Genomic DNA, 71,794 nt, shown 5'->3' on the forward strand with positions numbered 1-71,794 from the left:
TTTTCTTGAGTCCCGCACTTTCCCTCTTCTAGTTTATTTTATTTGAATTTAGGGAAAGTGCGGGACTCAAGAAAAATTAATTTTACATTGTAACACCCCTACATTAATTAGTGCATTCTGTTGTTTCGGTGACCGGTGTTTGTCCGAACAGCTAAAATGCCTGGAATTATACTTAAATGTTAGTGAAGAGAAATAATATATATATATATATATATATATATATATATATATATATATATATATATATATATATATATAATGAAATACAAAAAAAATAAACTAGAAGAGGGAAAGTGCGGGACTCAAGAAAAATTAATTTTACATTGTAACACCCCTACATTAATTAGTGCATTCTGTTGTTTCGGTGACCGGTGTTTGTCCGAACAGCTAAAATGCCTGGAATTATACTTAAATGTTAGTGAAGAGAAATAAGATAATGAAATACAATAGAGAAAAATACAAGAAAAACAAAGGAAAAAAAATAAGAGCAATGAAATGTGATTAAGTTAAACGAGCCAAAAACCCTACTGATCTCATTCACATTTTTTTTGCTATATCAATATATATATATATATATATATATATATATATATATATATATATATATATATATATATATATACACTAATTAATGTAGGGGTGTTACAATGTAAACGAGCCAAAAACCCTACTGATTTGTGACTACACTGGGAAGTTGCGGTGAGGACCTTTGATTAGCCCTGGACCGCGGGGAACCCTGAAAAATATTTTTGGGACTTAAATAAACATCCATTGAGGTATAATTGACTTAGAAAATGTTGAAGAAAATTTAATTAGTTAGTACAAAGAAAAACGAAAATTTGAGAAATCGACAAAAATTGGTGCTACCGAAAACATCGAGAATATAAACCGAATTGGGACATTTTGGTCCATTGACACCTCGAGTTACCTTTTGACCTAAATGTCCATTAAAAATAAGTGGTATTATACTTTGAAATTGTCATGAAAATGAGAAATGTGGTACATAATGTGAATAATGGGAGTTTGAGGCATAAAATGCAAAATTGTGAAACTTTAATTAATTAAACATTAAACTATGGTTAGTGCTCCACTAACTCAGAATTTTGGGATACCTAAAAGCTAAAGTGGACAAAAATAAGCTCATCTTCAACCTTCTCTCAAACCATTCAAACCCATTTCTCTCCTAAACCTCCATTGCCGTCCCATACCCATGCTCTCTCTCTCCATGATTTAAGCCATAAATTTCCTAAGTTCCTTCATCAAAGTTGGTTTATACAACTTGGGCAGCATATTGGGAGTAAAAAGAAGGAGTTTTGTTAAGGTTTGAGCGAGCTCCAAAAAGAGGTAGGTGTCCAATTCACTTCCTTTCTTAAGTAAAGTTTATGTTTAGTTTGAGATAAGTGATTTGGTGAAGAAATTTTAAAGTTTTGAGGAGTTATTGATATATCCAATTTTGGGCAACCATGGAATCTAATGGTTAATGAATTATTCTTACATATATTTGTTGGGAATTCATATTGATTAAGGTGATTTAATGTAAGTTATTTCCATGTGTATGTGGTGATTGTGCATTTGAAATTGGAGTTGAAGAAATTATAGGAAACTTTTGCATTTTGGAGCAATTTGGCAGCCTTGAGACTTCTTGATGAATGCTTGAATTCATGAAGATATTTGATGAATTTTGATCTTAAAGATTGCTAAGTGTGTATGTAATTTAGTAGTGAATTTATATGTAATGGTTAGGAGTATTATGTGTATATATTGTTAGAATTGGATTTTGTGAATTGGAAGTGTAATTGGTGTATTATCAATTGGTTATATACTGCCCAAAGTGACTTTAATGTAAAGTGATTGATGAATATAGTAATGTACAAAGTCAGAATTAGGTATGGAAGGTAAGCTAGAATAAGTTGAATGTGCATTTGGATTGGTGTTTGAGAGAAATGTAAAGGGTAGTATACAAATAAGCCTATAACTCTAAATGTGTGACCCCAATTGGTATGAGACCAATTGGAGGTGAAACTAGGCACAAAATGTGCCAACTTTCAGCATAACTAAATTCTGTTCGAAAAGTGACACTAAAACTGACCTAATTCGGATTTGTAACCTTTTAGACCTGAAAATTTACCATTTGAATAGCAGTTACGTAATTGGCCATAACTCTTTGTACATAGGTCCAAATGACCTAAAATTTATATCGTTGGAAAGCTTAGACCACCAAACCCAGAAATGACCATAAGCAAGTCAAAATGCTTGCACAAGTTCGGGTATAAAACCTACCAAAATTGGAAATGACATAAAAATGACCTAAGTTCACAATAAAAAGGCAATTCAACTTGCAATAGTAAAATGACCATAACTTGGTTCAGAAAACTCCAAATGACATGAAATTAGTGCCAAAATGTCACTAAAATATAAATCTACAATTTTGCTCTTTTGACCAGAACCTAAAAACCAAGGAAAATAAGACATTTAGCTAGAGCAATCTAGCATATAAAATCTGGAAAATGACAATAAAATGCAATAAGCTTTAAAATGAAATTGGTAACATGTACCAACACTTACAAACTACAAAATGTGATAAATTGAGAACATTAAAATTGACTTACTTAGAGTGCATCAAATGTCAACATTATAGGTTGACTAATGAAAGTAATAGTATTAATAAAATTTAATTATCGTGCCTTATTATTAGAAACAATTTAAATGAGTACTGAAATACTTTAAATTGTGTGTTTCAGTTAGCAAAGACTCAGAGAAGGGGAAAGAACCACTGAGTCAAGGCCTAGAGGCTATTTATCAGAGGTTTGTGTACAACAGTTATTTCTTTTGAATTTTCAATTGAAATAAATTATGACAATTTGTATGTTATTGCTTAAATTGTGAAAAATTTATTTGAATGAAATTTGATGGATACTTATTGCTTGAAAAATATTGTAAATGGTTTGAAACCACAGCTATCATATATATTTGATTGAATTCCTCGCTAGCTTGTCTAGTAGGACGAATTGGCTTTGAATTCCCTCTATGGCTGAAGTGTTGAGGTGTGTGCCAGTTGAGAACGAATAGGATGAGTACTCATATAATTGCTAGCTAGCTATGTTATTCCTCATTAGCCATTAGTTTTTGGGACGAATTGGACTTTGAAATCATGATTAAGCTGTGTGTGTGATTTATTAGTATTTATTGAGACATTGTGACATTGAATTTAATTCTTTATGACATTCTCTATCTTTTGAAATTAACTATGATTTTAAGTATCCGCAGTTTATGTGATTTATGGTTTATGGTTTTAAATTGCTTTTTCTTAATGTTGTGTACTACTGAGACATTGGCTCAGCGATAGCTTTTTCATTACTTTCGCAGGTAGACAGACAGATAAAGCAGCCGAGTAGGCTGCTTGTACTACACTATTGTACTTGGTCTTGAGCAGTTGTAAACTAAAGTTGTAAATTATTTTGTCTTGTAAAAATGTTGTAATATACTCCTCTTATCTCAGCTTTTGAACTACTCAGTCATTTTGCATTCTATTTTTGGAACTACTGAAAATTGATGTTGAATTGAGTTTGACTTATGTTGAGAAAATTGATTTGTGTTGAACTATTATTGGAGTTAGGGAGTGAAACAAATATATTGAAAGTTTTTTCTTTTTTTTTTTTATAGATTTTTGAAGAACTGTTTTGTTCAAAATACAGACGGCACTCTGCCGAAATTTTTATAGAATCTATTGATATTGCAGATTTGTTATGTAATTTAACTTTGAGTAAAAGGTTTTAAAACCTATCAAAAGTGCTCACTACTGTAAAAAGACTTAAGAAATTGTTTAAAATCCTTTGTAGTATATTTAATGGGTTATCAGTAGACAAAGTTCAATAATTCATTATGTATACTATGGGAACATGTTATGCCTTATGGAGGGGTAAGGTATGACATACATCTTCTCAAATATATCCATTGCTACACGAAACCTCAGCCCTTCAGTATTTTTTTTCCGCCATACCCGACTCCTCTCTCACCTTCTTATCGTTTCACGGTACCAATCTTACCCATTTTCGACTTTCAATTTTTTGCACCAACCCATCCTTGTTCTTACTTCTCAAGCGCCTCTCTCTCTAATTATCTCTTAAAACCCTAATCCCTCATTCATTCCTCATTGCACTGAAACCCATTTTAAATTCCCAATTCCTCACTGCATCTGGTTCGCCATCTATGACTCACACCAAAAGTAAAACCCTAGCTGCAGCCTCGTCGTCCTCCTTTTCATCTGAAGAAATCCCAGTTGCTACCTTAAAGAAGAAATTGAAAGAAAAGAGGAAAACACCAGAAATTGATTCCAATAATGTATCCTCTGCTTCATCTGAGGAAATAGAACCTGCGGTGACAGCACCAGAAAAGAGAAGGGGAAGGAAAGTGCGTGGGATTGACATTCAGCGTGAACAGGGTGCTTCATCCACTGGTTCTCTTGTTGATAAAGCACTCTAGACTTTAAGTTCATAAAATGGGAAAATTTTGATCAGGTTGATTTTCAATTTAAGAACTCTTTGAATTTCAAGAATGGCTGACTGTGTGTGAATACACTGATGTTTATTATCCTAGACTAGTCTAAGAATTTTATAGAACTTTAAAAGTTATTGATGAAGAAGACAGATTTAAGGTTTCTTTGAATGACAAATTGTATGTGGTTTCTGTTGAATTGATTGCCAAAGCCTTAAAATTGCCAAATGATGGAAATAGAATTTCTGCTCATAAAGACGTTGCTAAAGTTTCAGGTTTTAATTTGACTGAATTTGAGAGTGAAGTCTTTCCTACCAACACTGCTACTAGTGAAAAATCCACTAGCACTAAAGCCTTTCAGCACATTAAGATTATTCATAGTATGGTGAATTATATATTTTGTCTTAAATCTGGCAGCTATGGATATTTGAGTTATTTGGATATGTGCATCATGTGGCATATTGTTAATAAAGTGAGAATGAATTTGGCCTATTTGATTTTCAAAAACATGTGTAAAGCTTATGGAATTAGTAAATTACCATATACGCATCTTTTGACTGCCTTGTTTAGAGAGCTGGATATAGATGTCTCTAAGGAAAGTTCTAGGACAAATTTAATTGTGCTTAGAGAAATTCATTCTGATAATGATGGTAGAAAGAAACGTTTTGAAAAAGGTGGATCCTCTAAAGCCAAAGTTGATTATGATTTCAAAAATGAGATTATGAGTGAGCTTCAAGGATTAAGAACATTTATTAATAAGAAATTCAGTACATCAAATCAGTCTATTGAACTTCTGAGGAAATTTTTGGATGTTGTTGATTACAAAGTAAGTCATTTACTTACTCAAAATGAGGATTTAAAGAAACAGATTGCAGATCTTAAGCAGGCACAGGGAACTGATTTTGCAACTAGAGTTGAGACTGATGCACATGCAGGTGATCCTTTTACTCATTATGGTAGTACTTTTGATCATGGTAATGTTAAGTGTGGAGGCACTGGGCTTGGTGAGTCTACTGCTGCTGTAGAGCATAAAAATGAACTGGTTACAAAACCTGTAGTTGAACCTACTGTTGAGCATGATAGTGAACAGGTTGTAGAACCTATAGTTGAACCTACTGTTAAACTAGAAAGTGAACAAATTGTAGAACCTATAGTTGAGTCTACACAGAAGAAGGAAGATTCTCTAAAGGATCAACAGGAGAGTGCTCCACCTAAACTTTCTACAGCTGAAGCTTCTCAGGCTAAGAGGAGTAAGAAAAGAGTTAAGTCTACAGTGACTAATCCATATCAGTGTCTGGCTGCTGCTCTCCAAAGCCAATCTGATGAGGATGAATCATAGGAGCATGATTCTCATGATACTTTAGCTGTCCAGGTTTCTCAGCCACCAGCTGCCAAACCTTCCAAAAAGAAGATAGTGCCTTCCAAAGCTGTTCGAATGAGCAAAAGACTTAATGTTTAGATAATGACCTGCTATTTTAGTTTACTAATATGTTTCCTACTGTTATTAGATGGTTTTTCAGTTTGCTACTGTTCACTTTACTATTTTTCAGTTTGTACTTGGTTCTTTTTGGATTTATATCTCCTATTTCCTTTTTGGCTGATAACAAAAAGGAGGAGAATGGATGTGTGCTTTTGTTTTGGGAGAATGGATGTGTGCTTATATTTTGAGAATGGATATATGCTTATGTTTTAGAAGTGTGCATGCAAACTATTGTGGCTTATGTGTGCAAACTATTTAAGTTTAATGGATGTGTGCTTTTGTTTTGGGAGAATGGATGTGTGCTTATATTTTGAGAATGGATGTATGCTTATGTTTTAGAAGTGTGTATACAAACTATTGTGGCTTATGTGTGCAAACTATTAAGTTTAACATTTTGCATATTGAAATTGTGGATATCTTATGAATATTTTTTATAGCATAAATTCAGGAGGAATTTTGTATAGTTATTAATACTTTTATTTTTTAAAAAACTTGTGTGCATACATTTAGGAGGAGTAATTCCCACATACTAACATGATTGGTTATACATAAACTTACGCACACTTTTATTTATTTTTTATTGATGATTCAATTGAGTTTTGCCATCATCGAAAAGGGGGAGATTGTTGACCCCGTGTAGCTCAAAATGAGCATTGATTTTGATGATAACAAAACTCAACTAGAATCTATCTAACTCAATTTTAAGTGATGTGTAGATTCTTTCTCTTATTCATGAAGAATCTTTGAAGTAGCATCTAAGGAGGAAGGGCACTCAAAGGCATCTCAAGATGAATCTAAGTTGAGAAAGAACAAGATTATGAAAGCTAAGACTCGAAGTGAAGGTATAAAAGTCATAGAGTTAGAAATTGAGTCTTAAAATTTGTGTAAAAAGAATAGATGAAAGTTTTAGTCAATTAGAACTCAAAAATAAATTCTCTTTCAATTACTTTATAAAATTTTCTCTCATCATGACCTTGGATATTGCTATTGGAATGTATATTTCTCTTAAGGTCTAAATTAGATTTTTAAATATTACAATTTGAAACAGACATCTGGTAAATTAGTTTGCTAACTTGTTTGCTAAAATATTAGTTTGCTAATGTTTTTGCTAAAATTATAGTTTGCTACTGTTGCCAAAAAATTTTATTAATTTGCTAAATGATCAGAGTTACTCTACTTCATGCAAAAAGATAAAATAATGGCTATTTTGCCTAGAACAGAGTGTGTAACATTCCAAAAAAGTTTCAAACAGTCTAAAATGATTTGAGACTATAAATACACTTTCTTTACTTCATTTTACACTTGATAAAAGCTTACAATTGCACTCCAATCTTGATTTTTATTTATTGCTTTCATTCAAGAGTTTTAAAATGTTTGAGCTACCATTAGCAAATCAACTCATCTCTTATTTATAGATTGATTTGTATTAAGTGAGAGTGAGTGTTAAAACATTAAATTGCATTTAAAAGAGGTTGTACAAGCACCTATTAAAGCTTGTGCGTATGAGTGCTTGAGATAACACTTGTTAATGGTTCAAGCTACCTTGGTAAAAGCTTGGTGTTGAAAAAGTTGTAAAAAACTTTTGGTCTTTTGCCTTTAAAATAGCAAATAGTGGAGAGAAGACTCAAAGAGAGTTTTTTTGAGAGAGTTGATGTAGGCTAATTAAGCTGAACCACTATAAAAACTATTGTGTTTGACTTCTCTAACCTTAGTCTCTTTACTTTTGTGTAATTTAAAATCTATGCATGATATTGAATATTGACTGAATAAATTGAGTTGATATACTTGAAGATATATTGAGTAGGTTGAGAAATTAATTAAATATTTTGTGATACATGTTATGTCAAAAATTGCTATAAATATTGATTGAGGCTTGAATTGCAATTTAGGGACATATTTTTAAAACACATATCACTTTCACTATATATAGGAGCACTTAGTTGAACAAAACCATAATTTTTTATTAGGCTACAGGCAAGGACCGAAAAATTATTTAAGTCCAATTCACCCCTCCTCTTGGACTATTTTGGGACAACAAATTATATATTTATAATTATAATTATTTTATTGAATGTCAATTTATTTTCATAAATTTTTACTAATACCATAAAATAATTAAATAATTACATTTATAATTTAATAACATTAGAGTTATTTTTAAAATAATGAAAGATTTAAGTTTAAATTTCAATTAAAATTAAATAAACTATAATTATTAATTAACAGTTCCATTCTTACAATTTAAGGTTTAATTAGAAATAATAATTTATAGATAAGTTAATAATAAAAAATCAAAAACTTTAATAGCTCAAGACTGTTTTTTTTTTCCAAAAGTAATTTTTACTTACTATTTTTTTAAATTAATAATTATGTTAATTTCAACCTTCAATTAAAATTAAGGAATTATAATAAAATAATTCTTAAATTAAAGGATAGAGTGAAAATTAATATATATATATATATATACTTTTTAAATAACTCCACTAATAAAGAGAATTTTATAAATATCACTGCTTTGTGACTTGACATTTTATGTACCTACATTTTTAAATTAATCAATTATATATTCGCATTTAAAAGTTCAAAATAAAATTAATAATTTATAAATTAAAACAATAAATTTAAATTATAATTTAATTTTTATTTTAATAATTACAGTTTTTAATATTTTTATAGATTAATAATAAGACAAAATGACAAAAAAAATTCTAATTGAACCTTTTAATCAAAACATTTAATTTTATTGAGTCTAACATAAACAAAACTATTAAAAATACAAAGAAAAATAAAATAAAATAAAATAAAATAAAATAAAATAAGCAATGTGATTATCCATCCATGTGGGTGAAATTAAATGGGATATTATTGATTTTTTTTATTAAGACCAAATAATATGAGGTAGGTCCTCTTAATAACATAAATGCATAAGTAGGAAAAGGACATGAAGTCTGCGAATGGAATTTTTGACAAGCATTGAATTCTTAGCTTGGGCTGCGCATAGCGTGGGCCCACTTTTTGGAAATGAATTATTTTACGAAGACTTAGCATATTGAGCATCTTTATTCTCACATTTTAGCCCACACGGCATAGTCCTTTCCAGAGGAAACAACCTGGAAATTTGAGGGAATGAGGGTTCCAAGATCGGTCTTCGGCCCAATCTTCATAATGATATTGTCGTTAATTGCCGCGACGTAGAGATCAGAATCAGAGGCCAAAATATTAACAGAGCTTGTTGAATCAATCCCGTAGTTCTTTCTTATTGTGGCCAATTTACTGATCTCTTCCTTCAGTCCCCAGTCAAAGAAGTGATCATAAAACTGCAAAAAAATGGGAACAATAATTTTAGAGTAGCTTCTTGAATGTTATGCCAATTGAGAAAATTGAAACGTAAGTGTTATAACAAGAGCAGATAAGTAAAGAAAGATGGAGCAGAAGTTACTATGGAAGGAACTCCAGGATGAGTGAGTATGTAAGCGTATCCCAGCATGACTTTATCAGATGGGAATGGCCAAAGGTGTTGAGTAGATCCAGTGTCGTGATTATCGATGAAGGTCACTGCATTTTGTGGGGATAGTCCAATCAATCCTGGAGGCTTTCCATTTGAGTCTTTCAACCTCCACAATTCTCCTTGCACAGCAGCTTGAAGAATCCCTTTTGTTGTGAAATCAAATGCTGTCACAACCCCTCCAGCAGCTTCAATCCAATCTTTAAGTGCACCTCGGTGTCCGTCCTGGTTTGAATCAGGCTTTCCATCCTGACCATAAGCAAGAGAATCCCATTTTTCTCCGACTGCGAAATCTGGTGAAGTTTGTTCCATATAAATCTTGGTAAAGCTAGGAGCATATCCTTTAACAAAGTCGAATCGCCATCCGTCGAATCCAATTTCAGTTTTTAGCCAATTCATCCAATCTGATAATTCTTTCTGAACTGTGGGATTGACATGATCAATATCAGGGGCACCTCCAAAGTCCTCTCCAGTGTCAGGATTTCCCTGACCATCAGAATAGGCAGTGTCGTCTCTGCAAATGAAGGAAGGACCCCAGTCGAGTTTGCCATCAGGAGTTCCACCTTCAAAGATGCAATATATTCCTCTACCATCTTGCTTCTCAGCAGTTCTGTGGTTTATCACAATGTCAGCCAGGCACTTGATTCCCTTCTGATGGAAAGCCTCTATTAGAGATTTCAGTTCATCTTGGGATCCATATTTCGACGCACTAAGATCATAGAGTCTGCCTGGCATATATCCTGACAAAGATTTAAATTGAACTACGTAAGAAAGAACTGTCCAATCCCATGAAATAAAACTCTATGGAAACAAATAAAAGAAGAAAACTCTAAATATTCCCGACTGAAAACAAGCAAATATTCCTCACAGGAGGAAGCCGTGGAAGTACCTTGAGGTGCAACTGATTGGGAGGGAGGAGGAAGCCAAACATGAGTAATTCCAGCATTGGCCAGATCAGGAATGGAGTCCTTCAGAGAGTTGTACCATCCTCCTGCCTTGTTACATGACTCCCAATTGAACCCCTATCAACATCATATCACAAATTAATTAACATCATGTAAATTTACGAGCAGAAACTAGCACATGCATGTACATTGTGAGAGATACCATCATTAGTGGGTGCATATTATAGGCCATACCTGAAATAATATTGCAGACGATATGAAAGAAGGGAAGACAGAAAGGAGGAAGGATAGGAAGAAGAGTGAAGCGAGAAAGTTCATATTCTCTTTCTGATGTTTTGCCTTGGATGTGGTTGCTATAATCCTGTATCAGTCCTTTTATAGGGAGCATTAGCTGATTTTCTTAAAAAAAAAAAAAAAAAATTATCTGCTTTATTTATGAGATGAAATCAAGGGCGTGAATGATGGGAGAAAATTGCAAAAAAATAAAAATGGAAAAGAAAAAGAAAAATATCTCTTTGATGTCAACCTCATAGCTCTGCGTGTTGGCTCCACCTTATGTCCTTATCAAACTCCTCATTATACGTAGCCACAACGTTTGACATTCCTTAAGAAAAAACAAGGAGAAATTACCTTTCATATTTGTTTCATGGTTCTGCTTCAATTCTTTCACATTCTAAAACCTCCACTAAAAATAATTAAACATAATTTGCAACTGCAAAAAAATGCATGCAATGGATTAATATTGGAGAACTAAAAATGAAGTATTGGAATAAAGAACCAAAATGGTGCTCATATAATATGGTGCTGATCCTGTTCAGAAAGCAAAAGGTTTTATGAAAATTAAACTAGGTAAAACTTAGCATATGCTCATTTCCAATTTGATACATTATAGATTTGAGGCATAGAATATATGATATAATTTATTTATTTAATATATGAATTTCATATTTTTATATTCTAAATTTATGATATATCAAATTTAAATAAAAATATTTAACTAATTAAAATCTAGACAATAAATCATTCCAATATCTATTAACTAAAATACAATAGACCACCTTGATATCGCCAACCTAGGATAATCTTTTACCTTTTTCAATATGATCGAGCAACTCATTATAAAATTCATTATATCAAACACTATGTGGAATTATAAAAATGTATAGTATAATATTCATTTATATGAAACAAACTTAATGCTCATTGTAAATAGGAGTCGTTTTTAGTAGCTCCAATTAAGCCAATTAAAAATATATATATATATCTGCGACTAAATGACAAATATCAAACAAATGCTACGTGATAGAGTATGAATAAATTTTCGTTTATATGAAAGTAGGAAAGCTCTGATCCATGTACGATCTATTATGGGTTTGTGATATTATATATATTGAATTTATGTAATTAATAAATATATTTTATTATATATTTTGTGTCTTAAATTTATATAATAGATAGAATTTAAATAAAAAAAAATCTATTAATGTGGATTTTATTCACAGAAGGATTATCATTTGGAGGCTCATTAATTAATTACTCACCAAACCAAAATTATACATATATTAATCTAACGTCCGAAGATATTGATTTACTTTCTATAAATTGCATAAAAATACATGTCAACCAGCTCTATCCAAAAATAAATAATGATGTCTATCAACAATTAGCCTCTCCATTGCCATAATTAGATTCAGATTAAGATTATATTTTTTTTTTTTGTTGTAAGTATCAAAATTTTATTGATTTAGAAAAAGGCAGATTAAGATTATGTTATATAGGTTAAATACATAATTTCACTTTAAACTTTAATACAAAACCTCGTAAAACTGGAACTATTGGAGACATTGAAACTGTTGATAAACCTTGAAGCTTGCGCTCTTTATAACCCCTCCCAGGGGACATCGTACCTGCCATCTACGTGCGTGACAAAAAAAGTGAAAACTAATGGGATAAAGAGAAGTTCAATGAGAATGGCCATGCAACAGGTAGAATGCAAGGAGATTTTCCTTATACCAGTAGGCACCAATGAAGCCTACGAGGGAGGCAAGGACTCTGAGCAGGACAACGGATCAGAGATAGCAGTGGATGCAGTCGTTGTTGGGTTTGGAGGCAAGCTAAAAACCGGAGGCAATTATGGAGACTGAGAAGAGGATGGCCACTTCCATGGTAAAGGAAGAGAGAAATGGAGTAGAGTAACTTAAGCTCTAGGATTAAACAGCAATAAAAAGTGTTTTAAGTGGAGATATATTAACTTGGTGAAGAAAGAAAGGAAACTAAAAAGGCAATGTGGCATATGTTGGGCGAAGAAAGAGGGAAAATTGGTTTGGGTGACTTTTAAAACCTGAACTTTTTCTTTTCTTTTTTTTTTTTTAATTTTCAAAGTTAGTATTTTTTTTTTTTTAAATATCTCACTCTCTTAATTCCATATTTAGTCATACCCTTTGCTGAGTGAATTTGCGGGATCCTCTTAATTCCAGTTTTATTAAGTATGTAATAGAATGTTTTAAAAATTCAGAATATATAGAGACATTTTTTTTTAAATTAGAGATGAATAATATATATATATATACTCAGAGTGAATCCTTTTCTCAAGGTTACAGATCTATTTTATCTATTTCCTTGCTTATATTGTTTCATTGGTCAGAAGTTGTTCGCATTGAGTTCCAGTGTAGCATGCCCATAGAAACAGAATTCGAATGTTTTGCTGTCACTTTTCGCTTTTTGCCCTAGCTGGAGTTCAAGATGATGCATATATATATATATATATTCCAATTGAAGCTTGATTGAAACTTTAGACCTCTCACTTTGAGAAGAAAAGAGAATTGACATTTATAATTTGTGCATTAGTGCTCAATCGGCTGGGTTTTGAGGAAAATTATTATTTAGCGTTTGTAATCTAATAAAATTAACTATTAATCTTCTATTTTTAGTGTGTCTCTTTTTTTTTAATTTAATTACTCAGTTCCTTTAATTTGAATAATATAATTATTTAATAGTCTTTATAATTTTAAATCCATCAAATCCCTATAACTAATAATAAAAATAAAATAGTATAATTTTTTAAAAGCAAATGAATTAAATAGTTAATTTCATTAAAATATAAGATATAATTATAAACTTCTAATTTTTAATAATATACATACAAGTCCATTTAAATAAAGCATTTTCACTGTAAATGATGTTTACTTGATGCCAATCCCTTCATTCCACTTTCAAACATTTGAAAATCACAAACATATATATATATATATATATATATATATATATATATATATATATATATATATATATATATTCACACTCAAACTAAAATCATAGCCTTCTCAAATCAAGTGGCCTCATAGAAATTTCTTTGAAGTACTCATCTCCACCAATAAAAAAAAGATGCTTCTTAAGAGCTGAATCACTTTATTCCTGTAAATTTATTATTATCTAGTAATTTATCAGCACACACTGGATTTTTTTTTTCAGATTTGCCAATGCATAATCATGAACATAGGAAAGGTGGTGTGATCCCATGCAAGTGCTTCAAATGCAGTGACAAAATAAAAAGAATGATCTCAAAGGCAAATCCCGACAGTGAGACAAGTTTGATCTTTGCGTTTCTCTTGCCCAAACAGAGACATAAAGTAAGAAATAGCAATGCTAAATCAGATTCAGAGCCCACAACTAATTACATCCATCTAACTTAACCATGAAATGAGCTTTTCTTAATTAATCCAAGTCTAGTTATTGAAAAATTAAAATTTATTTGATAGCAATCAATTAAGTGGCTGATCTAGAAAGAAAATTTTCTGGAGCCAATTGCCTTCCTACCAGTGAAAATACATTATTCATAAAAAAAAAATAGTTTAATACTTAAATTTATAAAGGGTCGATTTAAGTAAATATATGAATATATAAAAGTAATTCTTAAAAAAAGAGGGTTCAATTAACGTGGGTTGTAAATCAAAAGAGGAAGTCTAGCTTGTTTTTTCCTTGTTTTCCAAGGATTTCTAGCTCTATTTGATTTTTTTTTTTTAATTTTCTTAGATAAATATTTTGGTTATTCTAATTAGTTTAGGTCTTTTTCAATTTTAATTAGGATTTAGTTCTAATTTTATTATTTCATTTAAGATTTTGTTTCTCCTATTTTATCTAGATTTCTTATTATATTTTAAGTTATCCAGAATTCTTAAATAGTAGGTATACTTCCCTGTTAGGATTGCGATATTAGAACCCTGTAAATAGCCATGCACTCTTGTATCAATAGATTTTAATATTCTCTTCAATAAGGTTGTGTTTTGCTTTTTTTTATATACAGATTCTGAATTGAATTGCATCATCAATTGACCTTTCTTTGTTGTAATAGATCTGCAATTGTTCTTGCTAGTTTTTTTTTTTCAGAATTAAAAAAAGAACTTAGGAAAGCAAAAGATTATAAAAATAAGGCTGAAACTCCTTCTCATGATATCACAATTTTAAACATAATTTTAATTGAGAAAGTTACAAAAAAGTAACATATTATTTCACTCATTTTTATTTCAGTAGCTGTAGTTCATTTTGTAACAAAGTGATACTCTATCAATTGTTTGCTGATATGGAATCACTGACTGGGTGAATCCAGGGCAAGTATTGGCACTCATGGGTTCTTCAGGAAATGGAAAGACAGCACTCTTGAATTTGCTTGGTGGCAGGTTAATTCAGCTTAGTGTTGGTGGTTCAGTCACTTAAAATGACCAGCCATATTCCAAGTTTCTAAAATGTAGGTAAGCATTTCAGTCTGATAATGGAGGATGTTTTGTTTAAGGAAATTGTTTAATTAATCACTTCTTGATTTTTTTTTTTTTTAAATCTGTGGATACGATAGGATTTGTGTCTCAAGACAATGCTTTCTTTCCTCACCTTACGGTGAAAGAAACATTAACATATGCAGATCTCCTCCGATTGCCGAAAACATTGACAAAAGAACAGAAGGGAAAACAAGCTATAAATGTAATCCATTAGCTAGGCATGGAGAGGTGTAAATATATCATCACAAAATTGGTATTCTTGCTCATTTCATTCTTGCAAGATGAGAATCTTGATCTGGTACATGCAGGTGCCAAGACACTATGATCGGAACCTCATTCGTCCATGGCATGTCAAGTGGGGAAAGGAAAAGTGTGAATTGGCAATGAGATTATAATCAACCCTTCTATTTTGTTTCTCGATGAGCCAACCTCTGGCTTGGATTCCACAACTGCTTTAAGGATAGTTCAGCTCTTGTAGGACATAGCAAAGGTATATATATGTACAATTAAAGAAGGATATCTTGAATGGATCCTCTAATTCTGATACAGCTGACCTTGATGATGCAAATTTGTTACTTTCGTCGATAACCCATCTTGCATCATCTGCTGTCTGTTATTGAATATTAGCATCAGATGTGCCAAAGAAACCATCTCTAAAACTTGAATTCATAAATCTCATTCCTTCTTGTGGATTATCATAATTCTGATGATTACTTGTGTGCTTGAGTTCAAAAGACTGTAATCCAATACTAGAAGGATTGCTGGAAGAAAGAAAGAGCAGAAGACCTTGACTTGCCTCTCTCTTTCACACTGTTTTGATAGAGTCTAATATAATGCAATGTAATCAATTATATAATGCAATTATAGTTGTAACGTAATATGATTGTCATTACATTCCTATATTTGATTAAACTCAACTCAACTAAGCTTTTATCCCAAAAATTTGGGGTCGGCTATATGGATTCGCTTTTTCCACTCTGAACGATTTTGGGTTAAATCTTCAGAAATGTGTAATGCTTCTAAGTCTAAGTCATGCTGTACTACTCTCCTCCAAGTCAATTTAGGTCTACCCCTTTTTTTCTTTCTATCCTCTAGCCTAATGTGCTCTACTTGTCTAACTGGAGCCTCCGTATGTCTACGCTTCACATGACCAAACCACCTCAATCTCCCTTCTCTCAACTTATCTTCAATTGGCACCACTCCTACCTTTTCTCTAATACTTTCATTACGGACTTTATCTAGTCTAGTATGACCACTCATCCACCTTAACATTCTCATCTCTGCAACTCTTATCTTAGATGCATACGACTCTTTCAGTGCCCAACACTTACTACCATATAGCATAGCCGGTCGTATGGCTGTACGGTAAAATTTTCCTTTTAATTTATTGGGAATCTTACGATCACATAAAACTCCCGTGGCACGTCTCCACTTCAACCATCCGGCTTTAATCCTATGACTAACATCCTCCTCACATCCCCCATCTACTTGAAGGACTGAGCCTAGATATTTAAAGTGATTACTTTGGGACAGTGCCACTCCATTCAAACTAACTCCTTCCTTATCACCAGTTTGGCCTTCACTGAACTTGCAATGCATGTATTCTGTTTTCGTTCTACTTAACTTAAAACCCTTTGACTCTAGAGTACTTCTCCAAAGTTCTAGCTTCCTATTGACTCCTTCTCGTGTCTCATCTATCAGAACAATATCATCCGCAAACATCATGCACCAAGGAATACTCTCTTGTATATGTTTCGTCAGTTCATCTAAAACTAATGTAAAAGGTAAGGGCTTATGGTGATCCTTGGTGTAATCCAATTGAGATCGGAAAATCTCTTGTGTCCCCTCCTTGTGCGCACAATAGTAGTTGCTCCTTCATACATATCTTTCAATACTTGTATGTACCTAATAGATACCCTCTTTTGTTCTAACGCATTCCATAAGACCTTTCTTGGAACACTATCATAAGCCTTCTCCAAATCAATAAAAACCATGTGTAGATCTTTCTTCCCATCTCTATATTTCTCCATCAAGCTTCTAATGAGAAAGATCGCTTCCATAGTTGAACGACCAGGCATGAAACCAAATTGATTGAGAGAGATAGAAGTATCATAACGTAGTCGATGCTCCACAACTCTCTCCCACAACTTCATAGTATGGCTCATGAGTTTAATTCCCCTATAGTTTGAGCAACTCTGTATGTCTCCCTTATTTTTAAAAATAGGTACTAAAATACTCTTCCTCCATTCATCAGGCATTTTCTTTGAGTTTAGAATCTTATTAAATAATTTAGTTAACCATGCCACTCCCATATCTCCCAAATACTTCCACACTTCAATTGGTATTTCATCGGGTCCACAGTCTTTACCTACTTTCATTCTCTTAAGTGCTTCCTTTACTTCTAAAGATCTAATCCTTCTAGTATAATTTACATTCTTTTCTATTGTTCTATAATCTATATTCACGCTATTTCCATTTTGACTATTATTAAAGAGATCATTAAAATAATTTCTCCATCTTTCTTTAATGTCCTCATCTTTCACCAACACCTTTCCTTCTTTATCCTTAATGCACCTAACTTGATTGAGATCTTGACATTTCCTTTCTCTACTCCTTGCTAATCTATAAATATCTTTCTCCCCTTCTTTAGTTCCAAGTTTCTCATATAACTTTTCAAAGGCACATGCTCTTGCTTGGCTAATCGCCTTTTTGCCTCTTTCTTTGTTATCTTGTACTGTTCATATGCCTCATTATTATCACATTTAGGTAATTTCTTATACCATTCCCTTTTTCTCTTCACCGCCTTTTGTACTTCCTCATTCCACCACCATCTCTCTTTTGAGGATGGTCCATGTCCTTTAGACTCTCCAAGTACTTTTCTAGCTACTTCTCTAATCTTTGATGCCATCTGTATCCACATATCATTGGCCTCCATATCTAGCTTCCATACTTCAGACTCAAGAAGCTCATTTTTGAACTTTACTTGCTTTACTCCTTTGAACTCCCACCACTTTGTTCGAGCTACACTATTTCTTCTGACCTTACTTGAATTATTCCTAAACTTGACATCCAAGACCACCAACCTATGTTGACTTGTTAAAGCCTCTCCTGGAATGACCTTGCAATCCTTGCATAGAGCTCTATTTGTCTTCCTGGTTAAGAGGAAGTCGATTTGGCTTCTATGTTGCCCACTTTTGAAAGTCACTAAATGTGACTCTCTTTTTATAAAGTAGGTATTTGCTAGTATTAGGTCGTATGCCATAGCAAAATCCAGGATACTTTTTCCCTCCTCATTTCGCTTGCCAAAACCAAAACCTCCATGAACATTCTCATAACCTTGCCTATCACTTCCTACATGTCCATTCAAATCTCCACCAATGAAAACATTCTCTTCATTCGGTATGCTTTGCATTAAATCATCCATATCTTCCCAAAACCTTTGTTTACTCTCACTGTCTAGTCCTATTTGTGGGGCATAAGCACTAACTATATTTATTGTTTCTCCGTCTAGTACTAGCTTTACTAGTATAATTCTATCTCCTACTCTTTTCACAGCTACTACTGCGTCTTTCAATGTCCTGTCTATGATTATACCCACTCCGTTCTTGTTTCTCTCCTTTCCGGTAAACCACAATTTATATCCTGAATTACCCACTTCCTTACTTTTCTCTCCTACCCATTTAGTCTCCTGAATGCAAGCAATATTCACCCTTCTCCTTTCCAAGGTATCCACAAGCTCCATTAATTTTCCTGTAAGTGATCCAACATTCCAAGTACCAACCCTGATCCTCCTCCTATCCTGCTCCTTCCTAATTGGTCTCCTTCTATGATATCTTCTATTATTTTCTATGTCTATCTTGTGTTCTGTTCCACTATTTGTTCTATTATCTGTCCTATGGACTAACTTCTTTACCCACACCTGTCCATGATGTGGGAACCCTTGCTCACTTAACACCACACCCGGGCGCCGGCATGGCGCGTCGCTTTCGGTGAATGCCCTACACCCTTGCATATTTATCACTACACCCGGGCTCCGATGTAGCGCGTCGTTAGTAGAGGACGCCCCAACGTTTATATCATTTGAATCCATATCATAGGGTGTGACGAAATTTTTACGCTGGTTGTCACCTATCGCAACCCTCCTCCTTTATCCGGGCTTGGGACCGGCTAAGCGCAAACTACTTAGGCGGAGTTTACATTCCTATATTTGATTGTAAAATAAAAATATAAGTGGTATAATATAATGATAATTTTGATTTTAATATTTAATTTATTTATAATATTAATAATAAGTGATAATGATGGTAGTGATTGATCGAATGATAATAGTGATTAAGTAGTGGTGGCGACAATGATTATTAGGTGGTGGTGGTGGTTTTAACTGGATGTTAGCAGAAGTGACAATGGCTAAGTAGTTAGTGATAATATTAATAATAAATAAAAAAAATCAAAATAAATAATCATTATTACATTCAATTTTGTATATATATAATTGATTACATTAAATATTTTTTTTAATGTAATCAATTATATATATACAAAATTGAATTTTTTTATCAAATAATATAATAAATATGTAATATAATTACGATTACGTTATAATTTTAATTGTGTTATATCAAATATGATTTAAGATTTTTCAGGGAAAAAATTTTTTTTTTTTGGGATTTAAATGTTTTAAAGAAAAAAATTTTGTTAATCCACCAATTCGGTAAATTGAAAAATAAAGGTTTTTGAAGGTTTTAAAAAAGGTATAAAAATCATGTTTTAAAAATCTTCTGCTCTTCCAAACACAAGTTTATTATTTTCAACTTTAAAAAATTTTCCATTACTTTAATGAACCTCCAATTAAATATTTTTTTTTAAATTACTAAGAAATAATTTTATATTTTTGAGAAGATATTTATTTTAATCCAGGTTGGTAGATTAAAAAATAAAATTATTTTAATAACACTACTTAAAATTATGGTTTTTAATTGATAAACGTAGAGAGTTAAGAGTTTGAGATTCAACTAAGGATTAATCGATATATTATTAAATAAATATTATAAAATTATTAATAATAATACTTTATTATAACTAATAATTTTATATATTTTTTAAATAATTATTAAAATAAATTTAGTTAAATTTTAAGATATAAATGCTTTTTAAAAAATATTTTAGATTTTAAATTAAACTTTTAAATAATAATATTGAATTATTTATGATAAAAAAATACTTTGAATTAAAATTTTATACAATAATTTTATCAATAAATATTAATATATTAAATTATATAACACACCTACAATAATAATAATATAAAAAATAATTCAATAAATTAAATTAACATAATAATATAATAAATTATTATAGCATATTAATGGTTATTAATTATTTTAAATTAATATAATTTAAATTAATACAAGAAATGATTTTACATAGTTTTTTAGTTGATTAATTTCAGTATATATAAATATATTGTAAGGACGTAACATTAAAAACATGTTGTAGGAATAGTCCTGAGCAAAAACTTTCTTCCATTATTCAGCTGGTTCACATTGGTTCATATCGATTTTTTGTAAATCTAAGTCTAATAATTAAATTAAATTAAATTAGATCATAATCTGATTATCGATTAAACTAGTTGAATCAACTAATTTGATCTAATTCTGACAATCATATTTAAAATTCATTGATAAATTATATGCATATTTTAATTGAATTTATATGAATTTTAATATTCTCATATAAAATTTTTAAAAAGTGCAATAAGACAGCCTACGAGCCTTAAAAATAAGTATTTGCAGAAATTTATGCTGTAAACAATTGAAATATGATTATATTGGATGAAACAAAAAACAAAAAAACAAAAACCTAGCAGGTGCCGCCACTACTAGTATTAGCACCTTGCACGAACCCGACTCCATCGCAGCTTTTGGGTTGGCGTCACGAAAAGGACTAGCACAGAGCAGCGGCGAGGAACTACACAACCATAGTCCAAAGAGCATCCAAGAAGAGAAGCGAAATGGGCGGCGGCAGAGGAAGAGGAAACAGGTCCCGAACTCAAAGAAAGCATTTCCGCGATGGCCGAGAGAACGTTTGGAAACGCGCCAAATCTCACTCTTCCTCTGATCCCAACAACACTAGCACCGATAATCCTACTTGGCAGCCCTTCGCCACTCAAAACCAGGCCTTCGATGAATACTACAAGGTACTTTTCACCTGGTTGATGCGCGTTTGTTGTCTCTTTGGCTACATGATGATTCCTTTTTTGTAATAGGAGCAAGGGATAGTGGCACCGGAAGAGTGGGACACCTTTGTAGAAGTTCTTCGAACACCGTTGCCTGCTGCTTTCAGAATCAATTCTAGGTGTTTTGTGATTCCCTCTACTTTTGAATTGTTAGGTATTAATGGAAGGAAATGTATGGGGATTATTAACTAAATTGGGGTCACTTGAGGGGGCTCAGTGAATTCTCTGTTATCTATGTGTTATCTGTAGTAAGTTTTGGGAACCTGGGAGCATGCACTTTGGAGTTTCTTGCTTGCTCTGGACTCCGGACCATGGCCTAGCTAGTTCAGTAGTGGCATTTCCATCCCATGTCTTCTGATGTATTCTGAAATGGATGATTCATGTTACGCCTGACAATGGCATAGCCCTTTAAACTTATTCAATAATCTCGTGCACATTTTGAATCTTGCCACTTAGTAGTGGACAAGAAAGATGGATATTGCTTATACATGGTTAATGCATAAGCTCTACTTAAGATATTTGAAAACTAAATCTCAACATCAAGAGAAACTTTCGGGGATTATTTAGTGGTGACAGAAATTTATTGGCCTATTCGATGGATTTTGAAGTTGGTAGTGTAATTATCAACTAGCATACTCTAGACGCAAATTGCTGTAAAGTGCCCACTTACACAAAGTTCCTGTATAATTGTGAGTTGTGGTTAACATGGTTAGTTAAAGAGAATATTTTGGTCTGGTGTCACTGTGAACTTACTGCTGTTATGGAATATGTTTTCTTCTGAATAATCATTGAATAGCATACATGTAAGCAGTCAAAAAGTGGCTGTAGTACTTGTGGCAAGGAGATGTGAATTTGTTGATCTGGCGCATGAAGATTTTTATCTTAATATAGATGTGTAGAATTCAGAGTAGAATGAGCAGAATTGGTGGTACACAGTTTTACAGAAGTGAGTATTAGGATAATTGTTTACATGGATTGGATATGCTCTGATGAATAAATGAGCTTGTTTATTTATTTCGAATAGAATTCAGAAGCTGGAAGCTTTAGATATAAGTAATGAACAGTCATATTAACAATGTGCTTGAGGATTTATCTGCAAGGCCTAGTGTGCTGCCCCCATTATCACCTCAACTCCAAAAAATTGGATTAGCTTTTATATTTAACAGTATAAGAAAATCTAGCATTATTATGATTTATTGAAACATTCTAATTTGTGATAAGCTTTTGTGTCACAACTCATGAATTTCCCTTCTTTTCTACCATGCAGTAGCCAATTTTGTGCAGATATTAGATCTCAGTTAGAGGATGACTTTATGAAATCTCTTAAAGCTGAAGTAAGTTTACATAGTTTATTTTTGCAATAGATAATTTTGTTACCAATTGTTGGTTATCACCTGTCTCTCTGTTTGTGTCATTTTTTCCAGTTCACTGATGGTGGTGAAGTGGAGGCTATCAGACCGTTGCCTTGGTATCCTGATAATCTTGCTTGGCATTCAAATTTTTCTCGAATGCAGCTAAGGAAGAACCAAACCCTTGAGAGGTAAATCATGAATGCTCAATTGCAAATTACTGTGTTATTTCTCATCTTTGTTTGTGTTTTACTAAAGCATTATCTGATAATGCTGATACCTGCTTGCTTGTGCACTATGCTATCTTCTTATTTATCCGGCAACTGTTTGATATTAATGCATGCACATGGAAAGTAAGTGGATTATCTTCTATTAAACAGCAACATGTGATTGTTTATATAGAAATAACGATATAAATTTCCTTCCAAGTGAAGTGAAGGGCCCAGAAGAGATATGCATGCTGTGGAAAATGTTTCTGCCCATTTTCTTATTGGTTGCCTACAGTGCCTTAGATGCACAACAGTGTGCACATAACACTAACAGCACCAATTGTCTGATCTCTAGTTCTTTTAAACAAATATGTAGAACTGTGCATAAAATTTAAATCTGATCACAGAAGAAGGATTTAGAGTCTGTTAGATTGGATTGGACGTGTTGAGACTATTAATTTTTAGCCAAAAGGATAGGATTTATCGTATGTGCTCTCAAGTCTTGAATTATTTTTCTGAAATTTAAGGGTTATGTAAAGCTGGAATTTTTACTGTTGCTCTTTTATCTTCTATTCAGTGGAAATATTGTAAATTTGTGGTGGCTACGGATACTTGTAGTTCCGTGGAAAAATGTGATATACAAATCACTGTTATTTCTTTGTGATTGTGAAAGTATTTATTTGAACGAAACTTGTGCTGGAAGTATTGAAGTAGGTAATAATATGGATTGGAATTTGGATGGAATTTTGGATGACAGGCTTTGCAACAATATTAGATGTAATTGGTGCTGGATAGTTTTGATGTCTTGAATGATGCATCACATGCATCCAGGGTTAGTGGCATTTGGATCAGGTTATTTCAGCATAAAAAATAACGCTGAATCATAAGATAGCATATTAGATGTAGATTTTTTTACTGGTTTAGAAAGTATATAGGTTATCATTTTGCAAGTTCGTTGTATTTGACAATAGGACATGATATAGCATATATTCTGTTTCTTGCTTCTTTTCTCCATGTTTGTCATCGCTGTTAGACTTCCCCATTTTATAACCATGTGCTTGATGCTTTTTGCATTAGTTCTAGATGAATTGACGAAACATATACAAGAGAGTATCCCTTTGTGCATGATGCTTGCTGATGATATAGTTCTGATAGATGAGACGTGAGAAGGAATCAATAGAAAACTAGAGCTTTGGAGAAGTACTCTAGAGTCGAAGGGCTTTAAGTTAAGTAGAACGAAAATAGAATACATGCATTGCAAGTTCATTGAAGGTCGAACTGGTGATAGGGAAGGAGTTAGTTTGGATGGAGAGGTATTGCCCTAAAGCAATCACTTTAAATATCTCGGCTCAATCTTTCAATTAGATGGGGGATGTAAGGATGATGTTAGTCATAGGATTAAAGCCGGATGGTTGAAGTGGAGACGTGGCACAAGAGTTTTATGTGATCGTAAGATTCTCAATAAATTGAAAGGAAAATTTGACCATACAGCCATACGACTGGCCATGTTATATAGTAGTGAGTGTTAGGTAATGAAGGAGTCATATGTGTCTAAGATAAGAGTTGCGGAGATGAGAATGTTAAGGTGGATGAGTGACCATATTAGACTAGATAAAGTCTGTAATGAGAGTATTAGAGAAAAGGTATGAGTGGTGCCAATTGAGGATGAGTTAAGAGAATAGAGATTGAGGTGGTTTGGTCATGTGAAAAGTTTAGTTGAGTTGAGTATGTTGCAATTAATTTCCACCACCAAGAGAACACTTTGCTAGTCTCACTTGTAAATAATTTGTTGAATTCCAGATTTTTATTATTAATGCTAGAGTGTGTTGCAATATGTGCCTGCTGCTCCCAGTTCAATAAACTCTTCAGCTTCATTGTTCTAAATTTTAATTATTTTCTTTTGATTTATTTGCCAATTGGCAAATATTTATCAAATGTATCAGGTTTCATGAGTTCTTAAAGCTGGAAAATGAAATTGGAAACATCACAAGACAGGAGGCTGTCAGCATGGTGGGCAAATCCTATGGCATTTATTAATGATATTGTGTTATGTTTTCTTCAGAGCATGTGTTATGTTTTCTTCAGAGCATGTGTTATTGATTTTTCATGTTCCTTGCCAGTTATGCATTCACTTTCACCTAAATGTTTGTGTTATGCAGGTACCTCCTCTCTTCTTGGACGTATGTCAAAATCATTTTGTACTTGATAGTAAGCAGCTTATGGTTTATAATTCCTTCTTTTTTTTTTTTATCCTCAATCCTTTTCCGAATATAAGCATTGCCTTTTCTTGCAGTGTGTGCTGCACCAGGTTCAAAAACATTTCAGTTGCTGGAGATTATATATCAATCAACAAAAGCAGGATCACTGCCTGATGGAATGGTTTGTTTTCTTTTGATATTTCTCATCTCCCTCTATTATCATATGGTGCCTTCTAGGTAACTTTGCTTTTCATATACTTTGATTGCTCTTTGTTGTTTTCACCATAAGAGCTTCCTTCAATTCATCCATTGGTATTTACTAATAAGAGATGTTTACCTTTGCAAAAATGAATTCACATTATTTTCTTCCATATGCATATGTTTATATATTTTTCTACTTTTTTTTTTTTTAAATTTGCTTCATCTTATCTTTACCCTGAAATTTGTCAAGTCCCACGTAAGCTGGGTATCGACAAAAGTGCATCTTATATGACTTGGGCAATCCTTCCCCTAGAAGGTGTCTTTTAGAGTGGAGTTAGGCTTAATCCATTTTATTAGTATGGTATTAGAGCCAACACTAGTCTTGATGTTAGACCACTCACAGATGTTCTGTCCTACAAATTTTAATGCTTTCAATATCAAGTCCTAGGCATAAGGGGGGTGTGTTGGTTATTGGGTTGAAGTGCTTATCATATGACTCGGGCAATCACCTCGCTTTCCAACCCTCCTCCTCCCCTCCCCTCCACCCCCCAACCTATCAAAGTGTTATTAAGACGAGAGGCGAGGTGAGAACCTTTTTGAAGTAAGGCGCCATAGCCTAACTTGCCTAAATTTTTATTTATACTATAAAATGTTATGCAAAAAAAGAAAATTTAAAAGTCAAACACCTTAATATAAACTATTTCAAAATGAAAAAACTCAAAAATTTTAACAAATGAAACAAATAAATAAACGTTCTTTACACAAACAAAAGAATAAAAAGAAGAGAAACAAGGATAGGAGAAAATACAGTAGGAAAGCTTTCCACTATGACACTTATTCGATGTTTTAATGCAAAATTTCTTCTCTTATAATTTTAAGCAGCAATAGTCCCATCAACAATAGTCTTAAGATCAAATTGCAAAATCTATAGTTAAAATCACCACCCTAATAATTCTACTAATATTCAGTGAATGTCTAGATCCACTGCTTAGTGATCAACAATGCACACAAAGAAACTATTCAGGTTAAAATTAAACAAAAAAAAACAAAGTTGCAGACAGATAGCGTGAGTGAGAGAAGAAGAGAAAAGGAGAGGAGGAGGAGGAGAGAAAAAAAAAATTACAAAGAAACACAATTTAAAAAAAAAAAAAGAATAGAGTGCAGATTCTGTGCAGATGGCGCAAGTGAGAGAAAAAGAAGAGGATCGGAGAAGAAGGAGAGAAAAGAAGAAAAAAATTACGAAGGAAAAAAAAAGGGCCTGTGCAGGTGCTGTTTTTCTACTCCAGATGAGAAGAAGAGAAGAAGAGAGAGAGGAAAGAAGAAGAAGAAGAAGAAGAAGAAGAAGAGGAGGAGGAGAGAGAGACAAAGAGAGGGAGGATGAGAGAAAATTACCTGCACAGGTGCTGCTGTGGTCTGACCCTGTTTTCCAGCAGCTAATGGTGTCAAAATGAGAGGTTAAGGTTGGGTTCTTTTTAATCTTTGCTTTAAAACAAAAAAAAAAAAGAAAGAATATATTTGTTGCATGCTTGAGGTGGTGCGTCCCAACGCCTGGCACCTCTCGCCTTTTGGCCCAAGGTGCTCACCTTTTCAAATCCAGGGCCGCCTTAGTTAGGCAAGTCGCTACTCTGGCGCCTTGCCTCATCCTGCTCGGCGCCTTTCAGCCCCTTTAACAACACTAGCTGCGTGCCACACCCCACCCCCCCTCCCCTCCTTTTCTTCCCCACACACTCCCAAATGAGGCTCCTTTTGGGATGGAATCAGGTTTAGTCCATTTTATCAACCATATCAATACTTGGAACTGCCTAGAAGTTTTGTTTGACCAACTTTTTCTGTAGTGGTTTTGTATGGACATTTATCATTTCTCTGCTTGACATTAATTCATTAATTCATTTTTGCCTTTTATTTTCTTGTTTTAGGTTATAGCAAATGACCTTGATGTCCAAAGATGTAATCTTCTGATCCACCAAACGAAAAGAATGTGCACTGCTAACTTAATAGTCACAAATAATGAAGCCCAACATTTCCCTGGTTGCCGCGCAAACAAAAATTTCCCTAAGGCTTCTGAGATTGAATTACAGCCCCCCATTAGTCAACTTCTTTTTGATCGCGTCTTGTGTGATGTTCCTTGCAGTGGAGATGGCACGCTTCGCAAGGCTCCTGATCTGTGGAGGAAATGGTTAGTATATATAGATTTTTTTTTTTTGATAAAGTTTCTCTTGAATATCCATTTCTATTTTACATTGCCTTCTGAGTGGAATACAATTGTTTTTCTTTTATGCAGGAATTCAGGGATGGGCAATGGGCTTCATAATCTACAAATTCAGATAGCAATGCGAGGTAGCTTCATAAAAAAAATAAAAATAAAAAAAAATAAATTTCTGCAATTACTATTCCTGTGCAATTTTAAGTATCTATCCTTTTTGGCTTTTCTGGTTGGCAATCGGTTAGAAGTGTGCCAGCTGCATATTTCAGAATTTTAACTTAATTTTCTGCTGGTCTAGGATTAATGATAGGCACAAGTTCATAACGTAAGTCGTGTAATATGAGTTCAGTTGATTAATTGATAATGAGATTTTACAAATAAATTGCCAGAGACTTATCTTGGTGTAGAATATATTATCCTATCTGTTGACTTGTGTTGTTAAGGTGGCCAACAACAAGAATATTTGGGATTTAAGTTTTGGACTCCAGGAAGGCATGATCTAGGGTTTGTAGTTTGAATGAATAGTAACTTAGTTTTTTTTTTTTTTTTGGTTGCTTTAGCATTCTGGATTTTGAAGTTGATGTAACTGGATTTGTTTCTAACGGAAAACATGTGCCAGACTTAAACTAGATTTATTGATTGCTGTAGGCTTATCCTTACTTAAAGTTGGTGGAAGAATGGTTTACTCAACCTGCTCAATGAATCCAGTTGAAAATGAGGCTGTTGTTGCTGAGGTAATATATTAGTCTTCAAGAATTATTATCATATCTAGGTTTCACTTGTGAGGGTTTTCGTTCCTTTATTGTTTCTAATTCTAAATCTTTTTTTTTTTTTGGGCACCTATGCCCAATTTTGCTTAGATTTTACGGAGATGTGGAGGGTCTGTTGAGCTAGTTGATGTCTCCAAAGAGCTTCCTCAACTCGTTCGTCGGCCAGGTCTAAGGAAATGGAAGGTTTGTTATCTATGTTGAGCCTTTTCTGGTGAAGGATACATCCTAATTTTCTAAATGTTAGCAATTTTTTTTAGCACTGATTTTCAAGGATATTGTTATTTAATGTGATATAATATGACGGTTTTTTTTTTTGAATTTCACAAATATTCTGAAATAAATCATGTTTCGGATGTTGTCAATTGAAGCTATACGCTCTCCTGTAGAGGATGACAACCAAAGTGTTAAGGGAAACATGCTATGATTCCTTTGACATGCAGTTTATAGGATTTTAAAATTTTTCTTCATTGAATAATTTAGTATTGCAACCAAGCGCCTGGGCGCTCACCTAGGTGCTTAGGTGAGGCGAAGTCTAGGCACCTCGCTCAAGAAGCCTCCAGGCGAGGCGACTTCAACCAAGCGATGCCTAGGTGCCCGGGAGAGGCCTAGGTGAGAAAAGAAGAGAAAATGCAAGAAATTAAAAAAAAAAAGTTTAGAGGGAAGCTGATCATGGCCACCTTTTCCTCTTTCTTTCTTTCTTTCTTTTTTAGTTAAACATGTCCATTAATTTTTCTTCATTTTTCTCTTCTATCCCTCCTCAAATTCTGAAATTCTTTTTTTATAGTCACTTTTTTTCTTAAACTAGTATATTATTTATAATTCTACATGTAATTCTTTTTTTTTTTTTATCTATAATTCTCAACATTACTTAGAAGCATTATACATTTCCGAGGATTTAACCCAAAATCGTTTAGAGTGGAGAAAGAGAATCCATATAACCGACCCCAAATTTATGGGATAAAGGCTTAGTTGAGTTGAGTTGAGTTGAGTTGAGTTGTCTACAATTATGTCACATTTTTGCTATTCCAGCCGAGTATGTTTATTGTTCCTTTTCTTGTTCTAATTACTCCTTATTAGAAGTGTCGTGGAATTCTTTGGATTTCATTGTTCGTATACTCAGTCAGTGGAAATAAAAGAATCTTTTCATTCTTCTCTTCATTGATTTATGATTTAAATTCTAACTCCATTAAATACACTGCCCATCCCAAATTTTTTTACCCCTCTTGAATATTATTTTTTAAGGAAACATTCAATACATACAATGAATATTATTTTTCCAAAATTCTGTTACATTACACACTACGATCTATTTGAGTACTCTATTACAATAATCTAGTCTATTCTAGTATTTACAAGTTACCATTTTAATCTATTCTAGTGTTCTTAATTCTTATGTTGGAATTTTTGTTTATTTTTTTATTTTTTTTATTTGTTTAGGATCAAAACAAATGGTTGAAAAATCTATAGCATTATCACACACAAACAATGAAAAGGATCCAGCATGAAAACATAGATGAATACTTTTGATCTTGAAGCTTAAAACATGTAATATATTATGAAATATGAATATGAAATTTGGTAATTTATTGAAAGCGTAGACATACGGAGGCTCCAGTTAGACAAGTAGAGCACGTTAAGTTAGAGGATAGAAAGAAAAAAAGGGGTAGACTTAAATTGACTTGGAGGAAAGTAGTACAACATGACCTAGAAGCATTGCATATTTCTGAGGATTTAACCCAAAATCGTTCAGAGTGGAGAAAGTGAATCCATATAGCTGACCCCAAATTTTTGGGATAAAGGCTTAGTTGAGTTGAGTTGAGTTGTATTGATTGTGTAATATATTAGAATTTTTTACGTTGTATATTTAATTATTTATTATTTTAGAATAAATTAGTGCCGCCTCGGGCGATGGAGGACCTTCTCGCCTTAAGGGCGCCTAAAGCTTTTTGGCAACACTGGAATAATTCTACTTTTAACATTTATTGTTTTGCAGTGTTATTAACCATATCCCAAATCTAACAAGTATTCCACTTTTGGTTTGTCTTCCTCAGTTTGGAGAATTGTGTTTTTGTTTATTTTCTTTTCAATTTTTCAATTCAGCCCCCAATTTTTTTATTAATAACGGAACGGCAATATTGAAAAGTTAAATAAGAAATTTAGGGTTCACTGATCATGGTTTTGTTGGATTTTATTTGTCCCCATCCATTGAATAAAGTGTTTGTTGAAATTAATTAGGACCTAGGAGAAGAAATTAAGATCAAAACTGACAATGGTGAGAGTGACTGAGATGTTTACCTTTCGAAACTTGTGGTGCATTGATGTGTTGGTAATATTCTTATTTCAACTTAAATTTTTTAATATTTGCTGACCATCTAGATTGTTCATGAAGATAGATTAGGCTTCCTCTCCTAGAAAGCCCATAAGGTCTGAATACCATTGGCGTAGTTTTTCTAAATGCAAACTACAGTAACCCAATAAATCACATAGCATCTCTTGATTGACAGCATTATTATGTTGCAGGTAAAAATTTCAAAATTTATGGTATCTTGGAAGCTGCTAAAATATTACTGCATGCATTCTGGCATTATCCTTTTAAGATATGATGACACATCGACACGTAATCTAGTCTATAAAATATGCCCCTATTTTCTGAAGTTGTCACATTGTAACTATAGGTGATCATTAACTTCGTTAAAACTTTGTTGTTATCACGTCTGTTTGATAGGGCAGTTGACTTTATCTAGTTTGGGATTGAGGTTTTGTTAGGTTGAGTATGGCATGACTATTTGATTGGTTCGGACTTTGGTCCTGTTAGATAACTGGAAATACAATGTTGTTTAATACCTGATCTGATACTGTTTCCTGGATGTGGTATATTTTCCAAAAGCCAATCCTGTATATTACTACTAGAGCTAACAGTGATATAAGAGACTTCAAACTCAATTAGGGGATAATATTTTCCCATTTCTGTCCTTTAGTCCTTTAGTAGCATTTTGATTTTAGATTCATACTTGTGATAACATCTTGTTTATTTATTGTGTACAGGTGCGTGATAAGGGTATTTGGTTATTTTCACACAAAGATGTCTCCAAATTCCGAAGATTTGGGATTCTTCCCAGTATGTTTCCTTCTGGAAGAACCTATGTTGCCCCAACAGATGGAGATCATAAGCATGAGAATGGTGCTAATATGAATTCTGAAGATGAACTAATGGAGGATCCTATGACTTCAACAGAGGATTTGAATGAAGAAGTTTCTGATCTCCCTCTAGAGCGTTGCATGAGGATAGTACCTCATGATCAGAACAGTGGGGCCTTTTTCATCGCTGTCCTTCGCAAACTCTCTCCTTTGCCAGGTGATTTTATAATCGAGGCACCATATTATTTTTAGGAATAGAAGCAGGTAACTCATATATAGTGTCAGGCTTATGGGGCATTGTGGATATTGTTGCTGGCTCTATTGCCTCTCCATCCTGCACCACTCTGGCACTCTCTTTTTCACATCTTTTGTTGGGATGGTTACCTCTTGCTCAAACAGGTTATATTGCACCTGCCATCTGCAAAATGCTCAATTGGTAACTTGATGTAGATTGTGTTTTGCCGGTAGTGAAGAGCTAATATTTTACCTATTTCTTTCCCTTTTTTCCCCCTGTTCTTTATTTATTTTTTTTCCTTTTTTGCTTCTCATGTTAGACATTTATTATATAGTATCTAATTTGTCTTTTTCCTGCAGTCATTCAGGAGAAACCCAGTCGGCGTGGAAATTTGTTGACTAAAAAAGATGAACTACAAGAAAAATTATCAGAACAGGTTACTGAATGTAATAATGGAGTGGAGCTAAATTCAGAAGATGCTGCATCTGAAAATTTTTCTGAAGCAGCTTCAGAGGCTGATTTAATTGAGAAAGAAACAGACAAGGCTACTTTAGAGCCTGATCCTTGTAACACTGATGATGAAAATGATTCAGAGGAAGCCCATTTGTTGGTTGATGGGGAGATTCCATCTGGGAAGGCTGTAGGGAAGAGAAAGTTGCAAATTCAAGGCAAATGGAAAGGAGTTGACCCGGTGATTTTCTTCAAAGATGAAGCCATTATCAATAGCATAAAGGCATTCTATGGTATTGATGAGTCATTTCCATTCAATGGTCACCTAATCTCAAGAAACAATGATAACAATCATGTGAAGAGAATTTACTACATTTCAAAGTCAGTCAAGGATGTTCTAGAGCTGAATCTCCTTGTTGGCCAGCAACTTAAGATATCTTCAGTTGGCCTTAAGATGTTTGTAAGTATAAATTTATGGGCTACTTTTAACACTTCTATGATATTTTGCATATTCCTTTCTGGTGCCATTGTTGTAGCATTTTCCCACGTTTTCTCTTCTGTCTATTTGGCTTGTCAGCGCTATCCCCCATAGATTGACAAACTCAAAAGACAATAGCCTACAACCCCAAGGAGTTAGCAATATTGCCATGCTGAACTTATTCTAGTCAATGCTTTACCTACCAAAGCTTATAAACCATAGTTATTAAAGGCGCGCTTCAGGCACGCTTCAGGCTCAAGGCTCGCCAGGCTCGAACCTTGGCGCCTAGGTGTGTGCCTTTGTTCTAGCACAAGGTTCTAGAAAGATATGTTTTCTTTATTTCTATCTTTAGCAAGCACTTTCATTGGCGAAAAGGACAATCACTTAAACTCAAACCAGCAAACCCAATTCAAGATATATACCAAAGGAAAAAAAAGAAAAACATTACATTTATTTGATTTTTATGAACTTTTTAAATATTTTACTTTTGTGCCTCACCTTGCTCAAGCATGCGCCTGTGCTTTGCGCCTTGCACCTAGGCCCCAGGACTCTTTGGCGCCTTAGTGCGCCTTGAGTCTTTAATAACTATGTTATAAACTCCATACAGTCCAAGAAAAGAGGCTGGTTAGCCTGATTTACGTAATTGTCCATTGATGAATAACTAATTTCTCTCATCCTCCTTCCTTCTAAAGGAGCGACAAACATCAAGAGAAGGTACAACTGCACCATGTTCATTTCGGATATCGTCTGAAGGATTGCCAGTGATTCTTCCTCACATCACCAAACAGATCTTATATTCCTCTCCAGTAGACTTCAAGCATCTTTTGCAGTATAAAGCTGTCAAATTCATGGACTTTGTTGATACTGAGTTTGGGGAGAAGGCATCAAAGCTTATGATGGGTTGCTGTGTGATAGTTTTAAGAGGTGTGTAGCATTTCTCCGACTGACTTGATAAGCGCATGGACTTTTATTTTTACCTTATTAATTTTGTCTGCAGATGCCAAAACTTTGTCAGATCCTATCCAGTTGGATGCTTCAACAATAGCCATTGGCTGCTGGAAGGGTAGGGCCAGTTTGAGTGTGATGGTCGCAGCAATAGACTGTCAAGAACTGCTCGAAAGGCTTTCAGCGCGTATGGAGACTGAAAGGTGCTCTTCTTTGCAAGAAAACAATGTTGAGGCTGACGACGTGCAGGATATGAATGAAATTGAAAAAGTTGAGGAATCTGAGACAGCTGAAGAAGCTACAAATGGATGAAGTTATTGTAAATTCTAAGTTTTTATGCTAATTTACGTGCATTAGGCTTTTGGCGTACTGACACAGCAGAGTACTGCTTTCTTCCGGCCCTATTTTGGATCAAAATCTTACAATATTCTTGGTCTTTTCTTTTGTGGAAATGACCAAACATTTTTGTTGTAATTGGCAACTCTAAATTTGATATTGAGTTGAAAATATTTGCTGCTAAAAATATCATATTCTCCGAGTATCGGTGGCTGGCGAGAGGATCATTAAAAATCATTCCGTGCGATCCTAGAGCTGCCAGCCCTTCGTAGTGGATTGAATTTTCCTTCTCGGCCTTAATCAAAACTCTGTCTGTCTCTCTCTCTAGGAAAAAGAAAAATGTAACACCCCAAAATTTTAAATTTTATTATTTTATGAGTATTATTGATATTTTAGTTTTATTTAAATTTTAAGAAATTATTTGAGATTTTTTGGATTTTAAAAATGGGGTTCGATCTTTTGAAAATATAAACTTTGATAATTTTTAAAAATTTATTTAAAGATCACGTGACAAAACTAAAAATATATTTGGAGTTTACGAATATTTTTGAGTTTTTTGAAATTTTTTCAGAATTTTTAGACCTCGTTTTCAGTCTCGAGGCAAAGTAAAAATTTAAAATTTTGTATCTTGAATTGAACCGGCCGAATCGAACCGGACCGGATCGGACCGGCATTTTCTTTTTCTTTCTTCTTCCTCCCCGCGTGTCCCGACCCCTCTCCCTTTCTCTCTCCTTTTCTCTCTACTCCCTCCTCTCCTTGTCGCGCCGCCACCTGCCCTACCACCCCAGCTCGCTGGTGTGCCGCCTCACCCCTCCCCCACGGCCAGCTGCCGCCTAGAACACCGGAAAACGGCTCCTGAAGCTAAGCGCGCGCGCGCGTAACCGTTCGTCTTCCTGGCCAAAATCCGGTCGATCCGGCCACCAATCGGACCGGGTCTTGTGTCTAAACTCATCTACTCGTCGAGAGCTTTTCATAGACACCAAGAACACCGAAATCCACGAGCGATTTGTCCAATTTTTGCCCGGGAAGTTTTAGCCCATTTTGATTTTTGGGCTAGATTTCTCACAAACCGTAAACACCACGAGAAAACCGAGTATACCAGAGCACTCCACTCGTCGAGAGCTTCACGGCGACATAAATTTCGAATTTTTTCGATACCGTTTTTCGGTGAGTCCCACGGAACTTCGCAGTGTTTTTCTGAGCATTAAATGAGCTTAGAAAATTTAGTAAAATTTATGTACTAACCCCCGTGTTGTGGGCTTCGTGTAGGTATCCTCAATTCGCGGAAATTCGACAGTTGTCCGGGTCTGTGAATTTCCGGCCAGACAGATCCGTTACCAGAAAAGCCTCCGAATTGGACCGAGGTTTTGGCTACCCCCCATTGTCAGACGTCCCGAGCGCGTCCCTAAAGTCGGAATCGGCAAAGGTAAACCTGAACTTTGTTTTTTCGTAATTTTCTAGTGCTTAAATAGGATTAAAAATCCATAAAATATTCGTGGTAACTCAGAAAATTATGATTCTTTTTGCAATAGCCTAGTAATATTGCTAAGGACCGCGGGGCAAATTTTTAGAATTTTTAGAGCTTGTTTGGATAGTTTTTGCAAAAATGATCAATTATAAGGACTAAATTGAAATTTTACATATTGTGATGTATGACTGATTTGATGGGCCCAGGAGGGGCTGTGTGATGTGATTGAATTGTGGATATATGAGCTGCGAATATAGAAGTGTGTTTTGAGTCCTTTTGGAGGTTGGGTAAGTCCTAGGTATAGGGGAGACTCTGCCGGATTTTCGGCACGGCTTAGGACGTATTTGGTCTTTTCTTGATTTGTATTGAGTCATTTGTATTAAATAATTGTAATGTAATTGTCAGGTGAGCCGGGACAATCTTCTTCCTCCGTCCAGCCGCCACAGTGACTGTTGTCAAGTCTGTGACTAAAATATTATTTTTAATTGTAATTTCACTATTATTATATGTTCAAGCATGCCCATGTATCACTTATATGCATATATCTATGTAGATAAACTTTAGGCATGATTTATGTTGTATTCATAACTGTGAAAGTGCCATGTATGTTGTTGTGGTAATTTGGAGCAGTGTGCGTGCGTTGGCGTGCGTGTGATGTGGTGTGGACTATGGATAGGACGGGTAGACACGGCTTGAGATATTCGCTGGGACCCGGTCCTTCGGGGTAGACACGACTTGAGTTCTTCGCTGGGACCCCGATTTAGTTATTAAGTGGAAGTCCGAGCTGAGTTCTTCGCTGGCACAGTTGGAATTAAGAGAGCTGTATAGGGGATCAGCTCCCATATATATCAATGTTATCAAAGGCGAGCGAGGCGCCCAGGCGAGGGGCCAGGCGAGGCGAGGCGCCCCTCTATCGCCTTGACTGGAACGCCTGGCTCGGCTTGGAGGAGGCGACGCCTCCGGCCGGAGAGGCGAGAGGCGACGCAGGCGAGAGGCGACGCCTCTTCACAGCAACGGTAAGTGTTTTTTTTTTTATTTTAAATTAAAAAGTGAATAAACTTATCTGCGTACCTGATGATGCAGCCATTCCACCAGCAGAGACACTTTTCTCCTCAACCTCACGAAGACGCTTTTCTCCTCAACGGCTCAACCTCGACTTCACGACGACAATAGGTACTCTCTCTCTCTCTCTCTCTCTCTCTCTCTCTTCTTCTTCTTCTTCTTCTTCTTCTTCTCCCGCTTCGATCTCTCTCTCTCTTACGTCCCTTTCTTTTTTTTTTTCTCCCTCTCCACCTCTGTTCGATCTCTCTCTCAGGTCCTTTTTTTTTTTTTCTGCTGCGCTGCTTGCCGCTGCTCTGTTCGATCACTCTGACGTTCCTTTTTTTTTTTTCTCTCCCTCTCCACTTTTCTTCTACTGCTGCTCTCCTCTGTTTCGATCTCACTTTTCTTATACTGCACGTCCCTTTCCTGTCCCTTTCCTGTTGCTCTGTTTTTTATTTTTTATTTTTTTTTTCTCTCCCTCTCCACTTTTCTTCTACTGCTGCTCTCCTCTGTTTCGATATCACTTTTCTTCTACTGCACGTCCCTTTCTTGCTGCTCTGTTTTTTATTTTTTCTTATTTTTTTTTCTCTCCTCTCCTTCTTCTTTCAGCAGTCCCTTTTTATTTTTTCTTTTTTTTTTCCTTCTCCTCCTTTTAATTAATTAGTTATTATTAATTATTTATTTATTTATTAATTATTTATTTTATTTTTGTTAATTAATTATTTAAATTTTATGGGTATTGATAATTGATTATTTTACTTTGTATTCTTGTTTAATTTGTTGATTAATTAATATGGGTAGTGTTGATTTGTTGGTATTTAGTTTAATTTTTATTTGTTATTCTTATTAATTTGATTAGTTTTACTTTTTACCTTGTTAATTAGACATTATTTATTAATTAATTATTTATTTTATATAGGTATTATTAATTTATTGTTAATTTAATTTTGTAACACCCCAAATTTTATTATTTATGAGTATTTTTGGTATTTTAATTTTATTTGAATTTTAGGAATTTTTTTGAGATTTTTCGGATTTTAAAAATCGGGTTCGATTTTCCGAAAATATAAACTTTGATGATTTTTAAAAATTAATTTAAAGACCACGTGGCAAAACTAAAAATATATTTGGAGTCTACGTATTTTTCTGAGTTTTCGAATTTTTTGAATTTTGGACCTCGTTTTGGTCCGAGGCGAGTAAAAATTCAAAATTTTGTATTCGAATCGAACCGGCCGAATCGAATCGACCGGATCGGACCGGTCGAATCGGACGGTCTCTTCTCTTTTCTTCCTCTTCCTCCCGCGACGCTCTCCCCTTCTCTCTCTTTTCTCTCTCCTCCCTCCCCTGCCACCGCCTCTCCTGCGTCCTCCCTAGCCGTAGCCTCCCGGCCCCACTGGCACCGCCCGGTGGCGGCCGCTGAAGTGGCCAGCGAAGGTCCCTGCTTCCCGCTCGCCTTCCTCGGCCAATCCGGTCACCGATTGGACCGGGTCTGGGGTCCAAACCCATCTACTCGGCGAGAGCTTTCCATAGACACCAAGAACGCCGAAATCCATCTAGCGGATTGTCCGATTTTAGCTCGGGAAGATTTTAGCCCATTTCGACTTTTGGGCTAGATTTCTCGAAACCGTGAATCCACGAGAAAACCGAGGCCACCAAGACGCTCCATTCGTCGAGAGCTTCGTAACGACATAAATTTCGAATTTTTCCGACACCGTTTTTCGGTGGGTCCCACGAAACTTTGCAGTGTATTTTCGAGCACTAAATGAGCTTAGAAAATTCTGAAAAATTTATGTACTAACCCCCGTGTTATGGGCTTCGTGTAGGTATCCTCGATTCACGGAAATTCGACAGTTGACCGGGTCTGCAAATTTCGGGCGAATGGACTTCTGGAAAAATCTCGATTGGGCGAGGTTTTGGCTAGCCCCCATTGTCGACGCCCAGCGTTCGAAGTCGGAATCGGCAAAGGTAAACCCGAACCTTGTTTTTACGTAATTTTCTAGTGCTTAAATAGGATTAAAAATCCATAAAATATTCGTGGTAGCTTAGAAAATTACGATTCTTTTTCAATAGCTTAGTAATATTGCTAAGGACATGGGCAAAGTTTTATAATTTTTAGAGCTTGTTTGGGCGTTTTTGCAAAAATGATCAATAATAAGGACTAAATTGAAATTTTGCGTATTGTGATTGATGGACGATTTGATGGGCCCGGGAGGGTGTGTGATATGATTGAACTGTTGATATATGGATTGTGAGTATAGAAGTGTGTTTTGAACCCTTTTGCGGGTTGGGTAGGTCCTAGGTATAGGGAGACTCTGCGGATTTTCTCACGACTTAGGACGTAATTGGTCTTTTTCCTTGTTGTATTGAGTCGATTGTATTAAATAAATGTAATATGATTGTCGGTGAGCTGACCTTCTTCCTCCGCCCAGCCGCCACAGTAAATTGTCGTCAAGTTTGTGAGTAAAATATTAATTTTAACTGTAATTTCGATATTATTATATGTTTAGCATGCCCATGCATCACTTATATGCATATATTTATGTAGTTAAACTCTAGGCACGAATTATGTTGCATTGATAACTGTTAATGTGCCAGGAGGGGTATTGTGGTAATTTGGAGCAGTGTGCGTGCGTTGGCGTGCGTGTGATGTGGTGTGGACTATGGATAGGACGGGTAGACACGCTTGAGTTCTTCACGGGACCCGGTCCTTCTGGGTAGACACGGCTTGAGTTCTTCATTGACCCCGATTTGGTATTTAAGTGGAAGTCCGAGCCGAGTTCTTCACTGCACGATTGGATTTAAGAGAGTCAGATAGGATCAGCTCCCATATACTATGAATGATGTTACAGGGTGTGTGAGTGCTCCAAATTACCTTTTTGATGTTATGATGTGAAAATGTTGTGTATGTTGCATTTCACTCCACAGGCTGCATTAGTACTAGACAGTTATAGAGATTATAGTTAAGATTGATATTTTACTCTCTGAGTCGAACGCTCACTCCTGTTCAAAAATTTTTACAGGCCACAGGAGGATATTTTGTTCTGGGTTAACCTGCTTTTCTACCTCGCAGGTTGTTTATCAATATTGTGTAATTTTAATTACTCCTAGAATTTTCGCATGTGTTAGCAGTATTTATTTGAATTTGGTCTGTAATATTTTTATCATGTTGGACCTGTAAACTTAAATATGTTATGCATGTTGATGGATTGGATGAGGGAGCTGAGCTCCCATTTATTATTATGTTGATGAGTATGCGGAGGGTGAGCTGAGCTCCCCAATTGACTATATATTGTGTTTACAGGTCGGGTGAGTCGAAAACTCCCCGTTGGTAAGTCCATTTTATGGCCGGACTCTGTCCGTTTGTTTTCTTGAATTTGGGTCCAAATGGGCCTTAGAGTTGGGTTAATGAACAGTTAGGCTTACTACGGGCCTTGGGGGCTTTAGGCTGGCCCAAGTCCTAGTGCCGGTCCGGCCCATAGGTTGGGTCGTGACAAATTTTTTATCTTTTTATTATTGTTAATTAATTGTTTAATTTATATGGGTATTGTTAATTTATTATTAATTAGTTTACCTTTTACTTGTTATTATTGTTAATTAGTTTTAATTTGATTAATTTTACTTTTTTCTTGTTAATTAGATATTAGATGTTTATTTATATGGGTATTATTAATTTATTGTTAATTTGATTATTTTTCTTTTTGTTCTTAGTAAGTAATTGTGTAATTTATATGGACATTATTACTTTGTTGTTAATTAGTTTACTTTTTACTTCTTATCATTGTTAATTAGTTGTTAGATTAATTAGTTTTACTTTTTTCTTTTTAATTAGACATTAGTTGTTTATTTTATATGGTATTATTAATTTATTATTAATTTGATGATTTTACTTTTTGTTCTTATTAATTAATTGTTTAATTTATATAGGCATTGTTAATTTATGATTTTATTTTTGTTATTAATTAATTGTTTAATTTATATGGGCATTGTTAATTTGTTGTTAAGTAGTTTACTGTTTTACTTTTTACTTATTATTCTTGTTAATTACTTATTTAATTTATATTGGATATTGTTAATTTGTTGTTAATTAATTTATTTTTTATTCTTGTTAATTTTTTTGTTAGATTATAAATGGGTGATAAGAATAATACATCTGGATCTTCTGCTAGTAGTAGAAGAACGGACCCAGGATGGGCACATGTAATTCAAGTTAGTGAAAACAAATACCAATGATCTTCAATGCATGTACTGTATGAAAGTTTATAAAGGAGGAATTAATAGAATCAAGCAACATCTTGCTGGAGGTTACAAAAATGTAATTCGGTGTCCAAATGTCCAGAAGATGTAAGGAATCAAATGCAGGAATTCATTGCTAAAAAAAGAGAGCAAAAATCAATTATGAATATGAAAAGACCACCTGAATTTGATGATGTTGAAGTACTGGGATTAGATGAAAATGAGGAAGAGGAAGAGTTGATGCAAGAAATTGGCAGTGAAAGAAGAAGGCAAGCACTGGAAGTTACAGGTACTAGTGCTTTTAAAAAACCAAAAGTTTTACCACCACAAAGTAGTAGAGGGCCTATTGACTGTTATTTTTCCCCTAGACCAGCTGTTTTGGGAAAAAATATGAGGCAAACTACCATTGATGAAAATAGTCCAGCTAAAAAGGAGTTAAGGGAGCGTGCTTGTGTTGCCATAGCACGATGGATGTATGATGTGGGAATAGCTTTTAATGCTGTGAATTATGATAGCTTTGGGGAAATGATTCGAACAATTGAAAATTATGGGAAAGAAATGAAACCTCCAAGTTTTCATGAGGTTAGAGTTCGGTTACTTAACAAAGAAGTGCAAATCACAAATGATCTTCTCGAGTCTCATAAAGAAGAATGGGAAAATTATGGATGTACATTGATGTGTGATGGATGGACGGATAGAAAAGGGAGAACCTTGATTAATTTCTTGGCTAATAGTCTAAAGGGAAGTGTATTTATTAAATCAGTTGATGCAAGTGATGAATCAAAGACAGCGGCATTGTTGACTAGTTTGATTGAGAAAGAATTGATGGAAATTGGTTCTGAAAAAGTAGTTCAAGTTGTTACAAATAATGCATCAAATAATGTTGCAGCAGGTAAAATTTTTATTTAATTTTTTATATTACTAAAAAAAATATCATTTTATTTTTATTATTAATGGAATGAATTTTTCTACTTGTTTATGACAGGGAGAATATTGGAAGCAAATTTTTCTCATCTATACTGGACTCCATGTGCAGCTCATTGTATAGATTTGATGTTGGAGGATATCTTTAAGATCCGTGTTTTCAAAGAAACATTCCGCAAAGCTGTTGAGCTTACTGGTTTCACATATGGCTCTTCAGGAGTTCTAAATATGTTGCGGAAGTTTACTAATGGAGTAGAATTGCTAAGGCCAGGGCAGACTAGATTTGCTACTGCTTTTATTACACTGGGAAGGATTCATCTTCAGAAAGCCAACATTAGAAAAATGTTTACTTCGGAAAGTTGGACAACTAGTAAATGGGCTAAAGAGGTGAAAGGCAAAAAGTATGAAAGGACGGTTTTGAGTCCTGCCTTCTGGAATCATATTGTTTATGCTCTTAAGGTTTCTGGTCCTCTTGTTCATGTGCTTCGACTTGTTGATAATGAAAAAAAATCAGCTATGGGATATATTTATGAAGCCATGGATAGGGCTAAAGAAGCCATTGCCAACTCACTCAATGGCAATGAAGAGAAATACAAGAGCATTTTTGAGATTATTGATGCGAGATGGTCACTTCAATTGCATCGCCCTTTGCATGTCTTTGGATACTTTTTGAATCCTGAATTTTTTTATCCAAATAAGATGAGAATTGAATCTGATGAAGAAGTCAATACAGGATTGCTTTCATGCATTCATAAAATGGAAAAAAATTCAGCAAAAGTTGATATGATTCTTGATGAAATTGAGAAATACAAGGCAACTCTAGGACCTTTGGTTTTCCTTCACTATTAGAGGAAGAACAACCAAATCTCCGTGTTATTAATTTAATTCTTATTAATTTTTCATTTTGCTCATTTATTAATTTATATCATGAATTTAACAATCATTGGTTCTATATTTTAATAGCTGCTTGGTGGAAAACATATGGTTCTTCAACTCTAAACCTACAAAAGTTTGCTGTAAAGGTTCTGAGTCTCACATGTAGTGCAAGTAGTTGCGAAAGAAATTTGAGTGTATTTGAGCATGTAAGTAATATATATATATAGATTTCTTAATTTGTTATTTTATCTTGAGCCTTTTGAGTTTGAAGTTTAACTTATTTGTTACTGTAAAATAAATGACAGCTTCATAGTAAGAAAAGAAATCGGCTATTTCAAGAACGCTTGGACAATTTGGTATATGTGAAGTACAATAGAGCGTTGCTACGTCGACACACTTTTGGGGATATCACAACACCTATTGATTTGGCAAATATTGATGAGAGTAATGAATGGTTGCTTGGTGAATTAGAAAAAGGTGATGGGGATGATGATGATGATAATTCTCTTATTTTCATGAATGACGTATTGACTTGGGGTGATGTTGGTAGAGCAGCTGGAGTTTCTGAATCTCGTTATGAATCGAGATCGGCTGCAAGATCAACACTACCAGTTGAAACTCTATCATTTCGAAGGCCTCGTGCAATGACAGGTGCATCCTCTTCGCAAGTTGATGATGATGAAGAGGAGGAAGAATTTGTGATGGCCGTTGTTGAAAATGAAGATGATTTTGGGAATCTTGATGATGAGTAGTTTTAGTTATAAGTTTTTTATGTACTTATTGCATTTTATTTATTATGACTTACAACTTATTTTTATGTATTAATGTCTGAACTTCTATAAGTTATATTTTCTATTATGTGACTTATGACTTATTTCTAATTTTTTATTTATTATGTATAATTTTATAGCGTCACTTTTATCATATACATCTGCTGAAAATTCAAGTATGAGCTATTTCTTTTTTTAACATCTCTTATTATTATGTGTGTTTTTACTTATGCTATATATTTTAATTTTACAGTCTCATACTTTCACTTGTATCTTATACTTAAGCTGGAAATACATGTATGCACTATTTTCAATTTCTCTTATTTTAGATATAAACATAGTGTAAATCATATTTTTTTTTCTTTTTAATATGTTTTTTTACTTATCAACTATTTAAAAGTATATATATATAATTTAAACAATTAAGGTTATGGCGCCTCGCTTCAAAAGGCCCTCGCCTCGCCTCTCGCCTAAGGCAATAGAATACTCTATCGCCTTAGTGTCGCCTTTCGCCTTGATAACACTGATATATATTATGATTGATATTACCGGGTGCGTGAGTGCTCCAAATTACATTTTTGATGTTATGATGTAAAATTATTGTTGGTGTTGCATTTCACTCTACAGGGTGCATTAGTTTTAAATAGTTATAGAGATTATGGTTAAAATTGATATTTTACTCTCTGAGTCGAACGCTCACTCCTGTTCAATATTTTTTTTCAGGCTACAGGAGGATTTTATTGTGGTTAACCTGCTTTTCTCCTTCGCAGGTTGTTTATCAATATTTGTGTAATTTTATTTACTCCTATAATTTCCGCATGTGTTAGAAATATTAATTGCTTCGGGTCTGTAATATAAATTGTTATGTGGACCTGTAAAATTACTATATGCATGTTTGATGGACTGGATGAGGGAGCTGAGCTCCCATTTATCTTTATGTTGATATGAATATGTAGAAGGTGAGCTGAGCTCCCCAATTGATGATATATTTTGTTTACAGGTCGGGTGAGTCAAAAACTCTCTGTTGAAAGGTCCACTTTATGGCCGGACTCCGTCCGGTTGATTTCTTGATATTGGGCCCAAATGGGCCTTAGAGTTGGGTTAGTGAATAGTTAGGCTTACTACGGGCCTCGGGGCTTTAAGCTGGCCCAGGTCCTAGTGTCGATCCGGCCCATAGGTTGGGTCATGACAAAAAAAAAAAAAAAAAAAGAAAAAGAAAAAGGCCTCTAACTTATTGAAAATTATAAAGGTCATAAATATTATCTAATCAGCGAGAACCGAGAAGGGGAACTTTCCCTGTCAAAAAGTGGGAGCGATTGGCCCCCAGCCCAAGTAGTTATATAACATAATCGTTCTTTACGTATGTAATAATAATATAATTATTAAATGTAGACATCTTACATAAAATTACATTTGAATTACAAGATGATACGAATATAATATGGTTATTAAATTTATTAAAAAAATATTTGTCTTGAAAATAAGAGATGAAGATTATAATTTTGTAGCATTCATTTTTATCTTGGTAAAAAAGTGTAAATAATCTATTTTATTACTGCTAATTTTTATTATTTAATTTTTTTATCATAAAAATAAATAAAATTTGCTCTATACTGTAAAATTTGAATATGTATTTTTTTTAACAATAAAATTTGAATATATTTAAATTTATTTATAAATAAATATATTATTATTTTTTCAAAAAAAAAATTACATATTAATTAATTTTATTTACAAACATTTCTAATTCAGATCTGAAAAATATAGGAGAAAAAAAAAATCATTCAAATGAATATTTATTTAATAATACAGTTTGATTCTTATTCAATTATGTTAATAGACCAATCGGCGGGTTACACTCCAAATTTGTGTCTGTTGCTCCCACAAAAAATCTTTTCTTCTTTTTTCCCCCCTCAGTTTTGTTTTATTCGATAAGGGCTCTCTCTCTCCCTCTCTCTCTCTCTCTCTCTATACACATATAGAGCTTTCCTTTCAAATTCGACTGACTTCCAACTTCGTCCATTGACAAACATAATGCAACCGAGAAACCCATTACAAGATGACATGCAATTCAGCTCCATTTGAAACAATTAATCAGCTGCTCATGCAAACCAAACTAAAGCAATGAAAAATTTACAACAAAGCACAACACACCTCTCAAAAATTGCTATTAGAAGCACAAAACAGAAAGCCACATAATTTGAAACCTGTATTGTCAAATTACAATGAGCTACAACACATCTTACTTTTTGCTGGAATTTCTTGTCCGGGGCCTGGAATGATGATTTTCTTGCCCCCCAGGGATGCAGGGTTACCATTAGTTTGATTTTCACCAGCAGTTAGAGTCTTCTTGTTTACAATATTAAAGATCTCTGTCAACACAGTCAAGAATGCATTCTCGACATTAGTCGCTTCCAATGCAGATGTCTCTAAGAAGAACAATCCTTCCTTCTGGGCAAATTCCTTAGCATCTTCAGTGGAGACCACCCTCTGGTTCTCAAGATCACATTTGTTCCCAATCAGAATTATAACTATGTTCTTGTCAGCATGGCTACGCAATTCTTCCAGCCAGCGGGGTATGTGATCAAAGGTTTGACGTTTGGTTATGTCATACACCAGCATTGCTCCTACAGCACCCCTATAGTATGCACTTGTGACTGCTCTATACCTGCTCGTTAAGCCAGAAGAACACAAATAAGAAGGAAAATTCTTGATTCTCATGATACAGAAAGAAAAAAGTAAGATTTAAAAATATCATTTTTTTTTTATCATTTAAAATTGGCACATTATTTAATCTTCCATGGGTGGATCCCAAAGGATGGTAAGAAAAGAATCAACCATTAATCCTGATGATGTCCATCTCAGTATATAGTGATGTACACAAGATATTTCATAATAATAAAAACCAATGGAATGGCTCAAAAGATATTTCCCACTAATAAAAAAAAATCACCTGTTTAGACAATATAATTAAGTGGTATAGAGTTATTCATATTGCCAACCCAAATTCGAACAACAGATTGCTCAAATATTTTGTAACTCCTAAATTAACATACGTTTAATAATTATGTTATCATAAGTATATGAAATGAGTAAGATACAGATAACACATGAGTATTTACCAAAAGTAACTTTAAGCAAGGCAAGTATTTTCTTATTTTAACGAGACTTAAATACAAAAGGGAACTTTTTTCAATCACATTATTAAAGAAAAAGGTCGACAATTTTAAGTGTAAGGCATGGTGGTTGGGTCAGGAACTCAAGGCCAGGGCTGAGGTCAAATGTATCAAGAAGAATCACTGGTTGCACACCAAGGCCAGGTCCTAACAAGTGTTGATATGGTCCTGACATGGATCTACCATCATACATATAAAATTCACTAAAATACAAAAAAAAAAAAATGCCATCGGATAATTAATCATAATTTCCATTGCATAAGTTTGAAAATCACAAATCGAAAACAATAGAAAAACTAACAAAATCATATATGAACATCATTTAAAATCAAGAATTCCCAAATTTGCATTCGGCACATATATCAATCAAAATCTCCAAATCAAACCCAGTAGATTTTCCAAATATAACAAAATCGCACAAGTTAATTCTCGAACAGTTTTCTTTATGCAAATACAAGAGTAGAGAAGTACCGTTCTTGGCCAGCAGTATCCCAGATCTGGGCCTTAATGCTCTTGTGCTGGATTACCAAGGTTCTAGTCTGGAACTCGACTCCGATAGTAGCCTTAGAGTCTAAGCTGAACTCATTCCTCGCAAATCGCGCTAGTATTTGCGATTTCCCCACCGCCGAATCCCCAATCAGCACCACCTTAAACACATAGTCTATCTTCTGGCTTGGATCTCCGTACCCTCCACTCGCCATTACCACTCTCAACCTCTCTCTCTCTCTCTCTAAAGAACTACAGAGTTCAATTTCCAGAGGCACAAGTTCGTTCAATCAGCGAAGAAGGAAGGCGTAGATCAGTGTTCAGTAGATCTCGTCAAGTCTTTAATAGTCTTGTGTGCTGAAGTTCTTGCGTGAAATTGAAGCCCAGCCAAAATTTAATCAGCGAGTTCAATCATGCAATGGAGGAGCAACAATCATCTGCGACACCGTTTTGGTCGGTAACAGTAATCAAGCTTCCCTGATCTTGCCACATCAGTGCATTCCTTGTTTAGCGGAAATATCGGGTGATGTGGCGCGCGGAGATTGGAGAATAGGAGCGGTGGAGAATAGGAGCGGTTCACGATTAATAATTATTTAATTAATTAAGAAGAAAAATGTTAAATGGAAATGATGGCGAGGTTAACGGGAGAGAGGTCCACGGATGTTCCGGGTGAGCTGTCTGGTTGTTGTGTTGAAGGCCTGGAGACCAGTGATGGTGCCAAGTCAAGATTTGATTATTTGCAAATGGAAGCTGAATATTACATGAAACGATGTTTTTTTTTTTGACCTGCGTAAGGACTTGAATTGATTTTCTTCATATTCCGGCTGAAGTAATTCGACCAGCGGCGATCTTATTTTATTTGGTAAGCTATTTAATTTAGTTTTTATATTTATTAAAAAAATTTAATTTAATTTATTTTTTAATTTGATTCAAAAATTTTAATTTAATTTAAAAACTAAGATTTATAGATTAAATTTTTTAATTTTTTAATTTTTTAATTTAAATAAAAAATTAAAAAATTTAATTTCTTAATTTTGAGGTTAAATTTCTTGATTTAAATTCTAAAATCAAAAAATTCAATTTCTTAATTTTCTTGATTTTTGGATAAACTTAAATTTAAATTAAAACATTTAAACTAAATTAAATAAAAATTTAAAAATAAATTAAACTAAACTTTCTGAATAAGTACAAGCCTAAACTAAGCTTTAAGCCTATTTTATTTTGAGTAAAATTGTTATTAAAAAAAATTCAAAATTTTACTCATTTTATTTATTTTTTTTCAAATAAAGCTTTATAAGTTTTTTTTTTGAATTATTTTTAATGATGTATTGGATTTTGGATACAATTCAACCTATAGATAATGATAAATTTATGTAAACTTGAAGCTTCAGAACATTATAATTGAAAGTGAGAAGAAGGAGCCAAGATATCATTGCTCAACTCATCACTTTGAAATTATAATGGATACACTGATGAGTATGGCTGCCAAAATTTTCATCACCCACTACCACTAACTTGGAAGCATCCACCCTTGAAGGGCATCAGGGAAGGGAATCATCCATCATTATTTCTTTAAATGGCATAAAAGATGCAGTGTTATTATTGAAAAGCTTGAAATGCAAAAGATGCTATGTTATTAAATTTCAAAATTCTTTATCCCATCCCAAGTCCTTGGATTTTAAGTGAATAAAACCTGTAAGATTGAGTATAACTTAGCCTTGTTTGGTATTTCTGTTAAAATTGTTATTGAAAAATTACTATTTTAAATATATTAGTTAGAGAGCATTAAAAAATAATTTAAAATTAAATTAAATAAATTTTAATGATAAGAATATTAAAAAAATAAAATATTTTTTTCAAACTGTTTTATTTAATGGCATTTAAAATATTACTTTTATTTAGAATAATAATTTTACCCCTATAAACACAGTGCTAAATAGGTACTTAATAATTCGTATGATTTAGTTTAAATTTTATTTAAATTTTAATAATTAACATGAATTATTTTGTTTGAAATTTTAATAAATAAAAATATTTTTTAATAAAAATTAACATTTTAATTTAAAATAATTTATAAATTAATCTTATTCTAAATTAAATGGTTTATATATTAAAAAAAACACGCAATCTAAAAATATCCAGTTTGAAAAAAATTAGGAGCAACAATTTTGCTTGACTTGCAGGGTGTCCATCTTAGGGGTGTGCAAACTGTCGGTTCGGTTCGAAACTCAAAAATTAAAAATTAAAAATTTTTAAAATCAAACCAAACAAATTAATAAGAGAAAATCGAATCAAATCGAACTAATAAATATCAGTTCGTTTCGGTTTTAAATCAATCAAACTGAAATTTATAAAATTTCATATTTTTAACATTAAATCTAAATAATAAAACATAAAAACAAAAAAAGATTAGAAATCAAAACTCAAAAATCTTAAGGTTCGGTTCGTTTTTCTTTGATTTCGGTTCGGTTCGATTCGGTTCAATTCGATTTAATTCGATTTTCTTTGATTTCCTATATATATTAATAATTTTGGTTCGGTTCGATTTTTTTTTATTTCTTTATGAAAATAACCAAACTGAACTGATTAGCCGAAATTATTAAAATTATAAATCAAACAGATTGAATTTTAAAATTAAACCGATTAAACCGAATTGAATCGATTCAATTTGATTTTTCGATTTAAACCAAAAACTGCTCTCCAGTAGTCCATCTTATCCGATCCCACTTTGTATTCAACCCGACTATATTCTCTCTTTTTTTAGTTTATTTTGCTATAAATATCTTAATTTATTATATATATATATATATATATATAACTCAAGAAAACTGTTGGAATATGCATATAGGATATAAAATTTAAAAAAAAAATGAACGGTGTTGTCTAGCCCATCCTAACTCACTCCGCTAGATGATAATGAAATTTTTGTATATATAATGTTTCATTATCGAGTGTGATAATCTAATAATTAATTTAATAAAATAATCTTATTTTACCCTAGTTTAACTTTTTATATTAATATAATAATTAAATATTATCTCTATTTATAAGTACAATGAGAAGCAATAACCAGTTATCTAATAATTTGTCTCATTAAGTATTATCCTAAATTTGATGATAAATCTCTTCTTATGGGTTGAATAAAATAAGTACATCAATTGATGATGTCATGCCAGAAATTTAAAAAGTTATAATTATCATACTCGAAAAATTTTAATTTTTATAATTAAAAAAATAATGTGAAACTTATTATAATTATAATTTTTACTGCTACAAGCATGCATATTTTAGGTGGCGGGCAAGTTTTAATCTTGAAAAACTCGTACTAAATTCAATTCGTCGTCGTTCCTAAAACATATCATATATAAAATGAAGTCAAAGGTCCTTTAAAAAAACAATAATACGTCAAAGTCAAATGTTATATCATTCAAAGTCATGGCCAGCTGTACAATTCATTCTTCCAAGCATAGTGAGTTGTAGCTCCAACTAATAAGTTGCTTTTTAAAGAAAAATATATTTTATTAATTAAAAATACAGCTACAAATCATCGTGTTCGTATATTTTTATATAAATAAATTCAACATAAATTATTTATATAAAAATAATTATTATTTTCAATCTTCAAAGTTCGATCTTTTACTAAAGAAAAGATTTACATCTCATATTACATTTCTATTCAAATAACAAAATAACACATGTGAACATTTCATAAAATGAAGATAAAACAAATCAATTAAAGGAACAATTCTATGTATAAAAATAGAGACAAACAAAATAAATTCTTACTAGGCCGTTTGTTGTTGGAAATTTTTTTTTTTTTTTTATTTTTTAGCGTTTAGAATACTAAAAAAAATGAGTTAATAAAAATAATTTTCTAATTAAATTAAAAAAAATAAAGTTATTTTTAAATAAAATGATATGCTTTTTTAAAAAAAGAAGTCATTTTTTTTTATACTTTGATAATATCATTAAAACGTGAAAATATTTATACATACATAATATAAATATAATCATTAATTAATTTAATATTACAATCAAACAATTAAAAATATTTTTTCATAAAAAATATTTTCTATATATAAATTAGTTTTTGTGAAACAAGTGGAACCTAAAATAGAAACAAATAATTCAAGATTTATCGATAAGAATAGATATAAGTATGTAATCTAGAATGCATTTTAAAAGAATACATATTTAATGATTATTAAAAAAATAAAAAAAAAACAAGGGAAAGAGGTGGATCAACCATGGTGAATTTTTCACCTATGGTCTTTAAAAAAATTAAAAAGAAAAAAAATAGAGAAAAAACTTAAAAAAGAAAAAAGAAAAAAAGAGCTTTTTTTTACGTTTACAACGTGAAACTCATATATATTTATTATTTATTATTATTTTATTTTAATTATCTAATAATAATTTAATATATTTATAAAAAAAACTATATATTTTATTGAATGATCTGCTTATTTATTTTTAGATATATATATATATTATTTTTAAAATTAAATATATATCTGCAATCTGAACAACCCAATTCAATAATAACTCTTATTAAATTCTATACCTAATAGAACTCTTGAAATATATATATACCCTAATAATCTCTTCTGCTAAACTTTGCTCTCAAAACCTGTTTGTCACCTCCTTTTTCTACTAAATACTCTCAACAGGTATTTTCATTATCTTTTAATTATTGTTATATATATATATAAATTTACGATTTATAATCTGATGTGCGCAGAAAATCTCTAAATTTTTACTTCTCTATTCATCACCTTCGATTCTGTGTTCAAGGTAAAAATTCTCATTATTTATTCAATAATGGATGAATTTGATTTTTATTTGTTACAACTACTCTAGAAATTTATTTTCTCTTTGACCATTGGTATTGAATTGGGTTGATCATGATTACTGTGAGATAGTAACCTTCAATTTATATTTTATATATATATATATATATATATATATATATATATATATTAAAGTTATTTTATTTTATTATTATTTGATTTTTTTTTATATTTTGAATATGTAGGAGATTCAAATATTTATTCTGTCAGCTGAAATTGTCTCTCTTTTATTGAATCTAGCTATTATTTTGGAGGTTTCAGGTGCGTGGTAATTATAGTACATGGCACCGTTTTAGTCCCTTTTAAAATTTCTTAGCATTAAGTTTGTTATTAAATGAAATTTTAAATCAGTATTTCAACAATTATTTTATATGTGATTTTTTAGAGTTTTATTTTATTATTGAATTTTATTTCGATTTTGATTAAATAATTGATTTTGTCAACTATCTCTGCATTAGAACCATTAAGATTATGGGAACAAGCTTTTAATGTATTAATATTGATTGATATTACCGATGTGTTACACTGAATTGATTTGAGATTGATTTGATCTTATTGACTCTCTGAAATTATTGAAATAAACTATTGAAATTGCACTATCAGTTATTATTTGCTATCTAAAATTTTTTATTGATTTTGATTGATTTGTACAAATTGATTTTCTATTTTGAATTGATACCTGTGCCCAGTATCTGTTTTTGTTATCTGGCCCCACCGTGTGGACTATCACGGTATTAGATTGCATTGTGGAGTAATGCATCATTGCAGTTTATGGTTTGCATTAGTATCATATGCATTGATATCTGTGATGGAGGAGGAAGGTATCTAATATCTGGTAGCGCGCTTACCATCTGGCATTTGGTGATGTGGGGTATCATCACCCTGGTGCACTGTACCATAAAATTTTTATTGAATGGATTTATTTTGTATATATGTTTTATGAAATTATTTTATAAATGATTTTGATAGCATGAGCATGATTTTATTGAATAGAAAATTTATTGTGAAATTAATCAAGCGTCTGCCTGTTCCCATTCCGTTGTGTGCTATAATTATCATTCACTGAGCATTTAACTAAAACCACATTTTCTCTGTTTATTATCTGTTTCAGATCAGTAGAATTCTGCAGCTGATCCAAATATTCAATCCATTTTTTGGAGAGAGACAATCTTTGATTTGTTCTCATGGTATGCCCGAATTCATATTTTCTCAGGCTAATAATTAGTTTAGTTTATTGAACAGTTTAAATTTTTATTTAAAATCTGTAGAGATTCCGCAGTTTACTTATGGGATATTTATGATATTTATTCAGCATTTTGTTTATTTGGATTTTGTCTATTTTTTTTGGATTAGTAAGTGACAATATATTCATTCAAGATACTCTGATAAGGCTTGCATGATTTAAGAATACTTAGATTATGCGCCGGTCACGGTTCAGAATTTTGGGTCGTGACGTACAACCAGCAAGTTGGATTTGATTATTAGATGCCATGGAATAATATTCTAATAATGTCTTTTAGACCTTTAAAATTAAATTTTATTTTTTAATAAAATATCAGTTAATAATTTTAAATTTAAAAAATGAGATTGTATAATATATGATGGTTATGTTTAACATAAGAGAATCCAAATCCATTTTGATATAATCTCTAGTTTTGTTACTTTATTATTTATCTAATTTATATAGATTCATGTTAGTTTAACACTTTGAAATTAATATGTAAAACGCACGTATTTAATAGGTCTCTGCTAACAAGAAACGAGTAGCTGCCACCCCGCAATAAACAAATGTCGCCAACAAGTTGATAGGCTCATCTCTACCCTTTTTTCCGCTAAGATTCTCTGACTTATTGATGGCTGCATTACTATTCAATTGTTGCAGCAACAGCTGTGATAATGGATAAGAATGAAAGAAACCATCATTAATTATTTTATTGCAGTTGGTTTCTCACCCCCTCTCTCTCTCTCTCTCAAAACTCTTCCATCCTCACATTGTTCTTTTCCTAATTTAGCATGGACTCTGCGGTTAATGTTCCCAGATGGACACCAAAACCAAGCACAGTTAGATCACCTCTAAAAAAGCCTACAGCAAGAGTAGACGACGAGTTAGAGTTGCCAAGCATGGCTTCTGACGATGATGACAAGTCCCTTAGCATGCACACAGTACTATTCCCATTTAGCACTGGCTTTGCTATTGATGGTCATGATCATCATCATCATCCGCCTCTCGATTCTTCAGGTCGCTATAAAACACCATCTCTAAATAAGATTGAGATGGAAGCAACTGTCGGGCTAATAAATGAAGACAAGAAGCAGCAGTTTTCATTCAATGGAAGAAATGGCGATGGCATTTTCTGTACGTGGAAGGATTTTTCGGTTACAGTAGGTGATGGGAAAAATGGCCGCCGGGTAATCCTGCAAGGGCTAACAGGGTATGCTCAGCCGGGGGACGTGTTATGCGTCATGGGCCCTTCAGGCTGCGGCAAGTCCACTCTTCTAGATGCATTGGCTGGTATAGATATGATCATTATTATTATTATTATCTTTTTATAGATATATGATCATTATTAATTACGTGCTTCCCATAATTTTTTTTCTTTTTTCTTTATTTTGGGTTATATATATTTCATGTGGTATAATAACGCTAAGGAGGAAGGGCTTATTGCAGGGAGATTAAGTTCCAATACACAGCAAACTGGAGAGATCCTAATCAATGGTCACAAGGTGACACTTGCCTTTGGAACTTCGGTAAGAACTATTTATAAAGATCAATAAGTTTAATTTATAAAGACTATTATTGTAATTGTTATTGTTATTGTTATTATTATTATTATTATTATCTTCAGCCTATATAATTCTTTCAAGTACGTAGCCTTATTTATAAAGATCAATAAGTTTTAATTTATATTGATATAATTAAATTATGAGGTCTTTAATTTTGAACGGTTGGGGTTAAACAAAATTAAAACAAAAAAGAAGGTCTTTATTGTATGATTATGGCGGTCGCATAAAAAAAAATCGGTTGATGCCTTTTTTTTTTTTTTTTTTTACAAGCCTTAATTTTTGTTCATCAGTGGTCTATATATGATTTTTTTTATATGCTGTATTTAACTCTATGATTTATCATGTTTCAAGGCGTACGTGACTCAAGATGATACTCTAATGACAACATTAACAGTAAGGGAAGCTGTGTACTATTCAGCACAGCTTCAACTACCAGACTTCATGTCAATATCTGAAAAGAAACAAAGAGCCGAGATGACAATAAGGGAGATGGGCTTGCAAGACTCTGTTGACACTAGAATTGGAGGGTGGAGCACAAAAGGCCTTAGCGGTGGACAAAAGAGAAGAGTCAGCATTTGCATTGAAATCTTGACTCGCCCCAAGCTTCTGTTTCTTGATGAGCCTACCAGTGGACTAGACAGTGCAGCATCTTACCATGTCATGAAACGTATTGTGAGGCTTGCTAAGCGAGATGGAAGGACTGTTATTGCTTCAATTCATCAACCTAGCAGTGAAGTTTTTGAGCTATTCCACAATCTTTGCCTCCTCTCTTATGGCAGAACAGTCTATTTTGGTCCTGTTTCAATTGCAGAAAAGGTATTGATTTTATTGGAATGATAATTGGTTTCTTGGGCAGTTGATAAATTATGTAAAAATTCATTTTGTCTGCAGTTTTTTTCCTCGAATGGCTTCCCTTGCCCTTCTCTCAGGAACCCATCAGATCACTACCTTAGGACCATAAACAAGGACTTCGACGGGGTAAGCATATTTTCCTATCAGTAAATGGCGCATGCAAATATATCAATTCCTCGTGATATTTCGCCGTTTAATTTGCTTGCTATTTTACTATCAGGACCTTGAACAAGGCCTTGGGGGTTTCATAAGCACAGAGGAAGCTATAAATGTTCTTGTCAAATCGTACGAATCATCAGAGATTTTCCAGCAAGTTAAACAGCAAGTGGCTTATATTTGCGAAAAGGTATGGAGAACTGTTTGTTAATTAGTTGAAATTAATTAACGCTACTTTAAAGATTGTTAACTATACTTTTGTCTTCTTGGTTTTAAAGAAAGGAAAAATTCTGGAGAAGAAAGGAAGTCAGGCAAGCTTCATCACCCAATGCATTGTTCTTACAAAGAGATCCTTCGTGAACATGTGTCGTGACCTAGGCTATTACTGGCTTCGCCTCGCAATCTACATTGCATTGTGCTTATGTGTCGGGACTATCTTCCATGACATTGGCTTCACGTATGGTTCAATTCAGGTATATATAAATAGATTATATTGCATCAAGTTCAGGAGCAGTACATGTATACTTTTCTCCGCTGCTATTAATCACTGTTGAATTTTCCAGGCTAGAGGCTCAATGCTTATGTTTGTGGCCGCGTTCTTGACTTTCATGGCAATTGGTGGATTCCCTTCTTTTGTTGAGGATATGAAGGTTAGCCTGCTCTAATAATGATCTTGTCAAGCCACACGATTTCAATGACTGACTGAATTTAATTTCCTTCTCTGAATTCAGATCTTCGAACGAGAAAGATTAAATGGGCACTATGGTGTTGGTGCATTCGTTGTTGGAAACACATTGTCTTCTATTCCTTACCTGTTAATTATCTCTTTAGTCCCTGGAGCCATAGCTTATTACCTAGTTGGCCTTCAAAAGAGTTTTCAACACTTTGCCTACTTTGCACTGCTACTCTTTGCATGCATGATGCTGGTAGAAAGCCTAATGATGACAGTTGCAAGTATAGTGCCAGATTTCCTGATGGGTATCATAACAGGTGCTGGAATTCAAGGAGTGATGATGCTAAATGGAGGTTTCTTTCGCTTGCCTGACGATCTTCCCAAGCCTTTTTGGAGGTACCCAATGTACTATATTGCATTCCACAAGTATGCAAACCAAGGATTCTACAAGAATGAGTTTGAAGGATTGACATTCCCAAATAATCAAGTCGGAGGGTCGCCTACCATTACTGGCGAAGAAATTTTGCGAAACATTTGGCAAGTAGAGATGAGTTACTCAAAATGGATTGATATCGCTATCTTGTTTGGTATGGTGGTTCTTTATCGCCTCATGTTCTTGGGAATCATAAAAATTATTGAAAAGGTTAAGCCAATCATCAAAGCTGTCACGTCTGTTCCTCCTACACAAGTCCAGACAGATACATGAGAATCCCTCTCCTTCACTTGAAATTGATTGAAAATGAGATTTGTGGGGTTCATGATTTAGTTTAGAGAAATTCCATCAGGGGATGATTATTTATTATGTATGTGCATTATAATAACAGTACAATGGATTTTTTGTGTCTAGAGTTTAGACCTGGTTCATTATGAATATAAAAATATATAATGAGATCTACCCGTTGATCATATAAAATATATATATATATTATCTTGAATAAGCAATGAAATTAAGTTTAATCAAGAATTTTCCTATGTAATGACTGCTGAGTTATACTCATGCAGGCTTAAGAGATGATAATTTAGTAGAAAGATTTTTCTTATCTAAATTCAATTTTATTATGAATTTAAAACACAAATATATGAAATATGTGCATTTAATAAGTAAATTTTACTGCACATCTTATATTTTGAATCTATAATAGACCGAATTTAATAAAAATTTTTCTTAATAAAATATTTGTTTATCTGTTTTTCCATAGATGATGCAACTTTTTTGATAGAACAATTTACATAATTTTTTTCTTATTCATACTTAATTATAGGTTATTAATAGCTACTGCAACTTTTTTTAATTGATCAATTTATGTAGTTATTGCGAAGCAGTCTTTAGAAATTTTTGCCTTTATTTTTTAATTATCATGTTTACAGCCTGTTTGGCATTGAGTTTAAGAGGTTGAAACTGCTTTTCTGAATAAAAGCACCATTTTAAATGCAGTTTGAAAAAAATTATTTTGTTGTTTTAGTATTTTTATAATTAAAATTTATCAAATTTAATTTTTAATTATTTTTTAATACTCTCTAACTAGCATATTTAAAAAAGTGATTTTTTCAACAGTAATTTCAACGGCAATGCTAAACAGGCCTTTAATTATCAGGTTAGAGGGATTTGCTGCTATTGTGTAATGACCTAAATCTTAAATACTCACTTATTTAGTTTTATTTATAATACTTTAATTATAATTTAGTTATTTAAAGTATGTGATGAAATCAATAGTTATTTTATGAGAATATTTTATGCATATGTATTTTTTTTTTAAATAGATCACCTCCAATTTATTAATAATTTTAATATATATATATATGTGTTATAAATAACAATTTATGCATTTATATTAAATAAGTAGTATTTTATATTAATAAAATAACATAAGCAATAATAAATGATAATATAGATTCTAAAATTTATTTTAAAAATTTTAATGTTTTATTTTAGTTAACTAGTTGATAATTTAATTAATTTCGATTAAATGATTTTCTAATTTACATTAATATATTATTACCAATAAAATAGGATAGATTAAATTTTAAGTAAATAATTTATTGTAACACCCCAAAAATTTTAAATTTATTATTTTATGAGTAATATTCATATTTTAATTTTATTTAAATTTTAAGAAATTATTTGAGATTTTTTTCGGATTTTAAAAATCGGGTTCGATTTTCCTAAAATATAAACTTTGATGATTTTTAAAAACTAATTTAAAGACCACGTGGCAAAACTAAAAATATATTTAGAGTCTACGGATTTTTCTGAGTTTTCTGAAATTTTTTTGAAATTTTTGGACCTCGTTTTCGGTCCTGAGGAAGAGTATAAATTCAAAATTTTGTATTCTAAATTAAACCGATCGAATCGAACCGGACTGGATCAGACCGGTCGAATCGGATCGGCCTTTCTTCTTCCTTTTTCTTCCTCTCCCGCGCGCGTTTTTCCTCCTCTCTTCCTCTCCCATTTTCTCTCTCCTCCCTCCTCCTCTTGCCGCGCTGCCACCTCCCCAGCCACCCCAGCTCGCCGGCACGCTACCCCACCCCTTTCCCACGGTCGGCCGACGCCCCAGGCAGCCAAAAAATGCGCGCGAATGCCCCTTGCGCGCGCGCGACTCTTCGTCTTCCTGGCCGAAATCTGGCCGATCCGGCCACCAATCGGACCGGGTCTTGTGTCTAAATCCATCTACTCCTCGAGAGCTTTCCATAGACACCAAGAACATCGAAATCCATCGAGCGGTTTGTCCAATTTTTACCCGGGAAGTTTTAGCCCATTTTGACTTTTGGGCTAGATTTCTCGCAAACCGTGAACCCCACGAGAAAACCGAGAGTACCAGAGCGCTCCACTCGTCGAGAGCTTCGCGTGGATATAAATTTCAAAATTTTCCGACACCGTTTTTCTATGGGTCCCACGGAACTTCGCAGTGTTTTTCCGAGCATTAAATGTGCTTAGAAAATTTCGTAAAATTTATGTACTAACCCCCGTGTTGTGGGCTTCGTGTACGTATCTTCAATTCGCGAAAATTCGACAGTTGTCTGGGTCTGTGAATTTCCGACCAGACAGACCGGTCACCGAAAAGGTCTCCGAATTGGATTGAGATTTTGGCTACTCCACCATTGTCAGACGTCCCGAGCGTGTCCCCAAAGTCGGAATCGGCAAAGGTAAACCCGAACCTTGTTTTTTCGTAACTTTCTAGTGCTTAAATAGGATTAAAAATCCATAAAATATTCGTGGTAGCTTAGAAAATTATGATTCTTTTTGCAATAGCCTAGTAATATTGCTAAGGACCGCAGGGCAAAGTTTTAGAATTTTTAGAGCTTATTTGGGTAGTTTTTGCAACAATGATCAATTATAAGGACTAAACTGTAAATTTACATATTGTGATTGATGACTGTTTGGATGGGCCCAGGAGGGGCTGTGTGATGTGATTGAGTTGTGAGTGTATGATTTGTGAATATAGAAGTGCGTTTTGAGCCCTTTTGCAGGTTGGGTAGGTCCTAAGTATAGGGGAGACTCTGTCAGATTTTCGGCACGACTTAGGACGTATTTGGTCTTTTTCTTGGTTTGCATTGAGTCAATTGTATTAAATAATTGTAATGAAATTGTCAGGTGAGCCGGGACAGCCTTCTTCCTCCGCCCAGCTGCCTCAGTGACCACCATCAAGTCTGTGAGTAAAATATTAATTTTAATTGTAATTTCGATATTATTATATGTTCAAGCATGCCCATGCATCACTTATATGCATATATCTATGTAGTTAAACTCTAGGCACATTTTATGTTGCATTCACAACTGTTAAAGTGCCATGAATGTTGTTGTGGTAATTTGGAGCAGTGTGCGTGAGTTGGCGTGCGTGTGATGTGGTGTTGGCTATGGATAGGACGGGTAGTCACGGCTTGAGATCTTCGCTGGGACCCGATCCTTCAGGGTAGTCACGGCTTGAGTTGTTCGCTGGGAGCTCCGATTTGGTTTATTAAGCGAAAGTCCGGCTTGAGTTCTTCGCTGGCACAGGTTGGATTTAAGAGAGCTATATAGGGGATCAGCTCCCATATATTTATGATTGATATTACTGGGTGTGTGAGTGCTACAAATTACCTTTTTACTGTTATGATGTGAAAATATTGCTGATGTTGCATTTCACTCTACAGGGTGCATTAGTTTTAGATAGTTATAGAGATTATGGTTAAAATTGATATTTTACTCTCTTAGTCGAACGCTCACTCCTGTTCATTATTTTTCAGGCCACAGGAGGATTTTATTGTGGTTAACCTGCTTTTCTCCTTCGCAAGTTGTTTATTAATATTTGTGTAAATGTATTAACTCATAGAATTTTCGCATGTGTTATAAATATTTATTTGAATTGTGTCTGCAATATAAAGTGCTAATTTGGGCCTGTAAACTTATTATTTTATGCATGTTGATGGACTGGATGAGGGAGCTGAGCTCCCATTTATTTTATGTTGTTATGAGTATGGGGAGGGTGAGCTGAGCTCCCCAAATGATATATATTGTGTTTACAGGTCAGGCGAGTTAAAAACTCCCCGTTAAAAGGTCCATTTTATGGCCGGACTCTGTCCGGTTGGTTTCTTGAAATTGGGCCGAATGGGCCTTAGAGTTGGGTTAAGGAATAGTTAGGCTTACTACGGGCCCCGGGGGCTTTAGGCTGGCCCAGGTCCTAGTGCCGATCCGGCCCATAGGTTGGGTCGTGACAAGGAAGGTATCTAATATCTGGTAGCGCGCTTACTATCTGGCCTTTGGTGATGTAGGGTATCATCACCCTGGTGCACTGTACCATAAAATTTTTATTGGATGAATTTCTTTTGCATATATGTTTTATGAAATTATTTTATAAATTATTTTGATAGCATGAGCATGATTTTATTAAATAGAAAATTTATTGTGAAATTAATTAAGCGTCTGCCTGTTCCTATTCCGTTGTGTGCTATAATTATCATTCACTGAGTATTTAGCTCAAACCACGTTTTCTCTGTCTATTATCTGTTTTCGCATCGCAGAGAAATTGATCCAAATATTCAATCCATTTTCTGGAGAGGGACAATATTTGATTTGTTCTCATAGTATGCCCGAATTCATATTTTCTCAGGCTAATAATTAGTTTAGTTTATTGAACAGTTTAAGTTTTTATTTGAAATCTGTAGAGACTCCGCAGTTTACTTATGGAATATTTATGATGTTTATTCAGCATTTTATTTATTTAGATTTTGTCTATTTTATATATTATATATAATGTTAATGTTAAATTGACATTTAAATTTTAGTTCTTCCCATATTAAATCGTTAATATAAATTCAAAGGAAACGATAATAGTGCCATGTTCTCAGCCAATTCGGCTTCAAGCAATGAGAACCACATCTTTCATGCAAATATCCTATCCAAATGCAATTTTTTTTCTTTGATATAAGAAATTTCAATGTCAAAAATCAACATCACAACTAAAAATAATAATGCAAGTGCCTGGTCCTATCGCACTCTACGTTTAATTATCATGCAACCACTTGCGGTGATGAATTGACAGTTCTTATCAACTTTTTCCATGTTTATGGTGATTCTATTAATGAAATTTAGTTTTCTTCAAATATATATATATATTGGTTCCATCAAAGGTCGCCTGCACTACAGGCTATAGCTTGCCGTAAGTGAATTCTCTTCCACTGTTGAATTCATTCGAATAGTGACGAAAAATAAATTTTTTTTTTCAATTTAATATGTATATATTAATGATATATAGTTTATTTTTAATTTATATTTTTCGTTTTTCATTTAGAGTAGAAAAACATAATTAATTCAATTGATTTCAAATTAACTAAATATTAATTTGATAGTTCAATTAACAAAAATTTAATTAAATATTAAGAATTGTAATAAGTCAATACGCTAATGTAATTAGATTTAAAGACTTATTGAAGCAAGAATTAATAAGTTTAACATTATTATTGGAGATATTATTAAAAATGGTGAAATGAGAACACCAACGCAAAGACTTGAGAATTTTGTGAAAAAATGAAACTCACGCATTTTGTTCTCATACATACCAGCAACCTCAAGCCCTTGCAGCACTGGACCTTGAAGCCAGCGATATTACCCAAGGCAAATTGAGCAGATAATTGGCTTGTTTGATGACATTCATGGAGAAAATTTCTGAAGGAGAAAAAGTGGCGCAGATTGAAAGGAGCTGTGAAGGCCTCGATATTATAAAATACCCAGAAAAGATAGCAGTTGCCGCTATCTTAATTATAAGGCACCTTTATTTTCTCTCTTATGCCGTTAAACAGTTGTCTATTTTTTTAGGATTAGTAAGTGATAATATATTCATTCAAGATACTCTGATAAGGCTTGCATGATTTAAGAATACTTAAATTATGCGCCGATCACGGTTCAGAATTTTGGGTCGTGACATACAATCAGCAAGTTGTATTTGATTATTAGATGCCATGGAATAATATTCTAATAATGTCTTTTAGACCTTTAAAAATAAATTTTATTTTTTAATAAAATATCAGTTAATAATTTTAAATTTAAAAAATGAGATTGTATAATATATGATGGTTATGTTTAACATAAGAGAATCCAAATCCATTTTGATATAATCTCTAGTTTTGTTACTTTATTATTTATCTAATTTATATAGATTCATGTTAGTTTAACACTTTGAAATTAATATGTAAAACGCACGTATTTAACCACCCCGCAATAAATAAATGTCGCCAACAAGTTGATAGGCTCATCTCTACCCTTTTTTCCGCTAAGATTCTCTGACTTATTGATAGCTACATTACTATTCCATTGTTGCAGCAACAGCTTTATTGAAAGAAACCATTATTAATTATTTTATTGCAGTTGGTCTCTCACCCTCTCTCTCTCTCTCTCTCTCTCTCAAAACTCTTCCATCCTCACATTGTTCTTTTCCTAATTTAGCATGGACTCCACGGTTAATGTGCCCAGATGGACACCAAAACCAAGCACAGTTAGATCACCTCTAAAAAAGCCTGCAGCAAGAGTAGACGACGAGTTAGAGTTGCAAAGCATGGCTTCTGACGAAGATGACAAGTCCCTTAGCATGGACACAGTACTATTCCCATTTAGCACTGGCTTTGCTATTGATGGTCGTGATCATCATCATCATCCGACTCTCGATTCTTCAGGTCGATATAAAAAACCATCTCTAGATAAGATTGAGATGGAAGCAACTGTCGAGCTAATAAATGAAGACAAGAAGCAGCAGTTTTCATCCAATGGAAGCAATGGCGATGGCATTTTCTGTACGTGGAAGGATTTGTCGGTTACAGTAGGTGATGGGAAAAATGGCCGCCGGGTAATCCTGCAAGGGCTAACAGGGTATGCTCAGCCGGGGGACGTGTTATGCGTCATGGGCCCTTCAGGCTGCGGCAAGTCCACTCTTCTAGATGCATTGGCAGGTATAGATATGATCATTATTATTATTATTATCTTTTTATAGATATATGATCATTATTAATTAAGTGCTTCCTATAATTTTTTTTCTTTTTTCTTTATTTTGGGTTATATATATTTCATATGGTATAATAACGCTAAGGAGGAAGGGCTTATTGCAGGGAGATTAAGTTCCAATACACAGCAAACTGGAGAGATCCTAATCAATGGTCACAAGGTGACACTTGCCTTTGGAACTTCGGTAAGAACTATTTATAAAGATCAATAAGTTTAATTTATAAAGACTATTATTGTTATTGTTATTATTATTATTATTATCTTCAGCCTATATAATTCTTTCAAGTACGTAGCCTTATTTATAAAGATCAATAAGTTTTAATTTATATTGATATAATTAAATTATGAGGTCTTTAATTTTGAACGGTTGGGGTTTAAATAAAATTAAAACAAAAAAAAAAGGTCTTTACTGTATGATTATGGCGGTCGCATAAAAAAAAAATCGGTTGACGCCCTTTTTTTTTTTTTTTTTTTTTTACAAGCCTTAATTTTTGTTCATCAGTGGTCTATATATGATTTTTTTTTATATGCTGTATTTAACTCTATGATTTATCATGTTTCAAGGCGTACGTGACTCAAGATGATACTCTAATGACAACATTAACAGTAAGGGAAGCTGTGTACTATTCAGCACAGCTTCAACTACCAGACTTCATGTCAATATCTGAAAAGAAACAAAGAGCCGAGATGACAATAAGGGAGATGGGCTTGCAAGACTCTGTTGACACTAGAATTGGAGGGTGGAGCACAAAAGGCCTTAGCGGTGGACAAAAGAGAAGAGTCAGCATTTGCATTGAAATCTTGACTCGCCCCAAGCTTCTGTTTCTTGATGAGCCTACCAGTGGACTAGACAGTGCAGCATCTTACCATGTCATGAAACGTATTGTGAGGCTTGCTAAGCGAGATGGAAGGACTGTTATTGCTTCAATTCATCAACCTAGCAGTGAAGTTTTTGAGCTATTCCACAATCTTTGCCTCCTCTCTTATGGCAGAACAGTCTATTTTGGTCCTGTTTCAATGGCAGAAATGGTATTGATTTTATTGGAATGATAATTGGTTTCTTGGGCAGTTGATAAATTATGTAAAAATTCATTTCGTCTGCAGTTTTTTTCCTCGAATGGCTTCCCTTGCCCTTCTCTCAGGAACCCATCAGATCACTACCTTAGGACCATAAACAAGGACTTCGACGGGGTAAGCATATTTTCCTATCAGTAAATGGCGCATGCAAATATATCAATTCCTCGTGATATTTCGCCGTTTAATTTGCTTGCTATTTTACTATCAGGACCTTGAACAAGGCCTTGGGGGTTTCATAAGCACAGAGGAAGCTATTAATGTTCTTGTCAAATCATACGAATCATCAGAGATTTTCCAGCAAGTTAAACAGCAAGTGGCTTATATTTGCGAAAAGGTATGGAGAACTGTTTGTTAATTAGTTGAAATTAATTAGCGCTACCTTAAAGATTGTTAATTATACTTTTGTCTTCTTGGTTTTAAAGAAAGGAAAAATTCTGGAGAAGAAAGGAAGTCAGGCAAGCTTCATCACCCAATGCATTGTTCTTACAAAGAGATCCTTCGTGAACATGTGTCGTGACCTAGGCTATTACTGGCTTCGCCTCGCAATCTACATTGCATTGTGCTTATGCGTAGGGACTATCTTCCATGACATTGGCTTCACGTATGGTTCAATTCAGGTATATATAAATAGATTATATTGCATCAAGTTCAGGAGCAGTACATGTATACTTTTCTCCGCTGCTATTAATCACTGTTGAATTTTCCAGGCTAGAGGCTCAATGCTTATGTTTGTGGCCGCGTTCTTGACTTTCATGGCAATTGGTGGATTCCCTTCTTTTGTTGAGGATATGAAGGTCAGACTGCTCTAATAATGATCTTGTCAAGCCACACGATTTCAATGACTGACTGAATTTAATTTCCTTCTCTGAATTCAGATCTTCGAACGAGAAAGATTAAATGGGCACTATGGTGTTGGTGCATTCGTTGTTGGAAACACATTTTCTTCTATTCCTTACCTGTTAATTATCTCTTTAGTCCCTGGAGCCATAGCTTATTACCTAGTTGGCCTTCAAAAGAGTTTTCAACACTTCGCCTACTTTGCACTGCTGCTCTTTGCATGCATGATGCTGGTAGAAAGCCTAATGATGACAGTTGCAAGTATAGTGCCAGATTTCCTGATGGGTATCATAACAGGTGCTGGAATTCAAGGAGTGATGATGCTAAATGGAGGTTTCTTTCGCTTGCCTGACGATCTTCCCAAGCCTTTTTGGAGGTACCCAATGTACTATATTGCATTCCACAAGTATGCAAACCAAGGATTCTACAAGAATGAGTTTGAAGGATTGACATTCCCAAATAATCAAGTCGGAGGGTTGCCTACCATTACTGGTGAAGAAATTTTGCGAAACATTTGGCAAGTAGAGATGAGTTACTCAAAATGGATTGATATCGCTATCTTGTTTGGTATGGTGGTTCTTTATCGCCTCATGTTCTTGGGGATCATAAAAATTATTGAAAAGGTTAAGCCAATCATCAAAGCTGTCACGTCTGTTCCTCCTACACAAGTCCAGACAGATACATGAGTGTAACACTCTTCACCCGACTACAGTGTAGCCAAGCAAGGCATGCTACATTCGGTGCCGGAGTACCCTAACTTATCTTACTTTATTTCTTTAAAAATTTTGTTCTCGTTATATTTAATATTGATTATTTTTCGATGAAAAAACTAACGAAGTTTCTCCTATTTTATTATTGTTTGACGTGTTTTACTATTTACTTGTTTGAAAATTTCAATAATATTTTACAATAAAAATCTCATCAATTATTCTCATAATCCATATCTCATTCATATATCTCAATTTCATATTCATTCCCATGCATTTCCATTCATGCACAATTTATATATATAAGTCCTCAAGTTTCATTAATTTACATGATTTACAGACTGATTACATAAATTCATAATTTACATGATCTACAAATTAATTACAGTTCCATAATCTATATTTCAATATACAATTCATAGTGTACATTATAAACAATAACTAATTATAATGTACAAAATACATAATATGATCTATATGGGCCCTATCTACATGCATTGCTGAAGAGGTGACAACCTTGAACACTCTGTAGATCAAAACTCCAAAATATCTGTTTGGTATTCGCTGGGCTTTAACTTCAGTACCTGCGTGAGGAAATAAATCCACTGCGCTAAGCATTGCTGCTTAGTGGTGTAATAATATAACAAGGAAATAATATAACAAGTAAAAATAATTAGAGCATATTTTCTATACTCAAGAATTTTACTGGTTCATATGAAATTTTTCATACAATATATCTTTCGTCATTTATGTTGCTCTCTAGAATCTCTTTTGACATAAGTTTTACAATAATCACTTATATAATGTACGATTAAATCTAAAATTTATACTTATACTTATATTCTTATGAAAGTCACTTTTGTAATGTTATTTAAGTTATAATTCTTCTACTAGTCTTTTTATCACTTCCTTGATACTTTCTAAGTCGTTTACAATCATTTCATAATATTTAAAATTTTTAATACTAATTTCATTTACTTCAGACCATTCTAAGAAACAAATTTTTTGAGCTAAACTAATTGATTTCATAATTTCTTACTCATTTATTTGCTTTCTAGTATTTTTAATTGTTAATATTCATAACTTATTTTAATAAATTAGACTGCCTAAGTAACCTATGACAGGCTGACTAAATTGGATAACGAGTCGTTGGCACTGGACACCGCGGTGCCTCGGGCCGTCATACCATGGGACGCAGAACGTTAACCACGTATGCAATCAATATGGCTAAAAAGCCATGATAACACATAATCGGGCATTAAGCCATGAGTGCGGGCATAAAGCCATGAGTACGAGCATAAAGCAATGAGTTCGGGCATAAAGCCATGAATATAAGCATAAAGCCTTTCGCAGTACTGCTAAAACAATACCCTATTGGCATACCAATTTATCTAATCTGACACACGTGTCTAGGCAATACAAGGGCACATAATATCATTAAATATTAATATATTGTGTTTTATGATTTCATTATTATATGACAAATTCCATAATTTATACATTCATCATAATATTCATACTAATTTCAATTCACATTCATTTGGTTTCACGTACCATTTACATTCATCATCTTTCCTTTCTCTTTTGATGGGAACCTAAATCCCAAATGACACTTTTATCTCATTTATACATTCAACAATTTATTCATGTCAAGTACATTTCATACTTCAAGATGTATTGCTAATATATTATGAACTCCATTGCTGACTAAACTGGATAACGGGTCGTTGGCACTGGACACCGCGGTGGGCCGTCATACCATGGGACGCAGAACGTCAACCACGTATGTAGTCAATATGGCTAAAAAGCCATGATAACACATAATCGGGCATTAAGCCATGAGTGCAGGCATAAAGCCATGAGTACGAGCATAAAGCCATGAGTTTGGGCATAAAGCCATGAGTACGGGCATAAAGCCATGAGTTCGGGCATAAAGCCATAAATATAAGCATAAAGCCTTTCACAGTACTGCTAAAACAATACCCTATTGGCATACCAATCTATCTAATCTGACACATGTGTCTAGGCAATACAAGGGCACATAATATCATTAAATATTAATACATTGTGTTTTATGATTTCATTATTTCATGACAAATTCCATAATTTATACATTCATCATAATATTCATGCTAATTTCAATTCACATTCATTTGGTTTCACGTACCATTTACATTCATCATCTTTCCTTTCTCTTTTGATGGGAACCTAAATCCCAAATGACACTTTTATCTCATTTATACATTCAATAATTTATTCATGTCAAGTACATTTCATACTTCAAGTTGTATTGCTAATATATTATGAACTCCATTGGTGTGGGAGTATAAATCTCAATTACCTATTCCAAGCAATCCATGAACATTTCATGGATTCTAAATTTCCTGCCTGAATTTTCTCTATTAATTTATTTCTTACACTTTGTGTCTTTGTATTACTATTTACTCAAATTATTGACTTTTTAATGCATAATAAATTTGTTGAACCTAAGTTCACCAATATACCACATTTTGCATTCTAAAGTTGTTGGTATTGGTTGCCAATACCATTTCAAAGCTTAGTGTTAGTTATTCACAATTTTCAGATTTCAAGTATTAAGTTTACTGTTCCATTGGTCATTTGTATAGTAGGAATTTGACAAAATTGTCTTCACGAAAGTTGTTTGTTATTGTGTCTAGTTACATTTGTTTTTTCGAATCACTCCATTTGGAGTTTTGTAGCTCAAGTTATGGCCTAAATATTATAACTGAATGGATTGCAAATTTTCCAGATTTTCTGGACAAAACTAAATCTACAGTGTTTTGTACACTGATTGTAGGTCAGTTTTTGAACATGTTAAGATCAAAATTTGGGTTTAGCTTCTTCATAAAAGTTGTAGGTCTATATCTCAGCTTTCTGTTGGTAAAATTTTAGGTCAATTGGACCTTTCTACACTGAGTTATGACCAAATAAATAAACATTGTTTATTTGGTCATTTTGCCCAGGTAGAATGCAAGTCACCCGGATTAGGGCAGTTTTTAGGTCAACTTGGTTTGGTTTTCTGGGTAGGGTTTCTTCACTAAAGTTGTGCCATTATGTGTCTAGTTTCATGTCCAATTGGCCTTGCACTAATTGAACCTATACAACTCCATTTATAGCTACCCAAACCTGCTGGACTCACAACCAGTCCTGCAGGTCACCAAGGGCAGCATGCCTAAGCTCAACTCCAACATCCTTACTCACTTCAATTCCTCCTTACACACATTCAAATGGTCACTAATTGACCATTACAAGGTTAATATACCATTTCATGAGCAAACCCTAATTTTTTTCACAAACCCTAATTTTCAAATGTCCATTTCATGCTATTCATGTCATGTAACACATCTAACACACATAGTTCAATATTTAACTCAAGTTATCTTATCACAAACCACTTCTAAACAATTCAAGTCATACAAATCAACAAATCTTATCCTTCTCCCATGGTTGTCGATTTTCATACATACTTCAATATAATTGTTTTGTTCAATTTTACAACAAATTCACATTTCATTTGTCTTCCTAACAAAGATTAACAAGATAGGGAAGTAAGTATAGGCACTAACCTTTTTTGAGCAGAATTCTCCCAAGTTTAAACTTCACTTTCTTGGCTTTTCTTGGTTGCCAAACACTCCTACAAGGTATGGGGTAATTTTTATTGAAGGGATCTAGGGCTTTTGGTGCAAGATAAGCAAGGTTTCCAAGCTTTGAAGCTTGAACTATGGTGGTGTGTCCATGGAGTTCGGTTGGTTTTGAGCGAGAAGGAGCAGATTGCTTTTTCTTTTCTTTGTGTCATTTATCCTCTTTTATTAGTTAATTTAAGTGGTGCTTAATTGTGATTGGTGGATAGGTTTTTAATGACACATATGATGTCATAATTAGGTATTTTCTTTCATTTTCTTTTCTTCTTTTCTCTACTCATTTTTAATTTAATTTTTAGCAATATTTATTTATATTTTATGTCATAATAATTATTTACTTAACTGGACAAGTCGGCCAAAAATCATCTCTGAAGACAAAATGACCAAAATGCCCTCCGTTTGGCTTAACAGACCAAAATTGTCTGTAACGATTGAAAAAATTTTTTAAGTCTTTTCTTGGTATTCTAATGCCATAGAAACCTCAATGACTGTTCTCTGGAGTCTCAAAAATTATTTCATGAATTTTTTCCCAAGTTTAGGGCTCCTAGTTGTGAGAACCGCAACTTCCCACTGGGTTACCCATTGCCAGGGCACCTGCTCATTTAACTTGGTTGTATTTTATTTCTAAAATTTTTCCTAAATTTTTCTTATTAATATTTGAGTTAAGTATGGCTCCTCACTCTAGTCTAAATATTTTTCTAAACGTTCTAGCTGTCCAGACCAACATTGGCCACCGGAACAGTAGAATATACAGAATTACTACAGTGAGGGTGTTACAATGAGAATCCCTCTTCTTCACTTGAAATTGAATGGAAATGAGATTTGTGGTGTTCATGATTTAGTTTAGAGAAATTCCATCTGAGGATGATTATTTATTATATATGTGTATATATATTTATTTACAATATATAGATTCAAAACCTAAATTCTTATGTTATTATAATAGTACAATGGATTTTTCTTATCTAGAGTTTAGACTTGGTTCATTATGAATATAAAAATATATAATGAGATCTACTTGTTGAACATATAAAATCTATATATTTTTATCTTGAGTAAGCAATGAAATTAAGTTTAAGCAAGAATTTTCCTATGTAATGACTGCTGAGTCATACTTATGCAGGCTCAAGAGATGATAATTTAGTAGAAAGATTTTTCTTGTCTAAATTCAACTTTACCATGTGTAGATACCATATTTTGGCCGACCTCCAAAGTCAAGGAACTTTTAAACTTTTAACTTTATTATCCGCTCTCAACCGGTGTCCCCAATCACAAACAGCTTTTTTGGACTCACCGATTGCTCGTCCCTGGAACAAACCGATCTCACGCTTAAGTTAGATGGCTTTCCGATCTCTTGGTCTCTGTCAGATGGGTTCGAGTCAACACTAGGTCTCTGGACCATGCAATCTTATCTACTGATATTCTCCGATCTCTCTGTGCAAATATTGCAGAACTTCATTCGGCTAATGTTGTGATCGGGCTTCTCGCTTAAATGCCCCAGATATCCCTTAAAATGAAGTTAAGGTTTCTGTCCGGTCTAATAATGGTTCCGATCTTAAAAGTTCAAGTCAGTGTCAAATCTTTCTAATTATAATATTTTAAAGTTTCATCCGATATTTGGTCATGAGTTAGTCCGATCTCAGGTCCACGTATAATGATTTTCCGATCTCTTATCTCCTGATTAATAATCGCTTTCAAATTTTATGTTAAACTACGTTTATCAATTAAATACTCAGACAATTTTGGACGCTTTTCAATCTCATCAAGAAATTAAACAAAAAGGATCTCAATTCATTTCAAAATAAAATGTACAAGTCATTCAGCAGGAGAGTCTCCCCCAACTTGCTCCCC

The 71,794-nt window shown here is 33.5% G+C and overlaps 6 protein-coding genes and 1 pseudogene across 6 annotated transcripts; 5 read left to right on the forward strand and 2 right to left on the reverse strand.

The window, feature by feature from the left end:
- Positions 1 to 8,815: 8,815 nt before the first annotated feature.
- LOC110633513 (alpha-amylase) lies at positions 8,816 to 10,743 on the reverse strand. The gene is made up of 4 exons (XM_021782145.2): positions 10,619 to 10,743; positions 10,369 to 10,501; positions 9,414 to 10,219; positions 8,816 to 9,291 (listed from the first exon to the last, which is right to left on the reverse strand). The coding sequence occupies exons 1-4, from the start codon at positions 10,700 to 10,702 to the stop codon at positions 9,040 to 9,042; spliced, it is 1,275 nt and encodes a 424-aa protein (XP_021637837.1). The 5' UTR covers positions 10,703 to 10,743; the 3' UTR covers positions 8,816 to 9,039.
- Positions 10,744 to 12,354: 1,611 nt separating this feature from the next.
- LOC110633521 (ABC transporter G family member 22-like) lies at positions 12,355 to 15,551 on the forward strand. Its single transcript, XM_021782151.1, has 4 exons — positions 12,355 to 12,493; positions 14,991 to 15,080; positions 15,234 to 15,358; positions 15,465 to 15,551. Exons 1-4 carry the CDS (start codon positions 12,355 to 12,357, stop codon positions 15,549 to 15,551), a joined length of 441 nt encoding a protein of 146 aa, XP_021637843.1.
- Positions 15,552 to 20,979: 5,428 nt separating this feature from the next.
- On the forward strand, positions 20,980 to 34,090 carry LOC110633522 (uncharacterized). Its single transcript, XM_021782152.2, has 15 exons — positions 20,980 to 21,352; positions 21,422 to 21,510; positions 22,659 to 22,725; positions 22,816 to 22,931; positions 24,893 to 24,959; positions 25,109 to 25,157; positions 25,243 to 25,328; positions 27,265 to 27,524; positions 27,630 to 27,685; positions 28,200 to 28,285; positions 28,412 to 28,504; positions 31,367 to 31,676; positions 32,054 to 32,604; positions 33,315 to 33,546; positions 33,620 to 34,090. The coding sequence occupies exons 1-15, from the start codon at positions 21,167 to 21,169 to the stop codon at positions 33,877 to 33,879; spliced, it is 2,508 nt and encodes an 835-aa protein (XP_021637844.2). The 5' UTR covers positions 20,980 to 21,166; the 3' UTR covers positions 33,880 to 34,090.
- A 6,723-nt stretch (positions 34,091 to 40,813) lies between these two features.
- Positions 40,814 to 43,197, forward strand: LOC131181417 (uncharacterized). The gene is made up of 4 exons (XM_058149473.1): positions 40,814 to 41,537; positions 41,631 to 42,400; positions 42,592 to 42,651; positions 42,751 to 43,197. The coding sequence occupies exons 1-4, from the start codon at positions 40,814 to 40,816 to the stop codon at positions 43,195 to 43,197; spliced, it is 2,001 nt and encodes a 666-aa protein (XP_058005456.1).
- Positions 43,198 to 45,200: 2,003 nt separating this feature from the next.
- Positions 45,201 to 47,534, reverse strand: LOC110633540 (ras-related protein Rab11D). Its single transcript, XM_021782181.2, has 2 exons — positions 46,863 to 47,534; positions 45,201 to 45,883 (listed from the first exon to the last, which is right to left on the reverse strand). Exons 1-2 carry the CDS (start codon positions 47,090 to 47,092, stop codon positions 45,436 to 45,438), a joined length of 678 nt encoding a protein of 225 aa, XP_021637873.2. The 5' UTR covers positions 47,093 to 47,534; the 3' UTR covers positions 45,201 to 45,435.
- Positions 47,535 to 53,586: 6,052 nt separating this feature from the next.
- Positions 53,587 to 57,078, forward strand: LOC131181574 (ABC transporter G family member 1-like; annotated as a pseudogene).
- Positions 57,079 to 62,998: 5,920 nt separating this feature from the next.
- Positions 62,999 to 66,511, forward strand: LOC110633510 (ABC transporter G family member 1-like). The gene is made up of 8 exons (XM_058150303.1): positions 62,999 to 63,608; positions 63,765 to 63,844; positions 64,225 to 64,689; positions 64,765 to 64,851; positions 64,946 to 65,071; positions 65,160 to 65,354; positions 65,445 to 65,531; positions 65,613 to 66,511. Exons 1-8 carry the CDS (start codon positions 63,110 to 63,112, stop codon positions 66,258 to 66,260), a joined length of 2,187 nt encoding a protein of 728 aa, XP_058006286.1. The 5' UTR covers positions 62,999 to 63,109; the 3' UTR covers positions 66,261 to 66,511.
- The last annotated feature ends 5,283 nt before the right edge of the window (positions 66,512 to 71,794 follow it).

The sequence above is a fragment of the Hevea brasiliensis genome, chromosome 7, assembly GCF_030052815.1.
Source record: "Hevea brasiliensis isolate MT/VB/25A 57/8 chromosome 7, ASM3005281v1, whole genome shotgun sequence".
NCBI lineage: Eukaryota > Viridiplantae > Streptophyta > Magnoliopsida > Malpighiales > Euphorbiaceae > Hevea > Hevea brasiliensis.

Coding starts and splice junctions, on each gene's coding strand:
- LOC110633513 (XM_021782145.2), bottom strand. CDS start 10,702: ATGAACTTTCTCGCTTCACTCTTCTTCCTATCCTTCCTCCTTTCTGTC. Junction 10,220..10,368: donor CCAATCAGTTGCACCTCAAG/GTACTTCCACGG, acceptor AATCTTTGTCAG/GATATATGCCAGGCAGACTC. Junction 9,292..9,413: donor ATCCTGGAGTTCCTTCCATA/GTAACTTCTGCT, acceptor ATTTTTTTGCAG/TTTTATGATCACTTCTTTGA.
- LOC110633521 (XM_021782151.1), top strand. CDS start 12,355: ATGGCCATGCAACAGGTAGAATGCAAGGAGATTTTCCTTATACCAGTA. Junction 12,494..14,990: donor AGTCGTTGTTGGGTTTGGAG/GCAAGCTAAAAA, acceptor GGGTGAATCCAG/GGCAAGTATTGGCACTCATG. Junction 15,359..15,464: donor AGGGAAAACAAGCTATAAAT/GTAATCCATTAG, acceptor TGGTACATGCAG/GTGCCAAGACACTATGATCG.
- LOC110633522 (XM_021782152.2), top strand. CDS start 21,167: ATGGGCGGCGGCAGAGGAAGAGGAAACAGGTCCCGAACTCAAAGAAAG. Junction 28,286..28,411: donor ATGAGGCTGTTGTTGCTGAG/GTAATATATTAG, acceptor AATTTTGCTTAG/ATTTTACGGAGATGTGGAGG. Junction 28,505..31,366: donor CAGGTCTAAGGAAATGGAAG/GTTTGTTATCTA, acceptor TATTGTGTACAG/GTGCGTGATAAGGGTATTTG.
- LOC131181417 (XM_058149473.1), top strand. CDS start 40,814: ATGAAAAGACCACCTGAATTTGATGATGTTGAAGTACTGGGATTAGAT. Junction 42,401..42,591: donor AGGCAACTCTAGGACCTTTG/GTTTTCCTTCAC, acceptor TTTGCTGTAAAG/GTTCTGAGTCTCACATGTAG. Junction 42,652..42,750: donor ATTTGAGTGTATTTGAGCAT/GTAAGTAATATA, acceptor AATAAATGACAG/CTTCATAGTAAGAAAAGAAA.
- LOC110633540 (XM_021782181.2), bottom strand. CDS start 47,092: ATGGCGAGTGGAGGGTACGGAGATCCAAGCCAGAAGATAGACTATGTG. Junction 45,884..46,862: donor GATACTGCTGGCCAAGAACG/GTACTTCTCTAC, acceptor CTTAACGAGCAG/GTATAGAGCAGTCACAAGTG.
- LOC110633510 (XM_058150303.1), top strand. CDS start 63,110: ATGGACTCCACGGTTAATGTGCCCAGATGGACACCAAAACCAAGCACA. Junction 63,609..63,764: donor TCTTCTAGATGCATTGGCAG/GTATAGATATGA, acceptor GGCTTATTGCAG/GGAGATTAAGTTCCAATACA. Junction 64,852..64,945: donor TAAACAAGGACTTCGACGGG/GTAAGCATATTT, acceptor TTTTACTATCAG/GACCTTGAACAAGGCCTTGG.